The 70,784-nt window shown below is 44.8% G+C and overlaps 3 protein-coding genes and 1 pseudogene across 3 annotated transcripts; 1 reads left to right on the forward strand and 3 right to left on the reverse strand.

The window, feature by feature from the left end:
- Positions 1-6,964: 6,964 nt before the first annotated feature.
- WFDC2 (WAP four-disulfide core domain 2) lies at positions 6,965-12,581 on the forward strand. The gene is made up of 4 exons (XM_047746904.1): positions 6,965-7,104; positions 7,671-7,814; positions 9,873-10,025; positions 12,422-12,581. The coding sequence occupies exons 1-3, from the start codon at positions 7,026-7,028 to the stop codon at positions 10,022-10,024; spliced, it is 375 nt and encodes a 124-aa protein (XP_047602860.1). The 5' UTR covers positions 6,965-7,025; the 3' UTR covers position 10,025; positions 12,422-12,581.
- Positions 12,582-27,082: 14,501 nt separating this feature from the next.
- Positions 27,083-50,791, reverse strand: EPPIN (epididymal peptidase inhibitor). The gene is made up of 7 exons (XM_047745446.1): positions 50,620-50,791; positions 49,020-49,151; positions 45,248-45,415; positions 40,814-40,945; positions 39,000-39,167; positions 37,875-38,022; positions 27,083-27,257 (listed from the first exon to the last, which is right to left on the reverse strand). The coding sequence occupies exons 1-6, from the start codon at positions 50,708-50,710 to the stop codon at positions 37,916-37,918; spliced, it is 798 nt and encodes a 265-aa protein (XP_047601402.1). The 5' UTR covers positions 50,711-50,791; the 3' UTR covers positions 27,083-27,257; positions 37,875-37,915.
- LOC125109895 (peptidyl-prolyl cis-trans isomerase A-like) lies at positions 35,722-36,473 on the reverse strand (annotated as a pseudogene).
- Positions 50,792-58,386: 7,595 nt separating the features above from the next.
- Positions 58,387-66,235, reverse strand: WFDC8 (WAP four-disulfide core domain 8). The gene is made up of 5 exons (XM_047746982.1): positions 66,106-66,235; positions 62,634-62,774; positions 61,788-61,955; positions 59,496-59,636; positions 58,387-58,526 (listed from the first exon to the last, which is right to left on the reverse strand). Exons 1-5 carry the CDS (start codon positions 66,233-66,235, stop codon positions 58,387-58,389), a joined length of 720 nt encoding a protein of 239 aa, XP_047602938.1.
- Positions 66,236-70,784: the final 4,549 nt, after the last annotated feature.

Below are 70,784 nucleotides of genomic sequence, written 5' to 3' on the forward strand. Positions count from 1 at the left end.
TTTTTCAAGTTCATTTAATCTAGGAAAACGTTCGATTGTTTATGGAAAATAGACATGTCTTGGGGAACCTGGCTGGCTCAGTCCGTGGAGCGTGCTTCATCTCAGGGTCCTGAGTTTGAGCCCCACGCTGGGTGTAGAGATTATTAAAAAAATAAATAAACTTAAAAAAATAGTCTTCAGAGTTATCAGTATTAAAATTAAAACTTTTATTCTGCCAGGGTTTACTTCAGTTAAATAAGTTGATATGATCTCTGTTACAAAAGGAAAAAAAATTTAATACCTTGGACGAATGACTGACCTTGATGTCTTATAAAGTTCTTATGGGAAATCTAAGCATAACTGTTAATAACGAGTAAATTAAACAGGCATAAATAAAATAAAACAATTTTTAGGTAAACTTTAAAAAGACTCCCAAATCTTTTTGGTAACCTAACACCTTTAAATTTTGCTGAGTTAGGTTAAGTGTAAGTTAAGTTAAATTCATTAAAGATCTAGATCATTTCCAAATAAGATAAAATACTGCAACATTAATTACTGAACGTACTGAATTTTGGCTTCCTTATTGCAGAGAAACTAAAGATAAATTTGGGTCTGTTAGTAAGCATGTTTTATTAAAAGACTATACTATACTATGAAAAAGTATGTGTCTAAAAATTATGAAATACATTTATCAATTTGCCAGTCTTGAGAATGCTGGTGTAACAGGTCACAATTGCTTACTTATCAGCTTTCAGTAGAAATTAAGTTGTCTAAGAGGTAAAAATTCTAATAAAGGAAACAACTATGTGAGAAAGTAAGATGTGTATTTTTGGTAAAAAAAAAGAAAAGAAAAGAAAAGAAATACATTTTTATTAAGGGAAAAGAAAGTAATTTTGTCCTAATGTGAGGGTGGTTGGTTATTTATTTATTTAGAAAGAGAGAGGGAGAGAGAGAGAGGGAAGGGAGGGTGGGAGGGACAGAGAGAGAGGGATGGAGAGAATCTTTAGCAGGCTCCACTCCCTGTGCTGAGCTCCATCTTCTGACCGTGACATCATGACCGGAGCAGATATCATGAGTCACAGTCTCAACCAACGGAGCCACCCAGGCACCCCAAGGGTGGTTATTTAAAGAGGGAAACCTGAGGACAACATTTGAATGTGAAAAAGAAAGTTGTAGAAGTTTCATGAGAAAAAAAAAGTCTTTGGGAAGGAATTTTTTAAAAGATTTATGTATTTTAGAGACAGAACTTGCACAAGCAGGGGGAAGGGCAAAGAGAATCCTCAAGCAGACTCCCCACTAAGCAAGGAGCCCAACATTGGGCTCTATCCCAGGATCCCAAGGTCATGACCTGAGCAGAAATCAAGAGTGGGCCACTTAAGCCACTGAGCCACCCAGGCGCCCCCTTTGGGAAGGAATTTTATATGTGGTCAGGACTGAGAAGATTGGAATGAATAAGGTGGAGGTTTTGCTGGGTTTTTGTTTGTTTGGTTTTATTTATTTATTCTTTTACTTTACTTACTAGTGAATTGTTTATTTGTATCTTTTGCACAATTTCTTTTGGAATGAGTAGGTTTTAATATCAAGAGTAAGCAGGCACAACATTCGAATTTGGTTTTCTCTCTGTTAAAAGGACAAAGGTTTTGTTTTTTTGTGTGTGTTTTTGTTTTTAAATACTTTCGGTCTGCTTCAGTCTTTTCAACCTCGAACATTCCGAGAGATTGGCTGAAGTAAGTAGGCTTATTCGACATGTCCAACAGCGTGGGAAGCATTGTCAAATTAGCAGTAATACTAAGCTTTCTCTACGTTGTAATTGTAAGGTTGTGGCCCATGGGGGTGAAGTCCGTTCTGCTTCTATAGTAATGGCTCCTCATTGCCAGACCTTTGCCATCCTGATGTCCTGGTAACCAGGCAACAGTTAGTTCCTCAAGCAGAGAAATTAAGGTGGATAAACAATGGCTATACATTAAACAAACAGGGCCCTGGGAAAACCAGGACGCCTGCTTGGCTCTTCCTGGCTCCCTGACAAACCCCACGTTTTGGTGTTTGCATTCCTTCGCCCACCATAAGGGCATTTAAGATGACCCCAATTATAAATGGACATCGGTGGAAAGACTTCTAGAATATTGCAAAAAACAGTCTATGCAATGTCTGACTTGTCAAGTCCATGATCCTGGAAAGTTTGTTTTTGTCTCCAGGGGCCCCTGACCTCCTTCCTCTGGACACTTTGAACACCTGCAGCCGGATTTTTTTTTTTAACAGCCACCACGTATGAGTTACCAATATGTTTTTGTTCTCTCTTACATGTTTTCTGGATGGGCTGGACCTTTTCTCTACTGCAAGATTGTTGCCCTCATGGTGTGGGGAGAAAACTGTTAAAAATGTGTTTCTCACTTGGGATAGATCTTCTAGAATCTCCAGGGATTGAAGCTCCCACTTCACTGGACAGGTCATACAACGCCTCATGAAAACCTTGCAGACTTCTTGGAATTCCATCAGCATACAACCTTTTGTGGATCCCTTGTCTCGTTCTAGTATGCCCAGCTACTGTAAGCTTCTAAAGTCTTATGCTCAAGTCTGTCATCAACAGGTTAAAGAAGCCTTTCCAGATCCCAATTCAAAGGAACCTATTGGTCATAGTCTAAAGCCTGGTGACTGGGTATTCTAGAAACATCATCAGAGGAAGACAGCCCTTGAGCCCTGTTGGAAAGGACCCTACCAAGTGTTCCTGATGACAAACCCTGCTGCAAAACTTGAAGGTATTGAGCCTTGGGGACACATCACACAGGTAAAGGAGGCTTCCACCCACTACCTGATCCCGTATGGATGCTGGAGACCTCCAAGTCCAGTTGACAAGGAAGAGAAGTAGGTGACTTCCAGGTAGACGGCCTCCATCCAAGAGGACGGATCGACTTCATACTTTAAACAGGACACTCTCCTTCCCTTCCTTTCCTTTACTCTGGCGTTGGCCTGGAAAACAGCGCCTTCATCTGTATCTCCTCAGCCACTGCAAAGGGGGTTAATGCCTAGAATTTAAAACCACTTTTTATTTCAGGCTAGGGGAAAATCTAACTGCGCCCTTAACTTTTCTTGAACAAAGTAAGACAGTCCTGAAATTTACATCCTGAATTACAAAAGATCTACCAGGAGGTTTTCGTGATTCAAGACTCATTCCTTTCAGTAGGTTCCTACCTCCCTGATTAAAGATAGATGTAAATGAGGCTGTGATTGGGAACTTCTTAATTCTTGAAATTTCATCATTTGCTGTCAGAGCAATAATAGCCCAACAAAGATCCTTAGAGTTTCTGGCCAAGGTTGTTCTTGATAATAAAATAGCCCTTGATTATCTTTTAGTTGAACCAGTAGGTGTCTGCTGTGGCCAACACCACCTGCAATCCTGGGATTAAAACTTCTGTGGAAGTCAAAACTGATTTACATAAGATCACTGAGCAAACCACTTGGCCTGAAAGAATGACTCCTTCAGTGGGGTCTTTCTTTGACTCATTTAAATTTTTTTAAGATTTTATTTATTTATTTGAGAGAGAGAGAGAGAGAGAGAGTGAGATAGAACGAACTAGCAGGGAGAGGGACAGAGGGAGAGGGAGAAGCAGCCTCCCTGCTCAGCAGGGAGCCTGATTCGGGGCTCAATCCCAGGACCCTGGGATCATGACCTGAGCCAAAGACAGACACTTAGCTGACTGAGCCACCCACGTGCCCTGACTTACTTAATGTTGATTGGTTTGGGTCTTGGGGAACCACAGCTTTGAAGCACACTCCAAATATTGGGAATTATCCTGTTTCTAACAATCACAATAATCTTCCTGCTGTGTTCTAGCCTCTCAAAAGCCTTAAATGTGTGTTCATAGCCGCTAACCACCATGCAAATGATCTCCCTACCATGAAACTTCAAAAAAGGAAGCATGTGAACCTGAAGTCATAATCTGTGAATATCATGGTGATTAAGCAAAAACATCATGACCCGTGTACCTCATGCAAGGAGAGATCAAAAGGGGCTGTGAGCACTACCGATCGGAGCTAGAGAGTGATGCTAATGCCTTACATTTTGAGCATATCTCTTGGTTAAGCCGAGATTCTGATCGAAAAGGAGTAATTGTTAAAAAGAAAACCACAGGCCCCCAAAATGGCTTAACTTAGGTTCGAGCCCCAAGTCAGTAAACCAAGACTTAATACCTAACCTGAATGCAGTCTCAACACCCTAGAAACGTAGTGTTTTACCAGTCAACATTGGGATTTCCTGGTCAGTGCTAGGAAATTTACTGATAGACCCCTTCTGCTCCTCTTGGGAGGGTGACCTTGTTGAAAACAATAGATTCTTTGTTAATAATTTCCTTTCTTCCACTCCTTCTCTAACTTTAAAAACCTTTGCTTTTCTGTGGCCCTTTGGAGCTCCCCTCTACTCACTAGATGGAATGCTGCCCCATTCGTGAACTGATTAATAAAGTCTGTTCAGTCTTTAAAATATACTTGGTTTAACTTTCGTTATTCAGCACCAGGAAGTAACCTATCACTGACTTAGACCTGAATATGTTTGGTTCTAAAGTCTCTGCCCTTTTTACTTTTTATGCAAAAGGGAAAACATATGAATGTTCCTAGCACAGAGGCTAGCATCACAAAAGCGAAACATCTTTTCATGCCATCGGTCGTTGGCAGAGGAGATGTCTCCATCTTCTGCCGCACCGGATCCCCCCGGCCTTAGACGAAGCTGCTTTCCTACAAGAAGAGAGGACTGGACAGCAGGGAACCCGGGAAGGCTGGGGAGGAGTGTGGCTGGGCAGTTTCCCTGACTGGGGAGCTGAGTAGGTCCGGGAAGCTATGCCCAAGGCTTAATGTCTAGTAAGTAGTCAATTGGGTACAAAGGCGAAAACTGGCTGCTCGTCAAAGCGTCCTCTGCATGCCTTGGACTGAATTTCAGGAGCGTGCCCAGGGCTGTCCCCCGCCCGGTTCCTGCCTGGTTGCTGTGGACTGCTCTCTGAGCTCGGAGTAAATAGACCCCGCCCCTCCCAACTATAATACCCCTCTATTCCCCAGGATTGGCACGGGGAGTTGGGGGAGGCATTCTTTTAAAAATTTTTTTAAAGATTTTATTTATTTATTTGAGAGAGAGAGAGCAGGAGCAAGGGGGAGGGGCAGAGGGAGAGAGAGAAGCAGGTTCCCCACTGAGCACGGAGCCCCATGTGGGGCTCCATTCAGGACCCTGAGATTATGACCGGAGCCAAAGGCAGCTGCTTAAGCGACTGAGCCCCCAGTCACCCCCGAGGGAGTCATTCTAAATCTCTTTTACCAGAAGTCATCTGTGAGGACAGTGGCCTGATACACTCATGTCACCAAAGCTCTACTCATCTACCATCCCAGTGTGCAGTGCCCCAGATGCCCTCTAGCCTCCAGCAGCAAAGACCACTTGGGGCTTACAGAATCTCAGATTGTTGGAGCAGGAAGGGTCTCTTATCGAATGCCCCGGGTAACTCTTTTCTGGCGTTTGCCAGCCTGGATTCTAAGGCATTGGTGTATCCTGATCAGGTTCCTTGGTGACCGTAGACACCATTTATGGAGCCCTCCCAGCCGTTTATCTTCTACCTGCTGTGCATCTGGGCTGGAGTTCCTCTGTCAATCCTGCGGACCTAGCCCTCAATGAGGACACAGCCTTTCCACATTCATGTTCTCCCTGAATTCTTATATCATCATTATCTTTGTGGATGGCAGAATGGAAGCTCAGAATGGAGAAATGATTTATTCAAGGTTCAGCTTCTAGGAAACAATGAAAATGGGAGTCACGGCCTGTCCCCACCGCCATGGTCAGCGCCAGACAGAGGGCTCCTTTAACTACTTTCTCTACCTGCCCCCCAGTTGTCTTGCTCTATAGGCAGTAGGCACCTAGTAAATATTTATGATGGAATGGGGGAAAAAAGGAGGGGGCTTGGAGGAAGGAGGTGTGGGTTCAAAACCTTGTCTCTAGAGCGTGGCCTGGGACCTTGGGAGAAGCGTTTAAACCCCTGAAGTCTGGTTCATCAGGCATATACAGCTGATGATAATAGTAACTCTCTATTCCTGGGAAGATCGTCAGACTCCATGAGACGGTGAGCACAGAGCCTGGCACACAGTCAGCTCCAAGAGAGCGCTGGTCTGGAAAACAGGAGAAAAAAAGAAGAAGAAGAAGAGGAAGAAGAAGAAGAAGAAGGAGGAGGAGGAGGAGGAGGAGGAGGAGGAGGAGGAGGAGGAGGAGGAGGAGAAGGAGAAGAAGGAGAAGAAGAAGGAGAAGAAGAAGAAGAAGAAGAAGAAGAAGAAGAAGAAGAAGAAGAAGAAGAAGAAGAAGAAGAAGAAGAAGAAGAAGAAGAAGAAGAAGAAGAAATAGAAGGAGGAGGAGGAGGAGGAGGAGGAGGAGGAGGAGGAGGAGGAGGAGGAGGAGGAGAAGAATGGAAGAGAAAAGAGGAAAAGAGAAACATACATCCAAAATCGCTTGAGATTGTTAGGTGTTTCATTTTCGTGGGCCTCGGTTTCTTGCGTCAAATGGGTTCATTTATCAATAACAACTGCTTTTTCTATAGCCCCCAGTATGTGCTGTGTGTGACTACACTAGACCTCTGTCGTGAATCCTTAAACGGGGATCTGCGCTCTGATCTGGTTGCCCCAGGGCCAACCACTTAATCCCCAAGCTCTATTTGCCTCCCTGTGGGCCGGTCCTTCCTTCCCCAGGGGCATTACAGGGAGACCCAGGAATCCTGGACCAAGCCCTGGCCGCCCGCAACCTTGCGCTCAGGGCCCAGCGGGGAGGAGGGAGGGGAGGAGTGGACAAGGGTCCGGCTGCAGCTGGTCGAGCTGCGCCGGGCCTGGAAGCTGCTCAGGTTCCTGGTTCCCACCGGGGCCAAGAGTGACACCTGATCCCCAAGGATTGTGAAATGGTCTGAGGTGGCAGCCCGCCCGCGGTGGCCACTGAGCCCCACCCCTACCCCACGCCCCCCCTCCCCAGCGCGTGGTTAAATCCCCGCATCCGGGCGGCGGCTCACACCTGCACCCCGCCCCGGCGCAGCACCATGCCCGCCTGCCGCCCGGGTCCCTTCGCCGTCGTCCTCCTCTTCGGCCTGCTGCTGCTCGGCCTCCCCCGGGTCCCAGGTGAGCGGGGCGGGGACAGCCCTGGGGCCCAGAGGGGCCGTTCCAGGAGCACCAGCCAGAACTGGGCCCAGCCGAGGCGCACGTAGACTCTTTGGGAGCTGAAGAAATGGGGATTCCTGGGGCGGAAGTGGGGAGACACATGAAGACTAAAATTTGAGGATTCCCTGGTTCCCGAAGGTGGTGACCCTTGGAGCTTGGGGTGTGGGGTCCAGTGTGCTGGAGGTGGGGAAGCCCACTGTGAAATTTGGGGCATAGGCTCTGTGCTAAACGTGGCGGGTGGGGGAACCCTCTGCTTAGACGTCGGAAGCTCCTGGATGTTCGCTGTGCGGGGGGGGGGGGTCCCTAAAGATTGAGGGCGCCAAGGATGAGGGTTCGGTACCCCCCACCCCGTACTTCCAAGTATTGGGGCCCCCGGCCCGGAGGTGGGGCCCTCTGAAGACTGTAAGAGGGACGCCTAGGGCCAGAGACTGAGAATCCCTTGGAGCTGGAGATCTGCAGCCCTGGGCGCAGGCGGTGGGCTCGCTCTGAGACCCGGGCTCCCCGTCCACTGACCGTGCGCCTCCCAGGCGGAGCAGCGGAGAAGCCCGGCGTGTGCCCCCAGCTACAGGCCGACCCGAACTGCACGCAGGCGTGCCTCTCTGACGCCCAATGCGCCGGCAACCTCAAGTGCTGCCAGGCCGGCTGCGCCGCTGTCTGCCACCTGCCCAACGGTAACCCCGGGAGCCTGGGGAGGGGCCGGGAAGGGCGGGGTGGGCTGGAGGAGGCAGAGCTTCCGGATCCGGGAAGAGGGCCCCCCACTCCAGGGACCCCTGCAGAGTCGAGACGGATGGAACCAGATGCTCTCGCGCTTCCTCGTGGCCCGGGGAGACAAAGGCGTAGCTGAAGCTCAGCGGGAGGTGGAGGGGTGGGAGGGTGGGGGAGGGAAGTGGGGGGGCGGGGAGGGGGGAAGGGGGGAGGTCCCCCACCCCCGCCTGGATTCCATTCCCTGGTGCGTGACGGGCTTCCGGGCAAGCACCAGCAGGGACGATGTTCCCGGTGTTCCCGGAGGTCAAGACACCGGGTTCACAGATTCCTCCCCTGCGGGTTGGAGCCTCGGGGAAGCCCGGGGCTGGCTAGCGGGCTGGGTCGCAAGACCTGGGGCGCCCAGCCCTCTTGGAGTCCCTCCCCTGGGGCGTCCTCCAGCTCTGGGGGAAGGACTTGGAGCGCCTGGCCTAGCAAGACTCCCCACATTCCTCTGTCCAGACGGAAAGAGGCTTTACACGTTAAGGGGAGCGCCCAGCCCATCCCGAAGATGTGGTTGTGAGTGTCAGACCAGAAGGCTCTTGCCCAAGGTCACACTGTCACCCCCTGGTTGGGGAGGAGTCACAGCGAGGGGCTTCAACTTTTGCCCCTTCTGGAAGGCTGGTTTGAAGGAAATCAGGACTCCTTGAGCACCTCTTCTCTCTTCCTGTATTTAAAACAAGCTCTAACACTCTAAAGATTGAGAGAGAGAACTATGGAAAGCGCTGGGGGTCCACAAAAGGTCCTTACTAGAGCTTGCTCTCTCCCCCGGTGTTATGCAGACGCTCATCAGAGCAGGGAGTGGCCTTATAGACAACTTGAAATCCAAGCTTCTCATTTTTCACAGGGAAAAACTGAGGACTAGAAGCAGGGATATGACCCAGGGCACCAAGCTGTGGTGATTGCTGGTCTTCAGCCAGAACACAGCCCCAGGATTCTCCCTCTCCGTTATTTCTCCCCAGATGCCAGTAGGGGCTGGGGTGGTTTGTAATTAGAGACCTCAGACATAGGTAGAGGGAGGACTGGCCCATGAGGGGCAGCTACTGGGTCTGGAGCCTTCTAATCTGGAACAGAGAGAGAAGGATCAGGAGACATGAGGATTGAGATAGAGAGAGGCAGACAGACAGACAGATGAGTAAGGAGGAGGGGGACAGAAGGCATGCCTATTGTAGGTGCAGTCTTTGCTGGTTTTGTTTGTTTGTTTGTTTTGTTTTGTTTTGTTTTTGTCTCAGATGGACTGGCTGAGGCAGGAAGAGGGATGGGGTCAGACGGCCTCCTGAGCTAGAACCTCAGAGCTGCCCATCTGCTAGCTGTGTGATCCTCAACAAGTTGCTTTACGTCTCTGAGCCTCTGCTTTCTCGTCATCAGAATGGGAATAATAATCCCAAACTTTGTGGGACTGACATGGGGGCTAAATGAAATAATACACACAAAAATGTCTCTGTAGGGAGCAGATCCTCTATCCGCAGGGACGTGTTTTGTCAGTAAAAGGTTCCTGATTCCCCTTTGGCCTAGGGAACCCCAGTGTCCAGACCTGCCCTTTTCATGGATTTCTCTATGCTGGGAAGGCAGCCACTCCTGTCCTGTTGAGCTAATCAGCCAGTTCTGTGCCTGTGTTTGACCTTGGGCTGGGCTTGGTCTTGGGGTTCCTGGGAATTGAGCCCAGTTCCCTTCTCCTTGACCCAGGAAGTGGAGCAGAGGGTGTGTGAGTGTGTGTGTGAGTGTGTGTGAGCAAATGGATGGCCAGAGACTGGGTTCAGGTCTTGGTTTTAGTTCTTCCAGCAGCATGGTATTGGGTGGTTCCAAAATCAAGGATGGAGGGAACAGGAGATGGAGGGGTTTGCAGGTGGCCTCCCCAGGTACCCCCGGGATCAAGGCTGACAGGCAGCTGTCCTGTTTGTGACACAGGGGGAGAACGGCGTTGTGGACAAGGACTCATCTCCAGGCATCCTCTCTGCCCGCTTCCCCTTGCTCCTTTTTCTCCCCAGAAAAGCAGGGTTCCTGCCCCAAGGTGAACACTGACTTCCCCCAGCTCGGCCTTTGCCAGGACCAGTGCCAGGTGGACAGCCAGTGTCCTGGCCTGTTGAAATGCTGCTATAATGGTTGTGGGAAGGTGTCCTGTGTCACTCCTGTCTTCTGAGGTAGGTGGGGGTGGGGGATGAGACGGGGAGGGGGAGTGCACTGATGTCTAGCTGTAAAGGTGGTTGAAAAGGAGGGCCTGGGCAAGCACACTGCTGTTCACTCTCTGTCCATTTCTTTGCTTTCACGTGCTCGACAAGTCTCTGCTGAGCATCTGTCCTGAGCGGTGCCCAGCCCTGGGTACTGAGGATGATACATGAGTGAGCGAATCAGACAAAAATTTCTCTCTGATGCGGTTTACAGGCCAACGGAAGAAAAATACATAAGCGAGTGGATTCTGTAGAATGTTCAAAGGAGAAAAGTGCCGTGGAGAAAAAGGAAACAGAACGGGGACGGGCGTGCTGGGGTAGGGGTGGGGCAGAGTGGGCAGGAAGCAGGGCTTTTTTTTTTTTAAACAGGGACACTCAGGGAAGGTCCCACCCAGAAGGCAGCATTTGAACATAGACTTGCCAAAACTTGAAGCTATGAGGATCTCGGGGGGCGGTGGGGGGTGGGTGGAGGGTGGTGGTGTTAAAGGTGAGGGGCAGCAGCTACAAAATCAGGAGTGTCCCTGGTGTTTCAGGAAAAGCCAGGAGGCTGGAAGGGAGCAAGGAGAACACAGGAAGAGGAAGGTCAGGGGTAAATGGAGCAGCTCCTCAGGGGCCTGATACGTCGCTACAGGACTTTGGTCTTGACCTGGAGATGTTGCCTCTGTGGAAATGGACATGCTCTGGCTTAGATCTGAAAAGATTGCTCAGGCTGCTGGATGGAGAGGAGACTGTGAGGAGGAATGGCAGAAGCAGGAGACCAGCGGGAGGCTCCTGTGAGAGGCCAGCCCGGAGATGACAGACCCGGGGAGCTAAGTGGCTGGGTTTGGGACATAATGTGAAGGTGGATGGGACAGTATTCACTGATGAATGACATTATTCATGGGACAGTATTTGCTGATGAATTGGGCTGCAGGGAAAAAGAAGATTTACTCTGTTTCCGTAGCATGCACCCAGAAAGTCAGCGGTGGGAGGAGCAGCTGTGTCCTGAGAGAGGGGACAGTGGACAGGACCTGGAGGAGACGGGGAAGTGGCAAGCTCTTTAAACGTGTCCAATGGGAGGCCAAAGACTGATCTTTAGTTTCGCCAAAAGCTTGGCTTTTCAGGACGCACGTGGCGGGCATCAAATGTGTATTGGAAGTGTGACAAGCACTCGCTCCGGGGCAGGTGGCGGCTGTGTTTGATCACCTCTGGTGGCTCTGACTGTGCAAGGAAAGGATTGTGGAGTGTCTCTCTCCCCTACTTACAACTAAAAATAAAACGATACTAAGTCCTAGAGAAAGTGTGAGTAAGTAAAGAAATACAAGGCCCCAAGCACGTTTAGTTGGCCCACTGGGAGATCCAGCGCTGTGCCAAGGTCTCTGTGTCAGATGCTGGGATGGAAGGTGACCACGGCCCTTCCTCACAGAGCAGCCCCGTGGCTGAGGTGGACGGATGGAAGACACTCCCAGTGCCTGTCCTCAGTGCCGTGGTGAGGGAAGGGCTGAGTGCTGTGGGAGCAGAGGAGGAAGGCCTCCCGGGGGCGGGGGGGGGTGGAATGGTAGAGACAGCAGGCTTTGCAGAGGGATGACCATGGGCCCGTCTTCAAAGATGGCCCGAAGGTCAGTAGTGGGGTGACATATAGGAGGAGAAGGAACCTGGAAGCACCCTGTGGTTGAAATCTCATTGTTGATGGGGGGCTAGCTCGAGATGCTCTCAGCCCAGGGAATGACAGGTCACTGGTGGGACTGGAATATTGCACAGATGAGAAGATCGAGACCACCGAGAGGGGAGGATGTGCCCAAGGCCACATGGTTGCTATTTCGAGGGGTCCTTCCAGTGCCTGAGCGGGAACCACAGTCTCCCAAGGGCTCAGAGCTCTCCAGTGATGCCAGCCATCCCTTGCCTACAAGTGGTGGGGGCATGGCTGGACTTCGTGGCCAGGAAGACCCAGGTTCAGATTTCAGCTCTGGCACTTAACTAGTTTTTGCCTCCCTGAGCTGCCATTGTTATGCTTCTAAAATGGGATCAATAGGATCTCCTTGACCAGCTAATCCCAGCTTAACCTAAAGAAGGGAGGCACGGTGGAACTTCCTGGTGGTTGAGGGACTTGCAGGGAGACAAATGACCATGGTCCCCCAGGAAGGCTGCTGCGGTTGGTTGAGACACGGTTACCCAGGTATGTCCCAGGATGGTCTGAAGCACAGGAGGTGAGTCTAGGACCCGCAGAGCCGCACAGGCCGAGCCCCCAGCCTCAGGAAGGCAAGGCTTTGCTGTGCGTGTAGTGGAAAGGGAGACTAGGGGAGCTCTGGTCCAGAATTTAAGCTCCAGGTCCTCTCGGCTGGTATTTTGGATATTGTCGTTGATGTGTCATTATGATTTTCTTCCTCCAGCTCCGGCCACCACAGCCTAAGGAGTGGGGGAGCAGACGTTTCTGCCCTGCCCTGCCTGGCTCCAGCCCAGCTACCCTCCCCTCTTTCTGGCCTCTGCACTCCCTCCAGGACTGAGCATTGCTTCTTCCTTTTCCAACCAATAAAGTGACCACTTCCAGCACCGGGTGCGGGGCATGGCCTCTATTCTTAATCATTCCGTCCCGGTCTCCCCTGACTCTGGGTTGAGGAGGGGTGTCAGGGGTGGGGGACGACCAGGTCATCAGGGCATGAAGACCAGAGCCAGATCAACTCTGAAACACCAAACATACATTCAGGGCTTGGCTTGTGCAGTAGCGCTTTTACCAGGAGGCTGAGGGTTATCCTTTCCCTGGGAGGGAGACAGAAGAGAGAACAGGCTCACAGACAGGATAGAATCGGTTCTGAAATCACTTCCATTCATGACCGGGAGCTTGAGAACAGCAGGTCTGGGTGCTGGACCCAGGGCTGGAAGACTTGTTTGTGAGATCTCCCCGAGCCACAGCAGCCCTCGGTGTGGCTGATGACTGTCCAAGTTCTAGACTAGGAGTCTGCCAGGTGACTTGCCTGCAGTTAAGTGGGTAGAAAGTGACAAAGCTGGGGTCCTTTCATTGGTTGTTGGTTTTGTTTTGCTTTGCTTTTTTCAAGATTTTATTTATTTATTTGAGAGAGAGCATGAGCTGGGGGAGGTAGGGGCAGAGGGAGAGGGAAAACAGACTCCCCACTGAACAGAGAACCTGACACGGGGCTCCATCCCAGGACGCCAAGATCATGACCTGAGCTGGACACAGATGCTTCATCAATGAACCACCCAGGTGCCCCTGGTTGTTGGGTTTTATCTTTATTTTTTAAAAATATTTTATTTGTTTGTTTGTTTAGAGTTGTTTGGGGGAGGGGCAGAGAGAGAGGGAGAGAGAGAATCCCAAGCAGACTCTTTGCTGAGTGCAGAGCCCAACAGGGGGCTCGATCTCACAGCCCTGAGATCATGACCTGAGCCGAAACCAACAGTCAACAGTTTTTAAATCGAACTGTTATTTTATAGAAATAATACAGTCACATGGACCAAAATTCAAAAGGTTAAAAAAAAAAAAACCCAGAAACAATGGAAAGGGTCTTTCAAGCTTGACCTCCTCCTCCAGCTGCTAGCTGTTTTCTGTGGGTGAAACCAAATCTACCAGTCTCTTGTGTGGTTTCTCAGAGACCTAGCTCAGTCTCAGGCCTCCCATCTCCTCTCTCTCTCTTCTTCTTCTTCTCCTGTTTCCCCGTTATCCCTTTCTATATTCTCTCTCTTCCCCTTGTTCTCTCTCTATCTCTCTATCCCCCCGTTCCCCTATCGCCTCTTTTTCTGGCCCTCCTCCATGCCCCTCTCTCTTTATCCCCTTCTCTCAATGTTCTCCTGCCCATCCCAGGAGAGCTTTTCCCTCCTTTGCTCTACCCACTATGGGATATGAGAGATCTGGGCAGCTTGAGGGCCATGATCTAGAGACAGAAAACCTTGGTGGCTGGGTGTCTCATCTTTTTGTGGGTCCCTGCTCCAGGCCATGAGCCAGGCAGGATCCCAAGTCTTCTCCACCCCGCCCCGGCCCCAGGAATGCAAGGTGAATGAGTCTCCCGGATGCAAGTGAGGGTGCTCAGGGCATAAGGCTTCCTCTTGGCGATAGATGGCAGTGTAGCTTTCTCTATCCTTTCCCTTTTCTGACGTCTCTCCCTGTCCATGCTTGGGTCCCCCCAGCCCTTGCAGGCAGCAGCAAAGGCATCCAGCTCTTAGGGACCAAATGTGTGGCTGCCACTCCTTCCACTCTCTCCTCATCTTCCCCAGATTTGCCCTCGGAGAGAACCCTGGGCAGGGCTCTGTCTAACTCACGCCAGGTATGCCTTTTGGAGGCATGCCATCATTCCTCAACCATTACCCACCCCGCAAACCTTTAGCACTCAAGATGCTCCTCTCCTTACCCTCTAGGCAGCTGCAACCGGCTGTCCCCTGAGCAGGACTAGCAGGTGAATTTGCTACTCCCAGTTTAACTCGAGAAACAAAGTGCCAGCAGCAGAATAGGAGACATGGTGGTGGAGGTTTTACTGCATGAGAAGGCTGCCCAGGACCACCCTGAGTAGGGGTCGGAGGGAGATGAACCCTTGGACCCTCCACCAGAACCCTGAGAGGGGGCAGACTTTTTCAAGGTGGCCCTGCCCCAGCAGTGTCCTGGGGAAGATGAAGTGAGGAGAAACATGGGTGGTGTTACCAAGGGTCCCAGTGATGAACAGGAAGAATCTGCTGGAAAAGGAGGGTTGAGGGGTGGAGTGGGTCAGGTGAGGAAATGGATGGGTTTGGGGTGCCTGGGTGGCTCAGTGGGTTAAGCCTCTGCTTTCGGCTCAGATCATGATCTCAGGGTCCTGGGATCGAGCCCCCACATCAGGCTCTCTGCTCAACAGGGAGCCTGCTTCCCCCTCTCTCTGCCTGCCTCTCTGCCTACTTGTGATCTCTGTCAAATAAATAAATAAAATCTTTAAAAAAAAAAAAAAAGAAAATGGATGGGTTTGGAGGAGTGCCCGGCTGAGAACATTTCTTTGATTCTCTTTGATTCCTGCTGGTGGCTGCTGTAGGTTAGGGACTCTGTGAGTCTTTGGTGGAGGAGTGGGAAGAGGAAGGAAGGAAGGAAGGGGCTGCTCTGGACTGGCCCCTTTCTCCCCATTCCCAGGTCTTGATGGGCTATGTATTGTGTAGCCAGACCACAGCAATGCTTAGTTCTGGCTGGGAGTGGCTCCCAGGCCCAGGAATCGTGATAGACTGCTGGCTCCAGATGGGAGTGTCACTGTCGTGGCACATCCTAGAGCCCCTCGGTCCTGCCACTGCTCCAGAGTTCAGGGCAGGGTTCCCTCCTGCATTTACTCTCCCATCTCCAATAGCAGATGGCTTTGCTGATGCATCTATGCCCCGTACTCTGGTCCAGAGGGCTGTGTGTGGTAACACCCAAGTGGAAGCAAGCCTCTGTTTTGCAGGCAAGAGCAAGTTTGGGGTTGGAAGGATAATAGAAGTTACATTAAAGAAGTTCTAAAGACAGACCAGTAGAGGGTAGCCCTGCCTAAGAAATAGCATAAGCAGAGGTATTCACTGATTCAGTAAATATTTATTGAGCACCTACTATGGGTTCTGTTGTAGGTGGTGGGTATTTGGGGTGTGTGTGTGTATCGGTGTGTGTGTAATGGGGGGCAGTCAATAGATCAGTGAACCCACACATGTATACCATGGCAGGTGGTAACATAAAGATGGGTAAGAGGACCAGGGAGTCCAGGGGATGGGGTGGAGGTGGGGTAGTTACTTCACAGACAATGTTCATTAGGCATCATCCAAGTACTGAGTGAAGGAGGACATGAGCCCTGTGACAATCCATGGGAAGAACTGCCCAGGCCCAGGAAACTTCCAGGCCTAAGAACCTGAGGTCAGAGTGTGCCCTGAGTATTCGAGGATCCTCTGGGGGACTAACGTGGTTGAAGTAAACGAGCTGCCAGGGTCACGAGGGGAGATGAGCTCAGAGAGGTGGTGCAGGCACAGAGTATGGAGGGTGCTGTGGTCACTGCAAAGACTTTACCTTTTATTCTAGGGAATTTAGGAGCCACGGGAGGGGTTTGAGCAGAGATGCGCTGTGATCTGAATTGTGTTTGAAAGGAAAAGTGAATTGGGGGAAATTGGATGGGGAGAGGAACCATGAGAGACTGTGGACTCTGAGAAAAAAACTGAGGTTTTTGGAGGGAAGGGGCGGGTGGGGGGATGAAGGAGCCTGGTGGTGGGTATTAAGGAGGGCACGTATTGCATGGAGCACTGGGTGTGGTGCATAAACAATGAATCTTGGGACACTGAAAAAATAAAATTTTTAAAAAGGGGGGAAAAAATCCTTCTGGTTGTTATGTTAAGAATAGACTCTAGGGGCGATGTGGGAACAGGGAGAACAGTTACACTACCCTCGCTGTCTCTGTAGGATCGCAGCGGCTGGAACATCTACGCCAGTGCCCAGCCAGACCCGACCTGTTGGGGTGAGCTCGTTACACATAAAGATGGGACTCCCAGTTCCCTGCCCGCCCCGAGGGCTGCTCTGTCCCCAGTGCTTGTGCACCTCACACTATAAACACCCCTCTGGAAATTTATCTGAAGCCCATTTGTTTCTTATGCCTTAGGTAGGGCTAGTTTTAGGATTATGGGCAGGATCTTGGCACTAGGGAAAGAGGCAATGGAAGGCAGCTGCCGTCAGTCTGAAAACAAGAGCTCACGATGGGAGGCTGGAGATTTCCAGTCAGTAGGCAGGGCTCCCCCTGGCCCACAGGACCCATTTGAGCCAAACTCCAGGTAGCAATCTACACAGACTCCTGGGTAGGGAGGTGCCCGGGCTGGCTGAGAGATTTGGAGCACAGAAGCCTCTCCACTGGCTTATTCATGATGTCTGAATAAGCCTCAAAACTGCTTTGAGGGGTGCCTGGGGGGCTCAGTAGGTTAAGCATCTGCCTTTGGGTCAGGTCCTGATCTTGGGGTCCTGGGATTGAGGTCCTCCCCCAGTGGGGAGTCTACTTCTCCCTCTCCATTTGCCTCTCCCTCCTGCTTGTGCTCTCTCTCTCAAATAAAATTTTTTAAAATGCTTTGAAATAGCATAAATCTCTTGACATATTCATATGCCAGTGAGGTACACCCGCACAATCACAGGACAGTTCTCCAGCTGTCTTGGGGAGTTCCCGTTCCCTATGGTTCTTTCTGTCACTTTGGCCTGTGGTTTCATGGGACACTGTATCCCACCTTCTTGGTAGCTATGATGTAGTTGAGGGTTATTTCTCTTTGTCTTTTTTCTTCTTTTTTAGGTTTTATTTTATTCTTTTCTTTCAACTTTTACTTTTGACATAATTTCAGACTCATGGTTGTAATATTAGTGCCGAGATTTCCTACATACTCTATGTATATCCATCGCATGCTTACGTTTTACATTTTTTTCCTTTATTTTTTAAAAAGATTTCATTTATTTATTTGACACGCACACTGAGAGAGAGATCACAAGTAGGCAGAGAGGCAGGCAGAGAGAGAGGGGGAAGCAGGCTCCCCATTGAGCAGAGAGCCTGATGCGGGGCTGGATCCCAGGACCCTGAGATCATGACTTGAGCTGAAGGCAGAGGCTCAAGCCACTGAGCCACCCAGGCACCCCGTACCACTTTTTTTTTTTTTTTCATTTCTTTCCCTCTCTCCACACCTCCCACCACATAGTATGTTTTTCTGTAGCACATGAGAGTAAGTTGTAGACATCTTAAATATCTCAGTCAATTTCCTAAAAATAAAGGCATTCTCTTAGGTAACCATAGGACCATAAGAATCAAATTCAGGAAATTAACATTGATATGATATTACTATCTAATCTACAGACAGGACCGGCTACGTAATTTAGGGGGCTTGATCCTGAATGAAAATGTGGGGAGCCCCTGTCCTCACAGCTGGAGAAAATGTGCCACTAAAGGTCCTCACGTATAATGCTTTTCCTTTCTTGTAGAGTCTCTCTCCAGACTTGTCATAGTGCTTCTTATTTATTACTTAATTTCACTCTCCCTCGGGCAGGAGGATACTTTGGGGGCAGTGAAGACTTTCAGAGGTGCCCAAGGTCCCTGCTCTGATACTTGGCACTGTGTCCTCGAGCATTCCACTTGATGCTGGACTCTAGTTCCATGCCCCAGCCATGGATGGGGAAATCAGTTTCCTCTTTCTACAGTGCCCCCACTCTAACCATGGGTGGGTGATCTCCAAGGGATTTCAGTCTCTGTGCTTGGTACATTGATTGGAGAGCGTGAGAGGTTAGCCCCTTCCAAGTGACCTCCTAGATGCACCGTGGTGCTGCCATCCCCAAACAGAGACACTGGCTGCCATAGCCTTCCCTGAAATGTCACGGGGTGTGCACACCTAACTCTCACCCCCTTGTACCCATTTCCATGCTCCCACAGGGGAGGTGAAGGCAATGACACACCTTGGGCCTCCCCACTAAGTGACTCAATTGCCACCCCAGCTGTAGGGTGTCAGGGTCAAGGGGGTGAAGGTGGAAATGGAGTCACTGGGCAGAGCCAGCGTGCCAGGAGACAGAGAGTTGGCTGCTAAGAATCCGTCCGGGGAAGTTAGCAAGTGGTGGGACGGCTTTTGTGCCAAGGCTGCATATCCCCACAGTATCCTATATTCTCCTAACAGTCTTCACCTACAAAGCACAAATTCAAAAGTAAAAATCCTGAGAATATCAAGTCAATGACCACAGATCACTAACCTCAGGTGCAGGGTCCTCCTGAGTATAGGACCCCATGTGGCTTAGTTGCATACCCGTGAAGTCTGTCTCTAGAACTTACCCAGATTTCACCAGATGTTTCAATAATGTCCTTTAGAGGAAAAGAAAATTCTGGATCCTGCATTGAATTCAATTGTCTTTAATCTTCTTTAATCCAGAAAAATTCCTTGATATTTTTTTTTTTTAATCTTTTGTGACATTGACATTTTGGAACATCACAGGCCAGTTATTTTACAGAATGTCCCTCAATCAAGCTTATCTGATACTTTCTCACGATCAGATTCATGCTAGGCATTTTTGGTTTTGGCAGCAATACTACTGAAGAGATAGAGTGTTCTTTGCGGTGTACCATCAGATGGTACATGATGTTGATTTGTTCTGTTAAGAGTGATGATGTTAACTTTGATTACTTGAGTAAGGTTGTGTCTGCCAGGATTCTCCACAATCAAGTTCCTATTCTCCCCCTTGTAAGGAATAAGCATCCATCAGAATATGCTTTGTAGCTCTGTAAATATCCTTTTGCTTCTCAAAATTTGATTCACTAGTTTTAACATCTGTTGATGATTCTGCCAGTTTCAGTGATCATTGAATGGTTGCCAAACAATGGTTCTTCTCTTTCTATCCCTTACCGAGCTCCTTTGGGCTTCCCATCTCTCCAGTGTGAGGGCTGAATATTGTGGTCTAGCTACTGTCCTGAGCCCAGGGACAGGCTAGGGGTGGGGAGTAAACTTGCTTGGCATTTTGGGGATCTCTCCTCTGAGTTTTGGTTAAGTGTTCTATGCTGGGGTTTAGTCCTTGTATTTAATGGAGTATCCTACTCCTAAGAGGGGTTTATCCACGTGTTGGGACAGAGCTTGGCATCTGCTTACTCTACAAAATCTCTCCACAGTAGTCATATGCTCATCCGTGCATCAAAAGAGAAAAGCACAAGGTGCCTTTGTACTTTGGGCCCTTTATGAATAGCTCAAGTAGGGAAGAGGAGATTTCCCAAGGGCTTTCACTCAATCTCCTTCCTCCGACCTGATCTCCCAATCCTTTGTTTATAGTTTGAGCCTATTGCTTGGGGGTGATGTGCTCCCAGCTGTCACATTCTGTGTCCTGCTCTGCCTTTCTCCCAGCTCAACAGATAAGTGGTTATCCCTGCTGGTTTTGGCCATTTCTACTGGGGTCCTACAGGAGGCTTTTACTCTTTTTTTTTTTTTTAAGATTTTATTTATTTATTTGACAGACAGAGATCACAAGTAGGCAGAGAGGCAGGCAGAGAGAGAGGAGGAAGCAGGCTCCCTGCAGAGCAGAGAGCCTGATGTGGGGCTCCATTCCAGGACCCTGACACCATGACCTGAGCTGAAGGCAGAGGCTTTTACCCACTGAGCCAGCCAGGCGCCCGAGGCTTTTACTCTTAAGGGTTCTTTCATTACTTTTTCCTGGGCTGTTCACTCTCAGCTCTCTGTTTTATTGTCTCCAGTTCGGGAACCGTTGTGAGAATTTTCAGGTGTGAGTGGTCTCGTCTTTTTCAGCATGGTTTCTGCACATTTTGTATCACAATTCACCAGACTATTATTTTTACTTCTAAAAGTGCAGCAATTTCCTGCCCTGTCAGTCTAGATCCTCCCAAGAGGGAATTAGATGTACAAGAGATTTACCGTGGAAGCACCACGAAGGCTAAGTGGAGGAGTCAGGGAGCATCTTCAGATGGCGATGCGGGTCTCACACCAGTGAAACGAGGCGGGAGGGAAGGGGGTGTGGGCAGAAAGTCTCTGATTGTAGCTCAGTTCTAATAAGGCTTGTCTGGGCCAGTGGGAAATCTTGGTTACTTATTAGGGAAGTCCTCTATGTCTTTCCTTTCCTCTATGGTATAATTTCTATGAAATTAACCAACAGAGTACCTATTGATTAGGTACTCTGTATATGTCACTTTCCTTGGCTCAGTGTAGAGGAGAAATGTGTAAAGCAAGGTCCTTGTTTTCAACATGCAAAACGTGAACATGAAAAGGTAGAAGCCAGCAGACCCCCTCCCAATATTCATGTGGAGTCTATTTGGAGAAGTCAGGGGTTTTTATGGGGTGGAGAGGTGAGGAGGGACTGGCTGGCCATGGAAGAGTTGTGCTTTAATGATAGCAAACTAATTAAGAACATGGGCCCTGGAGTCAGACTTTGCTGTTGTGGCTGTTTATTTATTTTTTATTTTTTTATAAACATATAATGCATTATTAGCCCCAGGGGTACAGGTCTGTGAATCGCCAGGTTTACACACCTCACAGCACTCACCATAGCACATACCTTCCCCAATGTCCATAACCCCACCACCCTCTCCCTCCCCCCTCCCCCGGGCAACCCTGTTTGTTTTGTGAGATTAAGAGTCTCTTATGGTTTTTCTCCCTCCTGATCCCATCTTGTTTCATTTATTCTTTTCCTACCCCCCCAACCCCCAACGTTGCCTCTCAACTTCCTCATATCAGGGAGATAATATGATAGTTGTCTTTCTCTGATTGACTTATTTCACTGAGCATAATACCCCCTAGTTCCATCCACATTGTCACAAATGGCAAGATTTCGTTTCTTTTGGTGGATGCATAGTATTCCATTGTATATATATACCACACCTTCTTTATCCATTCATCTGTTGAAGGATATCTAGGTTCTTTCCATAGTTTGGCTATTGTAGACATTGCTGCTGTCCACATTGTTCGGGTGTACATGCCCCTTTGGATCACTATGTTTGTATCTTTAGGGTAAATACCCAGTAGTGCAATTGCTGGGTCGTAGGGTAGCTCTATTTTCAACTTTTTGAGGAACTTCCATGCTGTTTTCCAGAGTGGTTGCACCAGCTTGCATTCCCACCAACAGTGTAGGAGGGTTCCCCTTTCTCCGCATCCTCGCCAGCATCTGTCGTTTCCTGACTTGTTAATTTTAGCCCTTCTGGCTGGTGTGAGGTGGGATCTCATTGTGGTTTTGATTTGCATTTCCCTGATGCTGAGTGATGTGGAGCACTTTTTCATGGGTCTGTTGGCCATCTGGATGTCTTCTTTGCAGAAATGTCTGTTCATGTCCTCTGCCCATTTCTTGATTGGATTATTTGTTCTTTGGGTGTTGAGTTTGTTAAGCTCTTTATAGATTTTGGATACTAGCCCTTTATCTGATATGTCGTTTGCAAATATCTTTTCCCATTCTGTCAGTTGTCTTTTGGTTTTGTTAACTGTTTCCTTTGCTGTGCAAAAGCTTTTGATCTTGATGAAGTCCCAATAGTTCATTTTTGCCCTTACTTCCCTTGCCTTTGGCGATGTTCCTAGGAAGAAATTGCTGTGGCTGAAGTTGAAGAGGTTGCTGTCTGTGTTCTTCTCAAGGATTTTGATGGATTTCTTTCTCACATTGAGGTCCTTCATCCATTTTGAGTCTATTTTCATGTGTGGTGTAAGGAAATGGTCCAGTTTCATTTTTTTGCAGGTGGCTGTTCAATTTTCCCAACACCATTTGTTGAAGAGGCTGTCTTTTTTCCATTGGACATTCTTTCCTGCTTTGTCAAAGATTAGTTGACCATAGAGTTGAGGGTTTATTTCTGGGCTCGCTATTCTGTTCCATTGACCTATGTGTCTGTTTTGTGTGGCTGTTGTTTATTATGTTATGTTAGTTACCATACAGTATTTCATTAGTGGAGTCAGACTTTGATTCAAACACCAGCTTCATTCCTTGCCAGTCTGCTATTTGGGACAAGTCATTTATCTTCCTGACCTTCAACTTTCTCATTTGTAAGATACAGTTATTAATAGGATCCTCCTCTCCAGAATGTTGAGGATATTAAATGAGATAATGTATGCAAGGCACTAAGGTTGCTTCCTGGAATATCATAAGTGTTTCCTAAGTGGTAATTATTAAAATTTTAATGAAATGTATTATGTATCAAAACGCTTTTAAAATGCATGTCCTCTTTGATCCAGAAATTATACTTCTTAGATTCTCTCACAACTAAACAATCTGAAATGTTTCACAGTGATTTTTATCTTTGCAACATTAACTTATTACATTGAAAAACCATAAAAAATCTTAACATTCAATCATAGATTGCTTTTTTTTGTCATTTAAAAAAATGATTTATTTGTTTTAGAGAGAGAGTGTGAGGGGAGGGGCAGAGGGTGAGGAAGAGAATTTCAAGCAGATTCCCCAATGAGTGCAGAGCCTGACTTAGCCTGACTCACGACCCTGAGATCATGACCTGAGAGGAAATCGAGAGTTGGGCACTTAACTGACTGAGCCACCAAGGCACCCCTTGAATGTCATTTTTAAACTACTCATCCTTCCGGGACGCCTGGGTGGCTCAGTTGGTTAAGCAGCTGCCTTCGGCTCAGGTCATGATCCCAGCGTCCTGGGATCGAGTCCCACATCGGGCTCCTTGCTTGGCAGCGAGCCTGCTTCTCCCTCTGCCTCTGCCTGCCACTCTGTCTGCCTGTGCTCACTCTCGCTTCTCTCTCTATGACAAATAAATAAATAAAATCTTAAAAAAAAATAAATAAACTACTCATCCTTCCGTACCCAGAAACTTCCTTATTGTTGGACATCTGGTCATGTGAGATAACAAATTTCACATTTTAAAGTGAGTTGGGGTTTCTTTTATTTGTTTTTATATATTTTTTTCATTTAATTTTTTCATTGTTCCAAGATTCATTGTTTATGTACAACATCCAGTGCTCCATGCAATACATGCCCTTCTTAATACCTACCACCAGGCTCACCCACCACCCACCCCCCTCCCCTCTAAAACCCTCAGTTTGTTTCTCAGAGTCCACAATCTCTCATGGTTCATCACCCCCCCCCCATTTCCCCCAATTCACTTTTCCTTTCCTTCTCCTAATGTCCTCCATGTTATTCCTTATGTTCCACAAGTAAGTGAAACCATAAGATAATTAACTTTCTCTGCTTGACTTATCTCACTCAGCATAATCTCCTCCAGTCCCATCCATGCTGATACAAAAGTTGTGTATTCATCCATCCTGATGGAGGCATAGTGCTCCATTGTATATATGGACCGTATCTTCTTTATCCATTAGTCTGTTGAAGGGCATCTTGACTCTTTCCACAGTTTGGCAATTGTGACCATTGCTGCTATGAACATTGGGGTACATGTGGCCCTTCTTTTCACTATATCTGTATCTTTGGGGTAAATACCCAGTAGTGTAATTGCAGGGTCATAGGGAAGCTCTATTTTTAATTTCTTAAGGAATCTCCACACTGTTTTCCAAAGTGACTGCACCGACCTCAACATGACACAGGAATCCATCAAAATCCTAGAGGAGAACATAGACAGTAACCACTTCGACATCGGCCACAGCAACTTCTTTCAAGACATTTCCAAAGGCAAAGGAAGCAAAAGCAAAGGTGAACTTTTGATACTTCATCAAGATCAAAAGCTTCTGCACAGCAAAGGAAACAGTTGACAAAACAAAAAGGCAACCCATAGAATGGGAGAAGATATTCGCAAAGGACAGTACAGACAAAGGGCTGATATCCAAGATCTATAAAGAACTCCTCAAACTCAACACCCAAAAAACAGTTGATCAAGTTAAAAAATGGGCAGAAGACATGGACAGACACTTCTCCAAAGAAGACATATAAATGGCTAACAGACACATGAAAAAATGTTCATCATCATTAGCCATCAGGGAGATTCAAATCACAACCACATTGAGATACCATCTTACACCAGATAGAATGGCCAAAATTAACAAGAAAAGAATCAACAAGAGTTGAAGAGGATGTGGAACAGCTTGCTTTAAAAAAATATAATCTATTCATACAAGGAAAGCTCTGTGCCTTTTAGGAATTATGTTGCAGAATATTTTTTTATTATGTTATGTTAGTCACTGTACAGTATACCATAAGGTTTTTTTTTAAGGTTTTATTTATTCATTTGAGAGAGGGAGAGGGGCAGAAAAAGAGGGAGAAGCAGGATCCCTGATGAACCAGCCGGGATCCTGATGTGGGGCTCAATCCCAAGACCTGGTGTTCCATGATTCATTGTTTGCATATAACACCCCGTGCTCCATGTTGCAGAATATTTGATGATATGAGAAAATATTCACCAAATACTATTAACTGATAAAAACAGATTATAAATCTGCATTAATATATGCTCTTAAATTATTCTCTATTATTCTTCCCAGAAAGTTTCTTTTCTTTTTTTTTAGATTTTTATTTATTTATTTATTTTTATTGAGAGAGATAGACAGTGAGAGAGAGCATGAGAGGGGAGAAGTTCAGAGAGAGAAGCAGACTCCCTGTGGAGCTAGGAGCCAGATGCGGGACTCAATCCTGGGACTCTGGGATCATGATCTGAGCCAAAGGCAGTTGCTTAACCAACTGAGCCACCCAGGTACCCAGAAAGTTTCTTTTTAAAGGCTTTGAGAATCCTGCTACTGCCCGCAGGGGCATTTGGAAGACCTTCCTCCATCATAGTGAATTAAGAAATTTTTTAAAGGTTTATTTACTTATTTAAGTAATCTCTACACCCAATGTGGGGATTAAACTCACGACCCTGAGATTAAGAGTTCCACACTCTCTGACTGAGCCAGGCAAGCACCCCAGAATTAAGAAATTTAATTAGACCCTCAATACCATGTCAAAGGATTATTCCCAGGCCCCATGCAGCTCATTTGGCACCCAGTGGACTGGTTTTTTTCTTTCTGGCAATTTTTGTTTATCCTTCCATTTAAGCAACTTTTATAACAAAACATCTCTCAGAACCTAGAGTTGATGTTGTAGGACCATTTGGGTATTTGTACTCACAGGGATCAGGCACTATGAGCCTTGAGCTTTCCATCTGTGAACAAATATCAGGGAAGAAAAGTGGGGAAGGGAAAGACCCAAGAACTGAGACTTCTAGCAGTCACTGCCATCAAGTTACTCCTTGCAGACAGACTTCCAACATGGCCCCAAACATTCCTCACATCTTGGTATGAATGCCCCTGCACACTTCCTTCCTGAAGTGTGGGCTGGACTAAGTGACTTCCTTTTAATGAGTAGTGATGTAATGGAAAGTGATGGGGTGGGGGAGGAGAGTGGGATATGTCTGTTGTCTTGGCAGCAAACCCTTTGAACAAAAGTTGTGGCTGGAAATCAGCCCCTTGAGGGAAGTTCTGAGATCTATAAAAAAGTGTAGCATAGCAGTTATGATCATGGACTTGGAAATAGACCAGTCTGGGCTCCATGTCCAGCTCTGCGACTTTCCAACAGTGGGCCTTGGAAAACTTACTGTGGAAACAGTAATGGAAATCAGTTAATGTTATCTGTGTTTCCCCATCTACAACAGCTTCTTTTTTTAAAATTTCACTTTTTTAGTTTTTTTTTCATTTTTAAATTTAAATTCAATTAGCCATGGTATAGTACATCATTAGTTTTTTATATAATGTTTAATGATTCATCAATTGTGTATAACATGCAGTGCTCATCAGGACACATGCCCTCCTTACTGCCCATCACCGAATTACACCCCCCACCCTTTTGCACAACCCTCAGTTTGTTTCCCAGAGTCAAGAGTCTCATTCAGTTTGTCTTCCTCTCTGATTTCTTCCCATTCAGTTCCCCTCCACCACCACCTATACCCCTAGTGCCTCCTGCATTATTCTGCATATACCAAATATAAGTGAAACCATATGATAATTGTCTTTTTCTGAATGACTTATTTTACTTAGCATAATACTTTCCAGTCCCATGGGAATGCAAGCCAATGCAGCCACTCTGGAAAACAGTATGGAGGTTCCTCAGGATGTTAAAAATAGAGCTACCCTACAACCCAGCAATTGCATTACTGGGTATTTACCCAAAAGATAGAGATATAGTGAAAAGAAGGGCCATATGTACCCCAATGTTCATAGCAGCAATGGCCACAGTCGCCAAACTGTGAAAAGAGCCAAGATGCCCTTCAACAGACAAATGGTTAAAGAAAATGTGGTCCATATATACAATGGAATATTACTCAGCCATCAGAAAGAATGAATACCCAACATTTGCATCAGCGTGGATGGGACTGGAGGAGATTATGCTGAGTGAAATAAGTCAAGCAGAGAAAGCCAATTATCATGTAGTTTCACTTACTTGTGGAACATAAGGAATAACATGGAGGACATTAGGAGAAGGAAAGGAAAAGTGAATTGGGGGAAATCGGAGGTGGGGATGAACCATGAGAGACTGTGAACTCTAAGAAACAAATTGAGGGTTTTAGAGGGTGGGGCGGAAGGATGGGTAAGCCTGATGGTGGGTATTAAGTAGGGCACATATTGGATGGAGCACTGGTGTTGTATGTAAACAATGAATCTTGGAACACTGTGTCAAAACTGATGATATATTTTATGGTGACTAACATAACACAATAGTCCTAAAATCTTCAACCCCCACCCACAATTCCCTTTGCCTCTCTGGTTTCTGTCCTTTGTCTTGTTTCACATGACTCCAGGAATTCTTTTTCTTTTCCATTGCAAGCCCTTCTGATGTCTTGCCCAGTGTTTTCAGATTTACCCTTCTCTCCGTCCTCCAATAGGCTGAGGAATAATTCAAACAAAGTGTAAATAGCTGTTAACTCTAATTAATTTCCCCAGCATATTTGTGTGGATGTACATAGTTTTAAGGGAAGGTTGTGAGAATTTAAACATGTTTTTAATATTGGTAGAATTTCTGGCACAGAGATGAGTGATTTCAAGAACACAGCAGGAAGAATTGATTTGGGGGTGGAGAGATATATCTCTCATTCACAAAAATGCCTTGTATTGCCCAAGAGCAATCCTGACTGACAGTTGTGGTCTTACTAGGATATTAGGTGTCCTTGCAAACTTTCTCACATGATTCTTTCCTCAAAAAGTTGTTGCCATTGCCATTATGTCTCCATAGAAAAACTTCTCACATTTGAGAAGTTTTAATGTTGTAAAACCATCGTGGCATTGAGGCCTTTGGACAACAGCCAAATTCCAAAGAGAGATTGCATGCATTTCAGGAGCCAAGCCTGGCAGGACCTAAAGACGGAAAAGAGCTGAGAGAGGCCAAAGCCATCACCTTCCTCTTCATAGTCCCACTTGGTCCACTTGGCCCACCCAGCCCACCCTGCCATGGTCTTACCCATCTACACAGAAGTTGAGGTTTTTATTTCTGAGAGTAGCCTAATGTGGTGAAAATCCCATACTTAAGGATCCAACTCAAGTGAATTCAAATCTTAGCCCTGCTCCTTACTACTTCAGGATCATGCATCCACTCAACCTCTCCACATCCCCATTTCTTCATTTGTAAAATTAAGAAGTTTAACTCTGTCATCTTTGAGTACCCTTTCAGATCTGAATTTCTATGCCTGATAAGTAAGATTTCCCAGGTTCCATGTTCTATCTCATAGTCCTTCTAGAATACTATTCCATCATGAAAGGAGGACTGACTTGGGATTGACTCAATCTTCCTTCACTGTGTGATCTTGGATAAATCACTAATGTCTTTGACATTCCATTCCTTTCACTGTGAAATGGGAGTAGGTCCACATTTGAGGCTTACTAAGGGGTTAGAAATAACCAGTGGGTAGCACTGATATATATAAAAAAAAAAACAATAAATAGTAGCAGCTCTAAATACTCCCGTCCTTAACCAAGAAGACTCTTGAGAGCAAAGATCTCATCAAACTCATTTCTGAAATGTACATGCCTAACCCAGGCCTGATTTTTAGCTCTCAGTTTATTTGTTAACAGAAATAAAACCATAAGATCCTCTAAGGCAGGGTTACAAATTTCTTTGTATTCTCTTTTTATGTCCCTTTTATGGAAATGGTTTTATCCTTGCTATTATCCTTCAAGGTGGATATTAAGATTTCCAACTTTACATAAAGAAACTAAGGTCAGAGAGGTGAAGGGTCTTTCCTAATGTCATGCTGGAGACTGCTGGGCCAAGAACCAAACCCAGGATAGGCAGGCAGCAAAGGTTTGCAAGTTCTCAATCTATGTTTGTTGTTGGAGAATGAATGGATGGATGATCACTCTTATGGCAGACGCTCAGGCATCAAGCATCTTTCACACAAGCAAGAGCAAAGGTTCAAGCTCTCTTATCCTCTTACCTGTATGGCTCTTATCTTATACCTCTTATCTATATGGCTCTGAATATATGGAAATAATTATGTGCATGTGTATGTGTTGTGTATAAAGGAAGCTTGCTGAATGCTTTACAAAAATCTATTTTTTCACTTCCTCTCCCCCAACTGATAGCTTTTGTTGTTCTCTATCTTGCCTTCCATTCTACTCTTTATCATTTTTGTCCATTTTTTAAAATGTATTATTTATTTATTTGACAGACAGAGATCACAAGTAGGCAGAGAGGCAGGCAGAGAGAGAGAGGGCAAGCAGGCTCACCACTGAGCAGAGAGCTCAATGCGGGGCTCCATCTCAGGACCTTGATATCATGACCTGAGCTGAAGGCAGAGGCTTTAACCCAGTGAGCCACCCAGGCACCCCAGTTTTTGTCTATTTTTGTGTGTGAGATTTACTCTGTTGTTCTTTTCTAACATCTTGAGTTCTGTACATGGTTAATGACATACAACTTTATTTTTTTTCAAATAGAAACACGTGAAAAGTTTCCCTCTGAAAACCACTTGAGCTGCATTCCACAAATTTTTTATGACACATCATCATATCTGACTAGTTCTAAGACAAGAATCTAGTAAGAGCTAAATTATACTGAGAGCTTTACATACATCAGAATGGTTGATCAATAAAGTGGGTTAAATCATTTGCTCTATTTTATAGAAGACACGGAAGCTCAGAGAGGTTAAATAATGTTCCCAAAACATAGAGTTGGTAAGTAATAGAGCCATGACCTAGATTCAGTTGTATGACTATAGGATACCTGTCTGGTTGACTAGTACATTCTTCTTCCTTTTTAGCAGAGGTTCTCTCTCTCTCTCTTTTTTTTTCTTTAGAGAGAGAGTGTGCAAAGGGAGGGGCAGAGGCAGAGGGAGAGAGAGAATCTTAAGCAGGCTCCACATTCAGTGTGGAACTCAATCTCATGACCATGAGATCATGACCTGAGCTGAAATCACAAGTCAGACACTTAACCAACTGAGCCACCCAACAAAGGTTCTTAAACTGGAATGTATATCAGAATCATCTGGAAGGCTTCTTAAGACACAAATTGTGAGAAAAACAAACAAAACAAAAAAAACATATGTTCTGAGAAACACTCCCAGAGATTCTGACCCAGTAAGACTAGGAATTAGTAAATTCTCAGGTGATGCTCCTGCTACCGGAAAAGGAGACAAACTTTGAAAACCACTGGTCTGTCAGGTTATTGAGAGGTTTAGTATCCCAGTCATATATAAGAATCTGTGATCTGTAGTAGCTTCACCTGTTTGCATACATGCAGAAAGCTACATGTGCAAGTGAAAGTCTCTGGAAGGTAAGATTCTGACAATTTTTAACTTTCTTCCTAACACTTTGGTACGTTTGAAATTTCTATAAAATGTAGATATCACTTTCTATAAAACGTAGGTATTATGTATTATAATATGATTTTTAAAATTATATCCAGGTAGACAACATTCGTTTTTTGTATTTTTTATTTTTTAAGATTTTATTTATTTATTTGAGAGAGAGTGTGTCCCCTAGGACACGTGACAATGTCTGAGACAATTTCGATGATCACAACTTGGGAGCAGGAAGGGACCTACTGGTAAAGGCCAGGGATTCTACTAAACATCCTACAAGGTACAGGATAGCCCTACCATACAGAATGATCTGTCCCTCAGTGTTAATAATGTCAAGGTTAGGATACTCTGCAGAAAGATTAGAGACGTAAATACTTTAATTTTAAAAATTTCTGACATTGGCAGCATGATAAAAACTCTATGCAGTGAGGTAGTGCTTGATGAGGTGTGTCTGTACTTTTTTGACTGAACAGGCTTTGTGGGTCAGTGTGGGAGGCACTGGACTTTGAAAAACAGGCATTCTGTACCCAGGTTGTCCTGGGGGATCTTTGGCCATGACTCAGTGACTTGGCCTTTTATCAGGTGGCTTGGGTGTAGGGTTATTGTAGTTCTAGAAGATGGATGGCAAATTTAAGATTTATTAAATGCACATTAGAGAAGGTAGTAGGAACTTCTTGTTGGTTATCCAGCTCTTATACTTATCAAAGAGGTTTTACTAACCTCACATCAATTATATGTGCATGCATGTGTGTGTATGTGTAAAGAATTAATTAAATTACTTTTGATCGAGACCCATTGATTGAGTGGTATGGGAATGGGGGAAGTAAATTGGGTGGAATTTTGAAAGAATGAAGTTTTTCCATTTAGATTCTAACCTCCAGGTAACCTTTATCTTATCTAGAGAGGGAAGGAGACTAACATGACTTGAGCACTAACTATATGTCAGGAAGTTTTCTGCCTTGTCTCATTACATTCTCATAGAAAGTCCTTGGAATAGATATTATTGCCATCCTCATTTTACATAAAAGGGGAACCAGGGCTTAGAGAGAAGATGTGCTTGTACATATAACAAATATATTTATCATAAACACTCACATACCAAAGGAGTTGATTTCCATTTTTACCTTATTTATGTTCCAAATAAATGTCCAGAGGGCAAAAATAAGGTTGATCACTTTAAGAATAATTTATGTCTTGAGAAATCTAAGTGGAAATTTCAGAAAGCAATGATAGTTACACAGGCTCAGTTCTCCCTTCCTGATATGTTACTGTGGTGGAGTGCAGTTCAATTGATGAGAGGAAGATGGAGAACAAGGACCTAGAGCCTCAGGTCTTTCTGGGAAGTGTATAGTCTATAGTATGTTTTACTGGATCTTCTGTGGCTCTGCACATATCTGCCCTTCTCCCATCACTACCACCAGTAATATCTTTTTGGATGTCACTGGAGGTGGGAAGGATGAGATCTTCAGGTGAATCTGTGGGGGAAGATTCTTTCTTTGTCTTTCCCAATGGTACAAGTATGGTAACTGGGGCCCAAAGAAGAGACAGAGTGACTCATTGTTGCACAGAATCTAAGGGCTGGGCCAGCTTTATTGAACAGTTCCTCAAACCCAAAGTTTTTCTGCTCTTCATGGAACTTGTCTTGCTTTATCCTGTTATTTTGAAGAGAATGTTCTCTCTGATCCTCATTCAAGCTCCAGTTCTTCCTAATGACTAGATCCTTCCAGTGAGAAAGTCAGATAATAAATGACCTCAGTGTTACATACATCTGGACATCCATGTTCTACATGGCACACTTTTCAAGGTAAAACTTAACCTAGAGAAATATGGGGCCCACAACATGATGACAGGCTTCAAGAACAATTCATGGAGAAAAACTCCATTGGACCACATCACAGAAGAGTGACAACCTCTCTGCCAAGAAAAAAGTTCTTTTTTCTTTTTTTGAGAGAGAGAAAGAGAGAGAGCGAGAGAGCACACACAAGCAGGGGGAAAGGGCAGAGGGAGAGGAAGAGAGAGAATCTTAAGCAGGCTCCATGCCCAGTGCAGAGTCCAAGGAAGGGCTGAATCTTACAACCTTGAGATCATGACCTGAGCTGAAACCAAGAGTCAGACACTCAACTGACTGAGCCAACCAGGGGCTCCAAGATAAAAGTTCTCTTGTGCTCATTCAGACTTCTAGGCTCAAAGTCCCTCCAGGTGCCCTCCTTGCTATATCCATCAGGGTTTCTAGACATAAATGCAATTCTGGTTATTTTGAGCAGAAAGGAAATTTATTTTTTAAGAATTTGGGTAGTTCACAGGATCACCAGAAGGACAAGAAAATAAGACTAGGAAAATGGCGGGGAATAAGGAAGGCTACAAAGTTGGGGCCACAGTCAACAGAACACTGAACACTTGTACCATCTTGCCCCATTGTGCCATCACCTTCATCCCTGCTACTACCGGAAACAGAATTAGGTTGTCTGTTGTCACTGTTTCTATCAGAATAAATTCCCCATTGGCCTTTCTTCTTTGCTTACTAGTTTCCAGTTCAATGTCTGTTCAATGTGGGGATGTCTGATTGAGCCCAAGACAAGTGCCTACTTCCTAGCTGCAAGAGAGCCTGGGAGAATGCATATGTCCAGTTGCAAGTCTATTCTTTCATACTCTTCTCTGTGATGCTTCCAGAGGGACGCTGCAAACTAAGTTTTCCGTCATTCTTTTGTTAGTTACTTCCAGCAGTTCCGGTTAGACTCTGCATGGGAGACACTGAGAAGAAATTGACAGGTGAAATGAGGGGACATGGAGTTTCCTTCCTTTTCTGGCTCTGGTTAGCATGTCTCCAGCAGCAAAACACAGTTATACTTCTATCCTCTGGATTCTTTTGGCACTTTCCAAGCCACATGCATTGCACTGCCTCTGATAACTAGCACTAGTTGGCTGTATCTCCTGACTCAGTGAACCCAGTACCATTTGAGCCAGGTTCCCCTCAGAGGTCTGAAAACCAGTCACAGTGCATTTTAGAATACTGAGTACCAGCCAGACGGTCCTAACCTCTCTGTCCTGCCAGATGTATGAGCAACATTTATGCTGGCCATCTATGAACTCCTAGGTCTATGAACCCTAAAGATTTTATTCTCTCAAATCTAGGAGTGATGGAAGTATCTCCCAACCCCCACAAATGCTCATATAGCCAATTTTCAGTATTAAGTCCTCTCTGTTTGAAAGACTGCGTGTAGTTTCTGTGTCCTTTATTGAATCTTGAGTGATAGAGTTTAACTTTTTCAGCTTTTATAGTAAAGCTGGTTTTACCTCATATAAAGACTTTCAGGGCACCTGGGTGGCTCAGTTGGTTAAGCATCTGTCTTCAGCTCAGGTTATGATCTCAGGGTCCTGGGATTGAGCCCTGCATTGGGCTCCCTGCTCACCGAGGAGTCTACTTCTCCTTCTCCCTCTGCCCCTCCCCCTGCTTGTGCTCTTTCTGTCTCTCTCTCAAATAATTAAATAAAATCTTTAATAGAAAGACTCCTGGTAGAGACTTCTTCAATTGTTAGAGGGAAGGGGGTATGGGCTAGCCCAGTGATGGGTATTAAGGAAGGCATGTATTGCATGGAACACTGGGTGTTATATGCAAACAATGAATCATGGAACACTACATCAAAAACTAATGATGAGACATGGGGGGTTTGGGGAGTAGGAAAAGAATAAATGAAACAAGATGGGATCTGGAGGGAGATAAACCATAAGTGAATCTTAATCTCACAAAACAAACTGAGGGTTGCTAGGGGGAGGGGTGTCAGGAGAGGGGGGTGGGGTTATGGACATTGGGAGGGGTATGTGCTATGGTGAGTGCTGTGAAGTGTGTAAACATGGCGATTCACAGACCTGTACCCCTGGGGATAAAAATACATTATATGTTTATAAAAAATAAAAAAAATCAAATTAAATTTTTTAAAAAGTTAAAAAAAAACTAATGATATACTGTATGGTGACTAACATAACATTAAAAAAAAGAGAATGGAATATTGACAAAACAACTAACAAATAGCCACTATATCCATTCTGATTTCCAACTAGGCTGTACAACCTGTCAACACCTTGCTACCCTTCAAACCTGGATTTTGTCTCCAGTTTGTTATTGATTTTCTATGTGATCTTGGATGAGTCTATTTCCTACTAGAAGCTTCCATTTGTACAAGGGTTTTAAAAAAGGAGGGTGACTGGGGCTGTGGAACTCAATGTTCCCTGAGTTTCAAAACCATCTCTAGCTTCCTCTAGCCATTTCTGGCTCTGGAGAGAGCTTCAAGGAGAGAATAAGAAGGAGAGGGAAGATGAGGAGTTCTGGATCTGTATGACACCCTGAGTAACACTTGAAGATTTCACTAGAGGTGTCCTCTGGGTTCTAATGGGCAGAGCAATGAGCAAATTGTTAACAAAGAAAAACATCTCCACTGAGGTCCTTATAAGGCAGAGGGTTCTCTGTGCTCAGCCCTTAGGGTTCTGAGTTCATTCCTGAGGACAGCAGGTAAGCAGAATCTATAAACTTCAAGGAACATTCTGACCATTTCTAAGGACCGCTCTGATCCATTGCCCTCTAGGACAGAATGATTTTGTTCCAGTCATTCATGTATGTCAACATTAATCAAGGACTGAAAGGTACTAATGGGACAGATAAGAATCAGGTGCTTACTAGATTTGGCTGGGTTCCTGAGCTGCCATAGTTCCTCAAATTGAGAAGTACTCCTTGATATTATTAACCCATCACCTTCATCACATGAATAGGAGACTGAGGTCCTGAGAGAAGCATCCCTCCACCCTACCCTGTGCCAACCAGGTCATACTTCAACAAAGGGAAAAGCTGGGATTTGTATTTGGATATTTTTATTCCCAGATAAGTGCTCTCCTCACTTCCCCCTTCTCACAGGATGCAGATCAGTGATGACTTGTTGCAAATTTGGTCTAGATCATAAAGATGCACAAAGATAGGCTCCCTGGGAGAACAGACTAACTCTTAGAGATATGTGGAGGCAAAAGCCAAGTAAATGAAGGTGATGCAAACCTGAGGGCCACTTGGCTTGACGGTCACTCTGCAAAACTGCCAGACTAGCAGGACTTCGGGGTCTTCTGCACAACCTTTCCCTGATCCTCCCCACATTTAATGATTCTAATATTTTCTCCTGATCTCCTTCTATGCAAGGAGCAGACATCAATAGACTTCGTAAGCCTTTATTATTTTTTTCCCCACTGATGGATTGGCCCTTAAATATCATGCAATTCACAGGTTTTGGAACTTTAAAAGCAGCTGGCTGTACTTGTTAAAAAATGCATATATGGGATCTGGAGGACCCATCTTTAATTTTTATTTTGTTGTTGTTTTGTTTTTATTTCATAATCATATTAACTCTGAAATCCCACTAGACTTGGAGGGAAGTAAAGAAAACATGGAATGCGTAGAACTGCAAGAGCACAAAAATTATTGGACATTTGACAGTTGGGGGTGAGGGGGTGCTCTCCTGAGCTACAGAAGGAATGGTCTGGTAGTTAAGATAAAACACAAGTCAAATGTATTAGATTTGTTAACAGTCAGCCACGGTGACCTTTTTGCTGGTATTCCCATTCCTGGACCCAAAGTGCTCCATGGCTTCCACAATATTCATGCCCTCTTTTACCTTGCTAAAGACCACATGCTTTCATCCAGCCTCTCAGTCTTGGCAGTGCAGATGAAAAACTGGGAACATTTTGCGTTGGGTCCAGCATTTGCCATGGACAAGATGCCAGGACCCATGTGCTTCAAGACGAAAATTTTTTTAAAAGATTTTATTTATTTATTTGAGAGAGAGAGAGAGAGAGAGGTCATAGGTAGGCAGAGAGGCAGGCAGAGAGAGAGGGGGAAGCAGGCTCCCCACTGAGCAGAGAGCCTGATGTGGGCCTCTATCCCAGAACCCTGAGATCATGACCTGAGCTGAAGGCAGAGGCTTAACCCACTGAGCCACCCAGGCACAAGACGAAGCCACCCAGGCACCAAGACGAAATTTTCATCAACAAATTTCTCCCTATAGATGGACTGGTCACCAGTGCCATTATAGCAACTGACATCACCACACTGGCACATAAATCCTGGAATAATCCTAAGAGATCAGGAATTTTTACAACCAAATCCTTTCACCCCAGTGCTCAGAGCACTAAAGTTATCTGCTGTCTTTGGAACTCTGTCTGCAAATAGCTGGAAGGAGACCCAAACCAAGGGTTCACCATCCATAGCCATGTTGAAGAACATGGTGAGGTTGACTGTAGATGGGTGACACAGCCTGCTCTGGGGCAGCGGCATCTGCAGTTCCTTGAGGACCTCTATTTTAGACAGCCCTTCCCCACTCCCAAGTAATTCTAATGTAGTATTTGCTAACAGCATTTTCAGAAATACTCATCAGTTTAACCAACCTTTTTAAAAAAGAGAAACAGGGGTGTCTGGGTGGCTCAGTGGGTTAAAGCCTCTGCCTTCAGCTCAGGTCATGATCTCAGGGTCCTGGGATCAAACCCCGTTTCGGGCTCTCTGCTCAGCGGGGAGCCCGCTTCTCCCTCTCCCTCCGCCTGCCTCTCTGCCTACTTGTGATCTCTGTCTGTCAAATAAATAAAATCTTTAAAAAAAATAAAAGAGAGATAAACAGAGACATGGAGAGCCAGGGAGAGCAAGGGAATTATTCAGTAGTAAGTGGATCCCAGACTCTCTTTAGAACCTCCTGATTCAAGTTATACCAGACAATGAACTCATTTGAAAGATACATCCAGGTTTTAGTGTGTTGTGGTGGCCAAGCCTCCTGCTGTGGGGCTGCCTCTTTAAGCCTGGCACCTTCTTATCTTGCCTAGTCCTTTGGAGACTCCTTCTTACCTTCCCCTTGACTTCTCTATGCCTTTCCTCTCCTCTATCCCTCCCCTCGTTGCCTCTCCTCTTCCTTTCACTTCCTTCCCATCTCTTCCAATTACGTACCTATTGCTGTGAATAAAATTTCCCAGAACATTTTCTATTTCTCACCGTTTTATGGGTGAGCAGTTTGGGAGGGAATGAGCTCAGTGGTTCTCTCCTGCGGTCTTCACCAGGTTGCAGTCAGATGTCTGCTGGAGCCATAGTCATCTGAAGCTCCATGGGGTTGGAAGCTCATTCATGTGACTGGCAACAGACCTTGGCTCTCAGGTTGGTCTTGTCTGGGGCTGTCAACCAGAGCACATGCTTGGGCCTCCCCAGCATGGTTGTCTCAGGGCAACTGGCCCTCTTACATGGCAACTGCCTCATGCAGTCCCCGAAACAAGCATCATAAGAGGGTGGAGTGCACTTCTTCTGGCTTAACCTTGGAAGTCACACAGCATCATCTGTTTTTACTCTACCAGTCAAAGCAGTCCCACAGTTTGCCAAGATTCAAAGGGAGGGGCTGTGGACTCCAAGGCTTCTACCACTAGGCTGAAGGGAGTGAAAGAATTTTAGGTCCCTGCTTTAAAACTGTGCCATCATTCAGTATCTTTTTCTCCTCCAACTCTCTCTCTTCTCCCTTCCTCTGCATCTCTTTGCTGACCCATCTCCTTTCATGTCTCTTCCACAGTTATCTTCTATCTTGTACTGTCTGTGCTGGACACTGGAAGTGTATCCTTTATTGAAAGTCCAGGAAACAAACCCACAGCCTTTTCAGAGATGTATCTCCCATGAAGTTAATGGAGCTCAAGTCTCATTTTCCCTCACCCGAGCAAGCTTGGTTCCATTCTAAGCATTCCGTGACAATTTTACACAGGCCAGAGCATCATCAGAATTTCCAATTTGTAGGATTTCAATACTCTTCTCTTTCTTTTGGTGTCACTGGAAGACCCAGTGATTGCTTGTTCTGCAAACACTGCACAGAGGGAGTCGATGTGAATTATTCATTCTCAGAAACATCAGACCTACAGAACACTTTATTAGGGAAACTGGAGGCTTCTGAAGCATACACAGGTACCATAAGAGTAAAGAGATAGGATCAAACACTGAGAAAATGTTAAAGGGTGGAGGGCATTGTGTTTGAAGAGAAGCTGAGCTGGAGGAAAGGGAAATCCTTTCCTAAGCAAATCCTGGGGTTTGGTTTTTGGAACAGTCAATGTCTTGGTAGCTGTTATGACGCATCAGTCAGGCACACATGGAGAGAGCCCTGAATTATGAGCCAAATTCTGGAGGTTATTCCAGTTCTCTTTATCATACTGAGGGAGATGGTGACTCTGCAAGACAGCAGAATAGAAAAGGATGAGATGCTTGGGCCCTACTCATACAAGAACCAAATCTTCTAATTAATGGAACAAAGGAGATGGGGTCATTTTTATATCTTTTCACAAAAGAGAAACCAGAAGTGGAATGATTTGGGGGGCTCATAGTGTGCTGGTGTGCTCTGGGCTTTTCAGTCAAGTCCCAGTTTAAACCTGTTGTCCCAGTGTAATAATTAGTGGTATCTCCTTTCACTCTCAAAACTTTCTCAGTTTGCTCAATAAAGCATGTGGTTGTCCTGGCTTTAAGCACCTTAAGAAAAATGAAGAGATTGAATGATGAGTGCATGGTGCCCAGCACTGGACTGGTTCACTGGGCCTTCTTCTGACATAGTCTTGGACACTCAACCCTTCTGCTTCCTCGTTCTGCACCCACTGTCCATCTCATACTTGCCAACTTCCCTTTGACTACTGCTCCTCTTCACACTTTCTCTTTCCCAAAGCATCCCCTATTTGCCCCTCAGAGATGACTGGTTCTACCAGCCCCAGGCCTGCCAGCTTCCTGGAATGGGCCAACCAACACCCAGACCTCCCACCTGTGCAGGTGAGCATGGGAGATGGGACCCCTGAGACTTACATGCTTCTGAACAGACAGCCCTGCAGGCAGCTTCAGATTGGAAGTTGTTATTGTTCCCAGTGCAACCACCATAGCTGAAACTGGTGCAGGTTTTGGTTTCCTTATTGTACCACCAGCGTGGAATGCTGGCCAGGCAGAGGCCAATACTCACTGGCAAACTGCATATGTCTGCAAGGAGATGGCAGAGCAGTATTGCTTGGGTGCCTGCCTTGCTAGAGAATATTCTGCAAAGACTTGGAAGAATGAAAGGGCATAATATTTTTAGGGCAGCATGAACTTGCTAAAAAGATATTATGCTGTTACACTTCTCTATGCTTTTGCACATGCATAATGTCCACCCCTCTCTTGCTTACTAGGTGTACTCCTATTTATCCCTCAAAACACTCCACACATCAAACTCTTCTATGATGTCTCTCCTGGCTCCATTCTTCACTGTTTGCTTTTTTTTTTTTTTTTTTCTTTTCAATCTTGCCCACACATTAATCACTTCCACATAATTATTTGTTCATATTTTTTTTACTCCTCCATCAGAAAGTGAGGTTTGCACATTATGTCATCTTGGTACACCTGTTCCTAGCAGATAATCTGGCACTGAGAGGATGCTTCAGGAATTTTCACAGTACAAAATCAAACATATCCTGAACTTCAAGAGATACTTAATGGGCAACTGTTTTGTGCATAATACTATGAGGTACAAATAGAGTTGTTTAGGACCTCATAGTCTGAAGCACAACAATGACACCATTTATCAAAGTTCTTAGCACTTGACATATATATTGACATATAGCCTGAGGAGCTAGGTCCTTTTATTGTCCTCATTTTGCAGATGATAGTTCAGAAGTTCAGAGAGGCTAAGTAACTTCCTCAGGTCACATAGGTGTCAAGGGATTTGAACTTAGATATTATGTTGCTCTTAGGATCAAGACCAGACCCCTTAATCCGGCCAGCAAGACCCTGCCTTGTCAGATCCTTGCCTATCTAACATGGCCTCACCATCCTGATATTTCTCTCTCTTACACAGGCATGCTCACTCTCTGGTCTCTGGAATTTCTAGGCCTGAGCATGCTGTCTCCTCACACAGGGCCTTTGCACATGCTATTAGTTGTGCCTGGAGAGCTCTTCCCTCCAATTTTTGTCTACTTACTGCCCATCTTTCAGATCTTAAATCATAGATCTTTTTCCTGAGAAAACCTTTCTTGCCCCTCTGTCCTATAATAAGCAAGTGGAGCCTATCATGTGTATAAGGGACACCAGTAAATATTTGTTGAATGAATGAATGAATGAATGGTCTTTGATCGTCCTCTTTAGAGTTTAATCATACGAGCACAAGGGAAAGTGTGGAAGAGGTAAAAAATGGTTAGGGAAGGCATCCTGGATTTATATGACAGAGAAGCCTGCGGGGCGGAACCAGGAACTATAAATCGTATACCTGTTTCTTATAACTATCATATCACCTGACACCATGCTGGCATTTGATGGGACTTCAGTGGGAACTTGGCACCTCAGAGGATCACAGAATAGGCCAGAAAACTTGTGGTCTAATGCCCGCTTCTTTCTTACAAATGGGAAAACTAAAGTCCATACAGCAAAAACTCTTACACACATCATATACCTGAGTAGGGACAGAAATGAAATAAACCCCACCCAGTTCAATGCTTCTAGGATTTGGGTCAAGTAGAAGATGCGCCCAGATTCTTGGTCATAGACCAGCCATCAGGGAACCAGGGGAGAGGTCCGACACTGCCAGTGCTGATGGGCAGAGAGTAGGGGTCAGCAGGGAGGACACTGGATAGTTCAGGGGCTTTGTGTGTTACCTTCCTTGAGATCTAAACATTTCTTTGCACAGTTAAAACTGCAACACGTCATCTTCTTGGGGCATGGTTTCTTCTTCCCGCACTGGTCGATTTCTCTGTAATTGCATGGTACCCTGATTTGGGGACACCTCTCTGTGGGAGGGGAAAAAGGAAAAAGGAAGGCCAGAACCCTCCATGGTCAGACCCAGGGCACTACTGCAGAGTTAAGGAAGACTTAGTAATCTTCAGATGACTCCAGATTTTCACAGCACTGGTCCCACTCCCAACCCTGTAATGACTGCCCATCTGGTTCCTAAACAAGTCCTACTCCCACCCCCACCACTCATGAGGTTTCAGGGAAAAGGATGCTGTCTGCTAGGACTACTCTGGTCACTTGGCCTTCCTGTATTGGATGTTTCCTGGGTGGGGGCGAGGGTGCTAGCACTTTTCCAGGTGACTGAGATTTCCATTTATGGAGTCAGATGGCTAGGCTTTTGAATTTCTGTGCCACCCTTGGAATGGCAGGCACCATCTTTGGACCTTGATTCCTTCACTATAGAGTTGTTTCAAGGATTAGGTGACAAATTTGGAAGCCATTGTCAGGCGGCCTGGGACACAATAATGATAATTAATATTAACAAGGTGCTTCCTGTGCTCTTGTTCTCTTCTCCTGAATCCTTGTGGCATTTCTATTGGTGAGTCCTATCAATATCCACATTTTAAGGTGCCTCCTTAGTGCAGTAGGCAGCACACCAGTCTCATAATATCCACATTTTATAAACAGAGGAATCTGGAGCACAGGGTGGTTATGTGAAATTCCCCAAGGTCACACAGCTACTACTAAGGAGAGGAGCCAGGATTTGAAACCTACAATGTATGGCTTCACTGTTGAAGTGTATTTTTAGCTGCTGCTTAAGGGTGTCTGCATATCTCAGCATTCCGAGGGACTTCAAGAGACCATTCTATAATCCACAGGCAAGGACCCTCTGGTGGTGTGAGTGTGGGGAGACTTTTGGGGGCTGCAACTGGAAGATTCAAAGCTGCTAAGGGTGGAGCTAGGGTGAGGGAGCTTTCTTGCAGGAAAGGCCCATAAGGTCCCAGTAGCACCTTTAGTCCATCTCATAAGCTCCAGGTCCAGGCACCTCCAGAAGGAATCCCTCTCATAATGATAGTGGGCTGTCTGTTGCTAGAGACCCAGGTTCTTGCACTCACAGGAGGCATCTTAGAAGATGGTAGGGCTCTGAGAGAAAAAGACTGTGAATATCTCCCTTTCTTCCATCTAAAACCTCAGGCTGAGTGGGGGAGGTGTTCCTCATCCTTAGAACTTTTTGTTCCTCCCTCCCAGCAACTTCCATATCTCCACTGGGAGGCCCTAGTCCCCAGTACTTACTGCCAAAGAACCCCTCAACGAGCTCAGGTTCCTGGACTCCCCCCAAGAGGATGAAGAGTGCCAGGACTGGCAGAAGTCCCAAGAGCCCCATTTTAAGAGCTACTGGCCTGGCCGGTGGCGCCAAAATTAGGAACTGCTCCCAGTAGCTCCTGCTTCTGAGCTTTGGCTGCCCTGGCCCTGGAGCCACATATCACTGAAGACAAGACAGCCACACTCCCTCTGCTGGGGAATGCCAAGTCCCCGAGGCCATCAGTGGGAGTAGCTGACACCCACAGCCCCGACACTGGGGGAAAGGGCCCTTCACAGGCAGCTTCTATTTCTCAGCTCGCTGAGGTTCTCTGACTCTCTGGTCAGCCAGGGAGAGGGGACAAAGCTTGTCTGGGACTTCTAGACTCCCTCGGAGAAGGGGGTGTTCAATTTCAGCATCTTCCATCATCCAGGGGGAGTTTAGAGTCAAGAATATCCCAGTTCTCTTCTTTCCAATCTTATACTTCTCCTGACATATCTATTTGTCTGTCTGCTTGTTTTTCTCACACTGTTTATTTTCCTTCTCTCTGTGCCTCCTCCTTTCACTCTGTGCCTGCCTTTTTCTCTTTTCTTGTGAGTCTCTGTCTGGGTCTCTTTCTCCCTGCCTTTCATTTCCCTTCTGTTCTTCTCCTTTTTCATCTCTTTGGACCACTCCTTTTCCTTAACCATCGTCAAAAAGTAAAGATGTTACCCTGAGTAGCATGTGGTCTGGAGGAGCCAGGTTGATCCCAGGTTGAACCAAATCTTCAGAGAGTGTATGTCAAGATCATGGTGCTTTGAAAGCAGGAGAGGATGCCAGAGCTAATGGGGAGCCTCTATTGTTGGGTGCAATTTGGAATGGGTGATGCAGGAGGAAATAATAAATATTAGTTATGACCTCAGAAGCAGCAGCCATGGGGCATGAAGATTCTTCCCTGAACTTTCCAACTTAGGGTGTGAAGTGTTAATAAGTCATGTTCTTGGCTTGCCTCTAATTTCGCTTGCAGCTGTAGGAGAGAGATCTAGTGCACATTTTTTTCTAATTGTTTTAAAAAATGAAGTGGAATTAACATCAGATAAGGTGAACCATTAAGTGGACAGATCAGAGGTTTTTAAGTGCCTACACAATCTTGTGTGACCACCACCTCTATTAGTTCCACAGTATTTTTATCACTCCAGAAGAAAACCTTAGGGGCACCTGACTTGCTCAGTTAGAAGACCAAATGACTCCTGATCTCAGAAGCTCTAGCCCCACCTCTGGTGTAGAAATTACTTAAAGAAACAAAACGAAAGAAGAAAGAAAGAAAGAAAGAAAGAAAGAAAGAAAGAAAGAAAGAAAGAAAGAAAGAGAAGGAAGGAAGGAAGGAAGGAAGGAAGGAAGGAAGGAAGAGAGAAAGAAAGAAAGAAAGACAACCTCTACCTACTAGCAGTCACTATTTTCCCCAGCCTAATCCTGCCCCGGCAACCAGTAACCTACATTCTATTTCTGTGGATCTTCTTATTCTGGATGTTCTATAAATGAATCACACAATATAGGACATCTTGTGTCTGGCTTTTTCTGCATCACTTGATGCTTTGGAGGTCCGTCTGCAGTGTAGCTCGTGTTAGTTTTTGACTCCTTATTGTGGCCAGTGTACCGTGATAGCGTCCCATCTCAAGTGTCAGAGTCTCTACTTCTGTGCTATAGGACTGCTCTGGCTCCCTGACAGCTTGTCAGCTTGTGTGGGGAACAATCTGGAGGAGGAAGAACTTTCATAGGCCCAGGCATCCAGGAAGGGATGGGAATTAAGGCGTAAATGCCTCTGCTGCCTCATCACTGGAGATGAATGCAGACCTCTGGACACATATTTTACAGGACTCCTTAGAAGGTCCCCAGAGGCAGTAAGCTGCAATTTGCCCCCATGGTAACCAGCTCATAATTAACTCCTCTCTTGTCTGTATCACCTACCTCACCCTACCTTATGTGTGTTGAGAGATCTCCCAAGTAAAGTCCTCTACCCATGTCCTTGTCCTAGGATTGGTTTCTGGGGTCTCCAAAATAAGGAAATGCCCACAGACCCTTGTCTTAAAAAGGTCCTGTAATTTTTTTGAGAAACAGAGGAGGATCACAATGTTCCTGGAGCTCCGAACTCTCAAGGTTCTGACAGTTTTCACTCCCTTTGTTAGTGTCACAAAAGCTTCAATGAACCTCTACTCTCTGCAAATTGTAATGTACCAACCGATATGAATTGTTCAGCCTCAGAGGCACAGGACTAAACAGCGTACTTTATTGGGGGAAAACTGGGAGATATGCAGATATAGACAGGGGGTTCTAGACATTGGACATATAGGAAAGAAGCATAGGGACGGAGTTAAAAAAAAAATGGGACCATGTGTGAAAAGAGGCTGAGGTAGAGAAAGGGGAATGCAGATCCCAGAACTCTGCCTGGAGAAGAGCTGAGCCCTTGGAATGTGGAATTGAAGAGTGGAAGCCAATATGGAGCATCGGTCAGGAGCACGGACAGAGCCTTGGATCACGAGCCAACTCCTGGTGGTTGTTCAGGTGCATCCTTATGCACTGATGATTTGGAGCCTGGTGAGAATGTAGGACAAGACCTGCTAAGCATCTTGGATTCAGCTTATCTTCAGAGTGAGTCCTGAAGTGACATTCATGCATCTTAGCACAGGAGGTGAAAACAAAGTGGGTTTTCTCTGGGGAGCTATAGCTTTCGTCCTTATAGGAGAACGGAGCTGTGGTCGAGATAGAGTGCTGATGATCCAGTCCTAGGCTGAATGTCCTGTGACTTCTCTGGAGCTGGTCTCTGGGATTTCACCATGTCTGCATCCTCCCTCCACCCCTCATACTTGCCAGCTTTGATCATGGTCACATCCTTCCCAACCTCAGTTCCCAGAATACCACTGTCCATCCCTCTGCCAGGTGCATGCTCATCTCTAAGTGGAGTTGGCTCTGTCAGCACCTGCCTTGTCAAGGCTATGGCCCATGCCTGAACAAAGCAGCCGCACACAGGCCTGTCGGAAGGGCCCGAGTGAGGACAGGATGCCCCGGGTACTCAACTCACGGTTGCTGGGGCACATGTTCTGGCACATGGCTTTGGACTGAAAGTTGTTGTTGTTCCCTTGGCAGCCGCCATAGATGAACTTGGAGCAGGTATTCTTCTCCTTATCGTACCACCAACGGTGGAAAAATGCCATACAGGGGCCAGGTTCTTTGGGCATAGAGCATATATCTGTAGGGAGATACCAGACTTGAGCAATATGAGTGCCCAGCCCCATGGACCAACTGATATTGTTACCCCTGCAAACCACCAGACGTGGAACAGAGCAGGCTTCTTTTCCCTTATTACACCTCAGGAGCCCAGCTCCACTGGTGTATGGTACACATTGTAGGGAGACCCCAGAGTGGAGCTGTTGGGGGTTCTGCAGCCCCAGAGAACATCCCCTCCCCCCCCCCCCCCCGCATTCCTCATGGTCACCATCCCCATTGTCTTCCCTGAGAGTGAGGAGACTTATTTCAAGGCTCTGCTCCCAATTCAGTGTGTGCACGTCGACTTCCCCTGTGACCTGTCTTGGCCTTGGCTTGCTCTTCTGGATAATGAGAATGCAACTCCCACTCTGCAAAGTACAAGTAAGACTGCCCTCATGGACCTGAATGTGCAGCTTCTAGCACAGTGCCTGGCAGAGAGTAGCTGTTCAGTAAATACATGCTGAATGGATAAAAGATATGGAAGTGTCTTGAAAAGGACAAAATATAAGCACATACTCTGCCCTGCAAATCATGCCAGGAAGAGAGATTATAGGATCATGAGTAAAGCAGGGGCTGTTTTTTAGATGGTCAAGCACCTTTCATCCTGCAGTTAGCTTCAGTCCTGTGATGGGTTGGATTGTGTTCTGCCCCACCCACTCCATGCCCATTCATATGTTGAAGTCTTAACATTCAGTACTTCAGAATGTGACCCTACTTGGAAACAGAGTTGCAGCAGATGTAATTAGTTAAGATAAGTCATTCTGGAGGAGGATGCATTCCTAACCCAATATGACTAGTCTTTTTATAGAAAGGGGAACCCTGCGTGTGTGCACGCGCGCACGTGCGCGCGCGCACACACACACACACACACACACCACCATGTTCAGCTGAAGGCAGAGGTCTATAAACCTGGGACTGCCAACGATTGCCAGCACACCACCATGAGTTAGGGGAGAGGCATGGAACAGATGCTCTCCTAATAACCTGCGAAAGACCCTGACTTGCCAATGCTTGACCTTGGACTTGTATCCTGCAGACCCTGAGACAATACATTTCTGCTGTTTCAGCCACCTAGCTTGTGGTCCTTTGTTACAGCAACCTTAGCAAATGAATGCAGATCTGAACTAAACTCAAGAGTTCCTCAAGGGAAAACTCCTGGCTCACTTCTCTGCCACTCTCTTTCATCTTCCATGTCTCGTACCTGGGCTGTTGGGATAGCCAGGAACTGATCTCCTGCCCCTGTCCCTAGCCCCTCCTGTCAATCCTTTGTGCAGACCACCAGGGGGAAGGACCTAATGAACCTGAAACAAAGCTGATCACATCATTCCACAGCTAAGACCTTGACTTCATGGCAAGTCTTCCCATGACTCACAGGCTCTTTGTAGTCTGACTCCTGCTTGTGGATCTGCCCCACCCCCTCCACAGTACCACTTGAGGTACATGCTCCTGCACTATTCAACACCCTTTGCTATCCCACACACCTACACCTTTCACTGTACATTCCTTCTGCCCACCCTGCTGCTGTTCCTTAGCGACACTCCCACTCTCTCTTCAAAACCTCAGACATCAGTTCCTCTGTGATATCACTGCCTCCATATACACCCCACACCCCCACAGGTTCCTGGACCAATCCTGCATTGTTCCACCATGTTTCTGATCTCATGTACATGATTATTACTGGTTTACATCCTTGGTCTCCCCATGAGGTTGTGAGCTTCCAAGGGGGCATAGATTGTGTCTGATTTTATCTTGGAGCCCCATTCCTAGTAGGTGGTCTGATTCAGTATAGGATCCTGCAGAATGTTGAGGGTAAAACCAAATGCATCCTGACCTGAACTAAATAAGCCATTCATTGAGCACCTACTGTGTGCAAGATGCTTTAAGAGACAAAGAAAAGGGGTGGAGACTTTTAAGAGCTCCCAGTCAAGAATAATAATTAATATCATATGATCTCTCTGATACGAGGAATTTGCAAGGTAGGGCAGGGGGGTGTAGGGGGTAGGGAGGGAAAAAAATGAAACAAGATGGGATTGGAAGGGAGAAAGACCATAAAAGACTCTTAATCTCACAAAACAAGCTAAGGGTTGCTGAGGGGTAGGGGGTAGGGATAGATAGGGTGGCTGGGTTATGGACATTGAGGAGGGTATGTGCTACGGTGAGTGCTGTGAAATGTGGAAGCCCGATGATTCACTGACCTGTACCCCTGGGGCAAATAATACATTATATGTTAATAAATAAAGAAAATAATGAAAAAAAGGAATAACAATTAATTTAAACTAATATGTGTCATCTGTCTATATTTTGCCAGGCATTGATCTAAGTACTTCATGCACATCAACCTACCTGATCCTCCAGATAACCTTTAACACTGGTCCTTTCATTATCTGGAGAAACTGAGGGACAGTGGGGGAGAATTGTTAATTTGTCCAGGCTGTTAAAAAACCAGAGCTAAGACTTGAGCTCAGGAAGCATGGATTCAGAATCCCTCACCTTAGGCAAATGAACAACTTACCATCCTCCTAGCCACGCTTCTCCATTGTCAAGTCCTGCTTGTTTTACTTCCTAGACATCTTTCAAACACACCCCACTCCTCTCCATCCCCTCACCTACCTCTCTGGTCCAAGCTACCATATCATCTCTTCCTGAATTCCTTGAAGATACTCTGTTCCTCCTCTGTGTGTGCATTTAAAAACCCAATTATGTTGCTGTCCACCTCAGTTGGTTTCCACCCCTCTTGAGATCAAAGTGAGTTGCTAGCCCACCAGACCCTACCTACCTAAGATCCTTTCCCTGGCATGCTTATATGTACTCTTGCTCCTTGGCCTCCAGGACCCACCATTGAGCTTTTGTGCATGTTTTCCCTGTACCTGCAAAAGCCCTCCCACTGTCTCTATGCCTAAATTTACTACCCATCCTTCTGAACAGGACTCCAGATTTGCTTTCTCAGGGAAGTCTTCCTCACTTCCCTGACTATACTGGTCTAATCTTATTATGAGTCTCAGAGACCCTAGATGCATATTTGTTAATTGAAGAGCAAAGAGAGTATTTACTCCAAATAGTCTATGATTGTCTATTTGGAACCCAAGGATATGACCATGGAGTTAAGATTGCAGGAGCAAAGGAAAAGCCTTCTGGTCTGGAGTAGTCGAGGGAGGTTTCCTGGTGCTGAGTTGGACTTCAATAAGCAGAGAAGTGGCCCCTCTGCCGCAAAAAGCTCGTAAATACCAGTAGCTTAGTTATCACTTCCAGCAACAATGTGCCAACAATAGCCATGAGGGGACTCAGGAAATCATGAATCCAAAGAAACAAAAAGAAAATCACAAGAGTTAAAAGCAACCACAAGATTGTCGGCTACCATCCTATAGTCATCTTCTGTTTGGGGAAACCAAAGCCCAGACAGAATGAAGATACTATCTAATGTCACACACATATATCAGGGGCAGTGACGGCTCTAAATTGCAGGTCTCCCTAACCCAGCAGTCTTGCTCAGGGACCGGTCCTTAGTAAAGAAGGGGCAACGCTGCCACATAGCCAGAAGGTGAGGGTATGGGCAGAGGGGCTGGTAATTCTGAAGCTCTGAATACTACCTTGGTTGAGGTCTAAACATTTTCTTCCACAGCTGAAGATGCAACACTTCTTGTTGTCCAGACATTGTCTGTCCTTCGTACAGATATCCCTTTCTCTGAATTCACATTTCTCTCGGATTCTGGGGCATCTCCCTAGGAAAAGGACAGTTTTACAACCATGAATGTTGGAGGGCACAGTGCCCACTCTTCTCCCAACCTGAGGCAATTCTGGGGAGTCGGGGAAGCTTGCTTTCTCTTTGCTCATCCAAAGGAGACCTTTTCTTCAGGGTGTTCTCATGTATTTCCCAACACTGCCCACACTACTCTCCCTTCTGAACACCATTTACTCTCTACCTTCTCACCCCATCCCTTGTTCCGCACTCTATACTTACTCCCTCTAAGGCAGGATTTCTCAACCTTGCCACTAGGGCCTCATCATTACTTACGGGAGAGGAGGGCTGCCCTGGGCACTGTAGGATGTTGAGCAGCAGCCTGGCCCTCTTTCCACTGGATGCCAATAGCAGTCCCCAGTTAAAGAACCAGATATGTCTCCAGACAGAAAATGTACCCTGGAGGGGAAAATCACCCCACTGAAAGCCACTGGACCAGGCTAATCTGGTCATTTTTGGCCTGGTTGAGAAGTCAGTGTTTGGGAGTTCCTGGCAGGGGCAGGGAGAGTGGGCACTATTGCACATAATTAATATCCCTCACCTTGTCATCAGAGACTCAGGTATTTAAATTCTACCTCTTGGCTTACCACTCACCTTTCTGAACCTTGGTTTTTTTCACTTTTAAAATCATTTTAGCCTTACAGCCATTGAGGAAGAAATGAGACAAACTGTGTAACGCTCTAATCATAGGAACTGATGCATAGCTATTTATTACTATTTGTCAACTGTTTCCCATAAGCCAAGCACTTTTCTACACGTTAAATGCTATCTCATTGAGTTCTATTGACATCCCCATTTTGCAGAGGAGGAGACAGAAGCACATGGAGTTTAAGTAACTTGCCCAAGGTTATGGCTGCTGAGTGGTGGAACTAGAATTTGGACCCACCATGTCTGAATCCAGATCTCTCAAACTCATTACTTTCTAAATGTTCAGTAAGTGGTAGCAATTATCATTATTTCTATGAAGTCATGGAGTATTACTGTCTTCAGTTCAAAGAAACTTCTGGATGCTGTCTTTTACCCCAAAGGCAAGGCACCCCTGGGGATGCAGGAATACTTTATAGGACCACATTTGAAAGAATCAGGAGTTGATAGAGATGATATCTTGAGAAAGGGGGCTGTTTCTGTTGTGAGATGAGGGGGAGGTCCCCTAGGCTTCTCAGATTCCTATAGCCCCTCCCATAAACTCTGGATCGTGTGACTCTTCCCTCAACCCCCCCAACTGACCTTCACTTCAAAGGGGCTGAAAATGGGGTTTGCCTCAGGTCTGCAATCTTGCATTCACTGAAGTGATCTTCCAAAAAGAGGGAAATTGGAAGAAATATTCCAAATATGTCCCAGCCTGGGTCCAGGGCTAAAATGGTGGGAAGCAACTCAAGTCTTATTCCTTCTTTCTTCCTCCCAGCAAACTTCCCTCTCTCCAGGGCGAGGGCTGAGACCCCAGTACTTACTGGGAAAGATCCAGTCAGTGAGCCCAGGTCCCTGGACATTCACTAGAAGAGTAGAAAAGACCAGGATGCTGAAAAGTCTAGAGGACTCCATTCTGAAGAAGCGCTGGCCCCTCTGGTGATCCCAGAATATGAAAATGTCTGTCTGCCTTTGTCCAGACTATTCTTCAGTAGTCAGTATCTTGGATGTGAGAACTGGAGTCAAGCCAGCCACCTCCTTTCCTTCTGGGAACACCAAGTTCCTGAGATCATCACTGTGACCAGCTGGCATCTACAGCACACAGCCCTGGGGAAGGGTCTTTGATGGCCTGGCTCCTGAGCCTCAGCAGTCTGGGCTGGGGTGGGGTGGGCTGGGCCCTCTGGTCAACCAGGGGGAGCAGGCAAAGCTTGTCTCAATTTCTAGGTGACCTTAGGTGTCAATGTCACCATCAGGGGTCTTCTTCTTGATGACTGAGAGTTGTGGAATGTGCTTGTTCTCCATTCACTTTCTATTTTATCTGCATGCTGAGTGGCATGCCCCTTTTGTTTGTCTCTGACAATGTGTCTCTAGGGATCTCCTGGTGTCTCTGTTTTTCTGTGTTTCTTTGTGTCGGTGTCTGACTTACTCTCTTTTTCTGTGGGCTTCTCATGATCTCTGTGTCTCTTTCTCCCTTTCCCACCCTTCCTTCTTATCCTTATCCCCTTTCTCTTTGGGTAGTTCTTATTCTTTAACTAAGGCTGAAGAATAAATGTGTTGCCATAAAGTGGGGTGTGGGGGAGGAACAGCCCATCTGCAGAGTTTTCAGAGTGTTTGTCAAGGTCCTATTGTTTGAGAGTGGTGGAGAATGTTAGCAGAGCCTGTAGGGAATGTTTGCCATCTCATGTAAACTCTGTAAACATGAAGCACTGTAAGATGGAGAGACCTGCCCGAGAGACTACACTCCAGTACAGGTCCATAGGCAGTAGAGTTGCTGGCTTCTGATGGGACTGGTGAAAGGGCTCTGGAGAGAGTGCTGGAGTACTTGGCAGCTTTCCTATAGGGAATCTGCAGTGCCAGTGAGTCCATCACCCTTGGCAGAAGGAGAGATGCCCTTCAAAGTGCAAATGTCATCTGTAGGGTCCCCATTTCTTTCCTTAACTATAGTTTGCACTTTTGGGCCAAGCTTTATTCTCCATTTGTCCTATATAATGGGCAAAAGCCAGACAAAGCCAGCCTAATCATCAGTGAGTGACTGTATGGTCACAAAATTTAGGATTACCAGCAGAGCCCCCTATGGGAATCTGTGGTGTGGGTCTCAGCCTATTGACAGTGATAGTCTCTTCTAAGAAGGCCTGAGATGCCCTTGGGACATATTTACTCAAAGTGATGCCCACAGACATTCCCCTCAGAGACATTCCCCCTACCACCACTGGGTCAGTGTTGTGGTTGCACTGGCCTTTGGGTTCTTATTATGATCACAGGGCTCACCTCTGCCAAACCATTATGGAACTTAAGAAAAGATTTGCTCACAAGCCCTGGAGGGAGCATGGGAAGGCAGAGAGCCACATACAAAAGGCTGTGGACAGAGAGAGGGGGAGAAAGTGCATACTTTGGGGCTCTCCCTTTATTTGGGTCCAAGTGTGGAATGTCTAAGATTTCATGAGTTCACTTTCTATTAGTGAATTTAAAAGTGGGAATTAGGGTGCGGGAAGGGAGAAGCAGGGTCACTCCAGTGATTAGTTATCTGGGTTGCTCGAGGCCTTTCTAAAAGGAGAACTTCATTGGTGAGAGCAGCTGTTTCCTTATCCTAATTGTGTTGTTAGTGTCTGTGTTATATAGCAGGGGGTGTATCTATATGAGATGGATGTGTTTGAAATGGATGTCTCAGCACTCAAAAGCTTAATGTCAATGTCAGGCATTTACATTACAGTGAAAAAGCTGAATATCAGGCATTTACATTACAAATTCCCATCCCACCAGTCAGGAGCCAGGTGAACCCCATAATGGGACCAGGGAATAAATTTCTAATAAACAACCAAGATGTCTTGAGTGGTGCTTTTCCACTTATTCTGTGTCCTTCCCAAACTCAGTCCAGGAGAGAACACAAAGCTGATCCCCGTGGGTGGAAGGACTCTGAGGGCGCAAGTCCTATTTCCTCATCGTACACATAGGGGTCATAAGGCTCAGAAGAGTGCAGATGCTGACTCAATGTCACCAAGTGAGTGAGTGTCAGAGATAAAGGTAAAAGAGAATAGAGTCTCTGTGTACTTGTCAGAGGTCACTATGGAATATTGTGATATTTGTATGGTTATAATATCTTACTATGGAGTTGAAGGTAGCGAGGAATAGTACATACAAGGAGATGAAAGTGATGTCTATAGTGGGGACAGAGGCTAAAGATCCCCCAGAGTCTATAAATGCCCAAATGGTTCCCAGGGCCCACAAATAAGGCTGAATTCTTCTCTCAGTTTTCTTGAGTGTAAAGGAAAACTCAGAATTTCTGGTTCTTCTATCTCTTCTGTCTTGCCTAATTTCCAGCCTCACCCTTGGGTCTCACTTTCCAAGCAAGCGAGATGAAATTTATGCCTTTGGGGCCTAGGATGAATGGCATTTGGGGCCCCTTTCCTCACCCAATTTCTTTTTCTTTTAATTTAATCTTATTTTTTCAGCATTCCAAGATTCATTGTTTATGCACCACACCCAGTGCTCCATGCAATATGTGCCCTCCTTAATGCCCACCACCAGGCTCACCTAACCCCTACCTCCGTCCCCTACAGAATGCTCAGTTTGTTTCTCAGAGAACACTCCCTCATGGTTTGTCTCCGCCTCTGATTTCCCCCAATTCACTTTTCCTTTCATTCTCCTCCTATCCTCCATGTTACTCCTTATGCTCCACAAGTAAGTGAAACCATATGATAATTAACTCTCCCTGCTTGACTTATTTCGCTTAGCATAATCTCCAGGCCCATCCATGTTGATATAAAAGTTAGGTATTCATCATTTCTGATGGAGGCTTAATATTCCGTAGTATATATGGACCATATCTTCTTCATCCATTCGTCTGTTGAAGGGCATATTGGTTCTTTCCACAGTTTGGCGACTGTGGCCATTGTGCTATGAACATTGGGGTACAGATGGCCCTTCTTTTCATTACATCTGTATCTTTGGGGTAAATACCCAGTAGTACAATTGCAGGGTCATGAGGTAGCTCTATTTTTAATTTCTTCAGGAATCTCCACACTGGTTTCCAACATGGCTGCACCAATTTGCATTCCCACCAACAGTGTAAGAGGGTTCCCCTTTCTCCACATCCTCTCCAACACTCGTTCAGACACATGAAAAAATATTCATCGTCATTAGCTATCAGGGAGATTCAAATCAAAACCACATTGATACCACCTTACACAGTTAGAATGGCCAACATTAACAAGACAGTGAATAATCCTTTAAATACACCAATTGGAGCCTGTTGGTTAGTATTTTAGTGAGTCTTTTGGCGTCCAAGTTCATCAGGAATACTGGTCTAGAATTCTCCTTTTTGATGGGATCTTTGTCTGGTTTTGGAAAGCAGTAGTGTTCATAGAACAAGTCTGGAACTTTTCCTTCCATTTCTTTTTTTTTTTTTTTTACAGTGTAGTACTGTAAATATATTTTCTTTATGTTTTTTTTAATTAATTTCTTTTCATCATAACAGAATTCATTGTTTATGCACCACACCCAGTGCTCCATGCAATCCGTGCCCTCTCCAATACCCACCACCTGGTTCCCCCAACCTCCCACCCCCCGCCCCTTCAAAACCCTCAGATTGTTTTCAGAGTCCATAGTCTCTCATGGTTCACCTCCCCTTCCAATTTCCCTCATCTCCCTTCTCCTCTCCATCTCCCTATGTCCTCCTTGTTATTTGTTATGCTCCACAAATAAATGAAACCATATGATAATTGACTCTTTCTGCTTGACTTATTTCACTCAGCATAATCTCTTCCAGTCCCATCCATGTTGCTACAAAAGTTGGGTATTCATCCTTTCTGATGGAGGCATGATACTCCATAGTGTATATGGACCACATCTTCTTTATCCATTCGTCCGTTGAAGGGCATCTTGGTTCTTTCCACAGTTTGGCAACCGTGGCCATTGCTGCTATAAACATTGGGGTACAGATGGCCCTTCTTTTCACTACATCTGTATCTTTGGGGTAAATACCCAGTAGTGCAATTGCAGGGTCATAGGGAAGCTCTATTTTTAATTTCTTGAGGAATCTCCACACTGTTCTCCAAAGTGGCTGCACCAACTTGCATTCCCACCAACAGTGGAAGAAGGATCTTTTAACAGTTGCTCTGAATGTAAATGGGTTAAATACTTCAGTCAAAAAAACACAGAGTATCAGATTGCGTAAAAAAGAAAGTCCAATCCATATGTTGTCTACAAGAGACTCATTTTAGACTAAAAGACACCTCCAGACTGAAAGTGAGGGAGTGGAGAACAGCTTTCTATGTAATGGACCTCAAAAGAAAGCAGGGGTAACAATCCTCATATCAGACAAATTAGATTTTTAAACCAAAGACTGTAGTAAGGGGTGAAGAGGGACACTATATCATACTTAAAGGGCCTATCCAACAAGAAGACCTACCAATTGTAAACATTTATGCCCCCAACATGGGAGCAGCCAATTATATAGACCAATTAATAACCAAAGTAAAGAAACACATTGATAATAATAACGATACATTGGTAGGTGGGGACTTGAACACCCCACTCACAGCAATGGGCAGATCATCTAAACAGAAGATCAACAAAGAAACAAGGGTTTTGAATGACACATTGGACCAGATGGACTTCACAGATATATGCAGAACATTCCATCCTAAAACAAAAGAATACTCGTTCTTCTTGAGTGCATGTGGAACTTTCTCCAAAATAGATCACATTCTGGGTCACAAATCAGGGCTCAACCAACACCAAAAGGTTGGGGTTATTCCCTGCATATTTTCAGACCACAATGTTTTGAAACTTGAACTCAATCACAAGAGGAACTTTGGAAGGAACTCAAACACTTGGAGGTGAAAGATCATCCTACTGAAGAATGAATGGATCAAACAGAAAATTAAAGAAGAATTTTAAAATTTCATGGAAATTAATGAGAATGAAAACACATCTGTTCAAAGCCTTTGGGATACAGCAAAGGTGGTCCTAAGAGGGAAGTACATTGCAATACAAGACTCTCTCAAAAAAGTACAAAAATCTCAAATACACAAGCTAAATTTATAGCTAAAGGAGTTGAAAAGAGACCAGCAAATAAAGCCTAAACCAAGCAGCAGAAGAGAAATATAAAGGTTAGAGCAGAAACCAATGTAAAGGAAACCAGAAGAACAGTAGAACAGATCAACGAAACTAGAAGCTGGTTCATTGAGAGAATTAATAAGATCAATAAACCTCTAGCTAGATATATCCAAAAGAGAGAGAGTGAGAGAACCCAAATTAATAAATTATGAATGAAAGGGGAGAAATCATGACCAACAGCAAAGAAATTTAAGAACATACTTTGGCAACTACATTCCAACAAATTAGGCAATCTGGAAGAAATGGATGCATTCCTGGAAACTTATAACGACCAAAACTGAAATAGAAAGAAATAGAAAGTCTGAACAGTCCAACACCCAACAAAGAAATTGAAGCAGTAATCAAAAACCTCCCAGGGGCACCTGGGTAGCTCAATCAGCTAAGCTTCTGCCTTCAACTTAAGTCATGACCCCAGGGTCCTAGAATCAAGCCCCATGTTGGGCCTCCTGCTCAAAGGGAAGCCTGCTTCTCCCTCTCCCGTGAGCTCAAGTGCTCTCTCATTATCATTCTTCCCTTTCTCAAATAAATAAATAAAACCTTTAAAACAAAACAAAACAAAACAAAACAAAACAACTTTCCAAAAAGCAAGAGTCCGGGACCAGGTGGCTTCATAGGGGAATTATATCAAATATTTAAAGAAGAAATAATACTTATTCTAATGAAGCTGTTTCAAAAACTACTCTGTTGGTGGGAATGCAAGTTGGTGCAGCCACTTTGGAGAACAGTGTGGAGATTCCTCAAGAAATTAAAAATAGAGCTTCCCTATGACCCTGCAATTGCACTACTGGGTATTTACCCCAAAGATACAGATGTAGTGAAAAGAAGGGCCATCTGTACCCCAATGTTTATAGCAGCAATGGCCACGGTTGCCAAACTGTGGAAAGAACCAAGATGCCCTTCAACGGACGAATGGATAAAGAAGATGTGGTCCATATACACTATGGAGTATCATGCCTCCATCAGAAAGGATGAATACCCAACTTTTGTAGCAACATGGATGGGACTGGAAGAGATTATGCTGAGTGAAATAAGTCAAGCAGAAAGAGTCAATTATCATATGGTTTCATTTATTTGTGGAGCATAACAAATAACAAGGAGGACATAGGGAGATGGAGAGGAGAAGGGAGATGAGGGAAATTGGAAGGGGAGGTGAACCATGAAAGACTATGGACTCTGAAAAACAACCTGAGGGTTTTGAAGGGGCAGGGAGTGGGAGGTTGGGGGAACCAGGTGGTGGGTATTGGAGAGGGCACGGATTGCATGGAGCACTGGGTGTGGTGCAAAAACAATGAATACTGTTAAATTAAAAATTAAAACAAACAAACAAAAAGAATATAGAGATTTTTAAAAAGATATGAATTTAGTGCATTGTATTGCCCATAAAGTCCCTGTTTCTGTTGATTGTCTCTATTTCTTTCTGTTCTATCTCACTCTTTGGCTGTCTCTTCTCTTTCAAGTTCCCTTTTAATATATTTTTGCAGTGCTGGCTTGGTGGTCGCATATTCTTTCTGTTTCTGTCTATTCTGGAAGCTTTTTTTCTCTCCTTCCATTCTGAATGACAACCTTGCTGGATAAACTATTCATGGCTACATGTACCCTGAATATATCATGCCATCCCTTTCTGGCATGCCAGGTTTCTGTGGATAGGTCTGATGTTGGTCTGATGTTCCTCCCTCTGTAGGTTAGGAGCACCTTGTCTTGAGCTGCTTTCATGATTTTCTCTTTGTCTCTGAATTTTGCAAGTCTCACTATTATATGTCAGGGTGTTGATGTATTTTTATTGATTTGGGAGCAGTTCTCTCTACTTCTTGGACATGAATGCTTGTTTCCTTCCCCAGATTAGGGATGTCCTCAGCTATGAGATATACTTTCTGCCGCCCCCCCCCCCCGCCCCTTCACCCTCAAGCACCACAATAATTCTGACCTTGGTACATTTCATGGCATCACTGCTTTCTTAAAACTTTTCTTTATAGGCTATTAGTTGTTTTACTCTCTTTTCCTCAACTTCCTTTCTTTACATCCACCTGTCTTCTAGATCACTTACTCTCTTTTCTGCCTCAATCACGCTAGCCCATTAGAGCACCCAGTTTAGTCTGTGGCTCGGTTACAGCACTTTAAAATTTGGCCTGATTAGGTACCATTTGTGCACTACAAGATTCTCTGGTGAGACGCCAACTTTAAAATAAGGAACCAGACAAGGATAGATGTCATTGCTTTTATTTTCAACATAATTTCAGAGGCTCTAGATATAAAAAGGTGAGGAAACTAAGTCACAAAATTGGAATAAGGCAGAGTCAAACTTTTCCATCATTTTCAGATGATAAGATTATATATACAATCAAAGTAACCCCAGTAAATATTGTTATATTTCATAAGTCAATTTGGGAAAGCAGTTGGATAGAAGATAAAATTGATAGTTTTTATTATCCTACTCATAATTAATTACATCAATGATAATATTTCCCACTTACTATTCATTCTTGAGGTTCCAGGCACTTCAGTCCACAATGTGAACAGCACTTCTGTGACACTGGGCAATCATAATCCTGAAGACACTTGGGTCTATTAATCTTGGAACACACCATGGGCTTGTGCGGGCAGAAACCAGGTTTGACTTTATGGGATAAAATAAGACATTTGAACTTGAAATACTTGATCATAGTTTGGGGAAACTTGGGAAACTCTAAACGGGGGTTTCTTCTGACTAAACCTCTTACCCTTCTCCCCAGAGTAAAAATAGAGTGCAGAAGGCAAAGTATCAACTTCCAGTGGCTAATAATTTGAGGTGTATGAAAAAGGCTTGCCATCTCTGACATAGACAATCTGATAGGATTCCTGCTGGCCCCCAGAGAAGTAATGGATTTGGGTTATCTAATCCCAAATTACCAGAAGTAGAAGGAGTATTAGAGAGCACCCAGAACTTCTTTGTTTAATATGTTGCAGAACTTGAGGTTAGTGTAGGGGCAATTGAGTAGTGTATGACCATAGAGAAAACAAGTGGAAGAGTTGAAGTCAGTTGAAAGGCCTTGGTTTCCTTTCACTATACCATGCTGTATGCAGCACCAAACACTAAGAATCCCTGAGACAAGACCATACTATCTCAATATTATGTAAGGAAATGAACACTAGTCTCAGAGGCTACAGAGTTCACTTCTGTCCCAATAGCAGTTTGCTACCCATCTTTTCCCCAGCATACCTTACAAGATGTGAATATGCACTTCATGTGAAGTTCTGTGTAGACAAAGCGTTTATTAGGAATGTACCTAATGGTTATCTTTTTTTTTTTTTGTATGAGTAAGTGTATATTGTCACCTGTCCATCAGTGAAGAATGAGACTCAGAATAAATAAGTTCTTATGGGGAAAAAATAGGGAGTGATACTATGCATGGTTGGCTTTGAAGACTAGCATAATAGTTTCCTAAAATTAGGAGGACAACATGAGAACAGTGATAGGGCATTAAAGAAAGAAAAATTCCCTAAAGATATCTAAAATCAACCAAAGGGGCATCCTTATTCAATGGAACAACAAAGCATCCTTAGCATATGCCCTAGAGATGTTGGGAGGTATATCCCTAGTTCTCACCTGTCCAGGCCTTGGCACAAACAAAGCCGCACATGGATTCACAACATTTGGTGGTTTGGGGGCAATCGAAGTCACTCTTACACGAAGCTGGACACTCCATACGGTCCTTGAAAGGGAAGAGTGGGCACTGTCCATTCTTGACTAAAACAAGAGTATATGTGAGTTCTCTCAAACCCCACCCCTTCTTACACCCTTCAAACACCTTTCCCTCCCTTTAAAATTAGTATCTCTTTCTGTGACTTGGTTCACTTTACTGTGACTACCTCTGGTAGGCTATGGCAGAATGGAATGCCTCAGCATCTCATGGATTGTAGGAGAAAGAGAGTTAGGCTTGCTCTTTGAAGCTCCAGGTGAGAAGAGAGCTCCCTGGATTGGTGTGGCAGCTGAAGACATAGGAAGTCATGTTCAGATTATGGATCTATTTTTAAGGTAGATCTAAAATGATTTCCTAACTCCTTTGGTGTGGGTTGAGAATGTCGATGTTGATTCATCAAGGATGATTTAGAAGTTCATTTCAACCAAGAGAAGGAGAACTGTGGACAGAGCAAGCTTGAGATGGGTGAGCACCTCTGTTTTAGACAAGTGAAGTGTGAGATGTTTGTGAGATTGAAATGAAGGAGTAGAGTATGCAGTTGGAGTATGGGAGTGAAATTCAGAATGGAGCTACAAATGTGGGTCACTAGGACATAGATGGTGTTAAAAATCAATTTTTTTCACATTTTGTGCATGTTTCTTCTTGTCATTGTCTAATTACAAATTCTATGAGGACAGGAATTTTTTTCCCCTTATTTTATTCCTTCTCTCCTCCTTCTTCTCTTTCTTCTCTCTTCTCCTTCTCTTCCCTCTCCTTCTTCCTCAAGTTGGACTCTAACAGAGTGTGGTGAATTTGACTCCCAGAGCTATGGTTAGGTTCTTTCTTTCTTTCTTTTAAGATTTTTTATTAATTTATTTGACACAGAGAGATCACAAGTAGGTAGAGAGGCAGGCAGAGAGAGAGAGAGAGAGAGAGGAGGAAGCAGGCTCCCCACCCAGCAGAGAGCCCGATGTGGGACTCAATCCCAGGACCCTGAGATCATGACCCGAGCCAAAAGCAGAGGCTTAACCTACTGAGCCACCCAGGTGCCCCTAGGTTCTTTCTTTTAACTTTTTTTTTTTTTTTGGTCAGAGAGAGTGAGCTCAGGCAGACAGAGTGGCAGGCAGGGGCAAAGGGAGAAGCAGGCTTCCTGCTGATCAAGGAGCCCGATGTGGGACTCGATCCCAGGACGCTGGGATCATGACCTGAGCTGAAGGCAGCCGCTTAACCAACTGAGCCACTCAGGCGTCCCCCTAGGTTCTTTCTTAACCCAAACATAAATTTCCCCCAATCCCACCCAAGTTCATTTCCCTGGTTTCTTCTTCCTACTGTTTCTGAAAGTGAGCCAAGGTCTAATGCATAGTGCCATGATTTCTTAAAGCCTTCCACAATGGGTCAGAGCACAATAATATCTTTGCTATTCAGGCTCACTGGCATTACAGAATTAAAATTCCACATCTACTCCTGACCCACTGTGAATCCTTGGGCAACTAACTTTATCTATTTGACTCTGTTTCCTTGTCTGTATAATGGAAGAGATGATACACTATTCAGCCTGCTTCCTAGAATCTGACATCAAAGTTGTAATGCTGCCTTGTAAGTCACACAGTGCTGCCTTTGAACATCAATGGTCACCACCTAAGGTGCTACCATTAAGCAAGCCCACGCTACTTAACAACCCCTATGTCAAATCCTTGTGTCCCGATCACACATAATCCACCAAAAACTCAAAGATGTTTTGCTGTTATTTCAGTGTTACAGAGGAGGGAACTGAAACTCAGAGAGGTGAAGAAAATTGCAATAAATGGGAAAAGGAGGATTTTTATCTGGATCTCCCAATATTATTGGTGCTTGTCATTATAGTAGGAATTAATCCACAGCCCTCACCTTTACTTCATCCTATTCTTCAGTTACTCAGTGCTCTACTCCGACTTCATGTGATTCCAGACCTGACCTGTTTATGCTTCATTCTTGGGTGAGGCCTCAGGTACTACTCAATAGATAAGTGCACTATGTCATTTTTCTGACACAACAACTCTATTAGGTAAATACTATTATTATCCCCCTTTTATAGACAAGAATACTGAAGCTCAGGGAAACAAGCAACTGACCCAAGACCACCCACTCAGGGAATGACAGAGTAGACTTGAAAAAGGCAGTTTAACCTCAAAGCCTGAGCATATACTAATCCCTCGGATTGCCAGGGATATAAATCTTACCAGGTGGTGAGCAAGCCATTTTGCAGTTTGTGATGCTGAGGAAGTTGTTGGCATTCCCGAAGCAGCCTCCATAGATAAACGGTTCACAGGACTGAAGTTTAAAGTCAAAATACCAGCGAAAGACACTAATGTCACACCTTCCTTCTTCTGGGGGTAGCATGCAGGGTTCTGAATGTGGGATGCAGAGAGGGAAGAACATAAAGGGTAGGAAAAAAGAGAAGGGGTTAGGCTCTCAGCTTTTACGCAGTTCTTAGTATGACCATACAAGTCATAGAGAGAGCCACTGTAAATAAAAGCTCTAGCCTAGCTCTCCTACAAATATGGAACTGATCTTTGTTCTCTAAGGCCCTGAGCTTTGGGAGGACAAGATTTGTTCAGTGACTGTATCCAAAGTGCCTAAGGCATTATTGTGGTCTGACCCATTCATTCATATATATATATATATATCAGAATTTCCTATTATGAGATACTCTTTACTTTGAGCCACCAGAAAACCTCTTTGAAAGCCAAAGAGTCCGAAACCAAGCCCAGCATCCAAGCTGACTGAGGTTTATATTTACCATGTGCCAACAATAGTCTCTTGACACTTAGCATGCAACAAGTATTAGTTGTGTGTGAGTGTTTGAATGTTGGATCAAAGAAGATTGTCATCAATATTTTCCAGTTGACATCCCTCATGCCTGGACTCATTGTTTGTACTTGAGGGTTGGGAATCTGATTCAAGAACAAGAAAAGCATGAACCCTGACTTCTTGTCCTACCATCCAAGGGAATCATTCAACCAGCTCTGGATGGAGCAGGAAGACAACTCAAAAGATACCTGTGCCCTCAGCCTGGGGGCTATTACCTTGGAAAGGATCCATGCACTTTTTCCCACAGGCAAATAAACAACACTTCATTTGTTTTAGGCAATCCCAATCAGTTGTGCAGAAGTCTGGAACTTGAGTCTCACAGATGACCCTTTCTCGGGGGCACACTCCTGCTTTCTCTACAAGAAAGCAACATCCAAATTCAAATTCACATCCTTTGAGAGTTTCAGTTCTCCTCCCATGGCAAAGGTGAATAGTGACATTAGATCAGCCATCTGTTCTACCTTCCATCCTCAGTACCTCTGCTTAAATTTAGGAGCTGGGTCTTCCTCCCACCACTCATAGTTCATTTCGATTGATCTGAATCAGGAATCTGTGCTCAGGTCAACTGAAGGGGAAGCATCTCAGATTTCATGGCAGGGAACTAGATAGGAACCAAGAACCTTTCCTTAAGTCCAGGAGCTTCTTTCTCCTCTTCAAACTTAATATGTTAATGCCCAATTCCTCTGCCTCCAGAGTCTTAGTTCATAGGGGAAATTAATGAGTAAGGAGGGGTAGAAATACCATGGAAATAGGAGTATAGGAGTCCTGATTCCTGACTTGGGTCCCTGACTCCTTGTGAAATCAAGACCAACCTGGGGGCGCCTGGGTGGCTCAGTGGGTTAAAGTCTCTGCCTTCAGCTTGGGTTGTGATCCCAGGGTCTTGGGATGGAGCCCCACATCAGGCTCTCTGCTCAGCAGGGAGACTGCTTCCTCCACTCTCTCTGCCTGCCTCTCTGCCTACTTGTGATCTCTGTCAAATAAATAAATAAAATCTTAAAAAAAAAAAAAAGACCAACCTGAGTTCCACTATATACCTTCTCAGTTACCCTTAAAGGGAAGAAATGGGCAATGGGGGGAGCAGTGTATCACACCTGGTTTGGAGCCTGACTCCAAAACGACTAGGTAAGTAATCTTGGGGGAAAAAAAGTTTTCCTCCTGAGTCCAACATTTCCCATCTATAAAATGAGAATTATAATCTCTACCTTACAACCTGCTTCTAAGAATTAAGGGGGATGATGCTTACAATGCATTCACCACAGTGCCTGGCACATGGGAAGAGCTTGACAGATATGGGTTTTCTTCCCCCTTTTTAGGGCTTGACACAGCTTACTAATTTCTGAGCTTGTGGGAAGTAGAATTCTAAAGTTGTATCCCCAAGTTGTCTATCCTCTGGTTATGAATCACACTTGAATTTAGGTGGGCTATGAGGGATTTCATAGATGGAATTAGAGTCCCAAGTTAATTGACCTTAAAATATAGAAATTATCTGACTTAGCCACATCTAAGTTGTTGAGATGTTAAAAAGAAGAGTTTCCCCCCTGACTAATAGAGAAGAGGTAAGATAAATTCCACATGTGAGAGGAACCCAACATGTTATTAGGAGCTTTGAGGACAGAGGGAACTTAGTATCCTGGACTGAAGGTGACCTCTGGAAGCAACCTCAGTGGTACAAGTGCAAGGAAATGATTCTGCCAGAGCCAGTGAGTGTCAATGAGAATCCTGGGTCCCAGATGGGAACTGCACTTTTCGCTACAACGCTGGATACTGCCTGCTGAGAACCTGAGCAGAAAATCCTTCGAGACCACACCAGACTTCTGACCAGAGAAGCATGATCCTTTTGGAGACTACTGAGTCTTGGAATTATAGGAGTTCAGAATTGGAAACACCATATTGATCATCAGTATCACCCTCCTAATTTCCAGGTTTAAAAAAAAATGAAGTCAGATGGGAAAAATACAGTGAATGAGGAGTGAGTAGGAACTCTAATCCATAACTCACTCCAGAAGCCCTGAACAGTGGCCATTGAGACTTTTTGTCCTTTCCAGCTTTATTTCTTATTCTTCATACCATGCTTCATACACTCTCCAAAGATGTCTAAGGCTAAGAAGAGTTATGGTTCCTAATTTGGAGTGTACATTGAAAACACCTGTGCATCTTTTAGAAACTACAGACCATGGCCTGAAACAGAATCTCTAGAAAGTGAAGCCTAGGGACTTAATTTTTTTTCTTTCTTTAAAATTTAAATTCAATTCACCAGTGTGTCATACATCACTTAAAAGTGCCTCCAGTGGGACATGGGGAGATGGAGAGGAGAAGGGAGTTGGGGAAAATTGGAGGGGGAGATGAACCATGAGAGACTGTGGACTCTGAAAAATGATCTGAGAGTTTTGGAGAGGCTGGGGTGTGGGAGGTTGGGTGAGCCTGGTGATGGGTATTATGGAGGGCACGTATTGCATGGAGCACTGGGTGTGGTGCATAAACAATGAATTCTGGGAACACTGAAAACAAATTTTAAAAAAATAAAAAATTTTTAAAAAGTCATAAAAGGAAAACTAAACTGCCTCCAGTAAAGTGCCTCCAGTGACACAAAAGCAGGCAGTTGGGCACCATGATGTACGCTGCTTCGAAATTATTGTTTTAGGTTTGGGCACAGAGAGAGTAAAGCAAATCAAATAGGGACACCTCCAAAGAGGTAAAAAGGCATAGAAATCTTGGGATTATAAAGACAAATGTCCCCTCACTAGTGTAGACTCTAGTCAGTCCTCCCTTTGGCTTCTGAGGCATGTAAACCATTTTTTGGTTTAGCCATTGTACTCCTTGCCCACTGTCAGCTTCAGCTGTCATTTAGAATCCTCCTCCCTCCCAGTAGCCCTCCTCAACTACTAACCTTGTCTCCATGGTTTCCTCCCTGAATGCACATACCTTGGGCATTCCTCTACAGCTACTGGAGATGTTCCCCAAAGTTCGTATCTCAGCTCTCTGTTGTCATTACCTGACACACACGTCCTGCATCCATTCCCACCAAGCTAACTGTGGTTACCATGCCTCCCTCCAGAACTTTTCTCACTTCCAAGCTGAAGGCACATATCCAACCACGTGGGAACATATATCTGGGAATCTCAAGAGACCTCTATGCCCACATGTATAAGTCAGACTTACAATCTCCTATGCTTTAGCAGTGCCTCCCTCTCTCTGCTCCCATCTTTATATTTGGCATCAACAGACCCCCAGGTTCTCATGAGAACCCTGAGATTCACTCCTCCCTCTCTTTCACCCTAGCATCCTGTCAGTCATGTACTTGAGTCAGTTCTACCTCCTCATTTCTCTCCAAGCCCTATGGCTTTCCTTCTTTGCCACCATTTCCAGGTCAGCTCCTGACATCATCCCACCTCTCTCCTTCACTTGTGCAACCACCTCCTCACTGACTTCTGCCTTGGGCTCCTGCCTAGTGATGACTCACCTTTAAAAAATTAAACTTGGAAAATACACATATCAGGTAAAGCTAGGGAAATAATTTGGAGTGAACAGTGAGGAAGAATTTGAAGTTTCCAGGGTGAGTGAGTTGGGCTAGTTCTCTAAAGCCACAGAGGAAGTGACCTCATACAACACAAGTCTTTGTCTCCTTTCTGACCCTCAGTCCCAAGAAGGCCTCCTAAGGAGGGGTGGCTGCAGCTTCTCTGAACTCACCTTTAACTTTCTTGATTGGTGATGAAGTGGTCTCCTCCAAAGACAGAGAGAGAAGCAGGAGTGCTACATTCCTCCAGGAGAAGGTAGAACTGTGGAGGGGAAGGTGCTTGTGTGGGATGAGAAGAGGCATGGGGATTAGGCACAAGTGAGACAGAGACACAAACCAGGTGCTGAGAACTGTGACAATGGCCCACCACTTCTCTCAGTTCACAGATGATGAAACTGAGATGCACAGTGCGTAAGGGGTTTGTCTGAGGTCACGTGGAGAGTAGGGTAGGACTCTCAGGCCCCTTCCAGTGGCTCCACACTCTGCTACAGTACTCCACAGTGTCCCAGCAGGACATTTGCCCCGTCTTGCTCCTACATGAGAGGTCACATATGGATGATCACAGGGATTTGTCTGGAATAGTTGCAGGGCTGGTTTGCCCACTGTCATTCCCAAGGCAACCCCAGACATGAGTGCACACCTTTTTCTTGCTCCACTGATGACAAGAAACTGATGTTATGAGATTTTTAGGAGGGCCTGGGCATGTCCCACAGGGTCTTAGAGCACCAGGAGCAAAAAAATCCTGGATGACCTTGGGTTAACAAAAGGATTCCTCGTATTCCTTCTGGTGTTATTCAAGCCTAGCTTCTGATACTCCCAGAGCCCCCCATAAATGAATGACCCTCCCCTACTCATTCCACCCCCATTTACACATGTCTCTTCCTGGTCCTTATGTACTTTTTAATTTTGTTATGTGAAGAACTGACAATGCCTTGCCGTGTTACCTCTCTCAGACTAAATGCATTTTGAAAACAACAAGAGAGGGATGGAGGCAGAAAGGAAGGGAGACAGAGAACATCATTATGCCCAGGAATGCACCTGTTATTGTTGGAACTTCAGACACTGGGAAAGGAGTAGAGTCTTTTCCAGATCTCCTGAAACCATGCATATGTGGCTGCCTAAGAGTAAAGACTTGTGAAAATTTATTCATTTTTGTCTCCAGAATTCTAATCCTGTACCCTCCCCGAATTTTACAACAGTGCCTGACTGTTCAGTAATGACAATTATGGCTCCAAACCCAGTGAGTGACACTGATTTCTGGTACTGGCTTGGCAACTTATCAATGTAGCTGTAACCTGGAGCCTCAGTTTCCTCATCTGGAAAATGGAAACCATACAATGTACTGGGCAGCTTTGCTGTCACTGTGAGGATTAGATGAGATCAGGTGAAGATTATTCATGAAGTGGCATGGAATGGTCAAAAACAGTGCTTGGAGTTGGACCTGAGTTCACATCGTGGATCCCCCACTTACCAGCTAGTGGTCTCGGCTCTGCCACTGAACCTCACTGAGCCAAAGTCTTCCTTCCTTCTTTTCTTCTTTCCTTCCTGCCTTCTTCCCTTCCTTTCTTCCTTCCTTCCTTCCTACCTACATACCTTCTTCTTTCTTCAATATTTTAGTTTTAACTAGTCTTTAAACTCAATGTGGAGCTTGAACTCACAAGCACAAAATCAAGAGAGCCATACTCTTCCAACTGAGCCAGCCAGGCATCCCACACCTCAGTTTTCCTTAAGGAAATAGTAACACACCTACTTCATAGACATGGGAATTAATAGAACTATTGTGGAAAGCACAGTGACTACCTAATTAGTGCTTAATATATTTTAGTCAATAGACAAGTGATTTACTGAATACCAAAAAAAGGTATCTATTATCTTTTTAGTTCCTGAATTTCTTGTAAAAAACAAAAACAAAAACTGTGTGTTTCATTATTCTGTTCCCCCAAAAGATTAGCCAAGGCCTTATGGTGTCTTACATTTTTATATCAGATCTCTGTTTTGGTTTGAAGTTTTACACCCATTAATCCAGTCTTGAGTACTCATTGATCATATTAGCTGGTAGTCAATTAGTAGGAAGCAGAGCTCCAGTGGTGCAGGTACAAGGAAAGATGAAGACCAATTGGATTGCCAAATATAATACTGGATATTCAAGTAGTATTTTTTAAAAATAAATAGACTTTGATCTAGAGAACTTTTAAGTATACAGAAAATTTGAGCAGAAAGTACAGAGAGTTTTCATATGCCCCTTGCCATCCAGTTTCCTTATTACTAACATCTTGCATTAATATGGTACATCAGTTACAACTGATGAACTAACACTGATACATTATTTTTTTTATTTTAATTTTTATTTTTTGTTGTGTTGTTAGTCACCATAAAATACATCATTAGTTTTTGATGCAGTATTCCAAGATTCATTGTTTAGGTACAACACCCAGTGCTCCATGTAATATGTGCCCTCCTTAATACCCACCACCATGCTCACCCATCCCCCCACCCTCTCTCCTCTAAAGCCCTCAGATTGTTTCTCAGAGTCCTCAGTTAGTATTTTTAGTAGGAGTATATCCCATGAAATATAAAGACCATAGGCACACTAAAAATGCTTCAGTGTTTATCACACATTCAAATTTAGTTGGTCATCTTATATTTTTATTTCCTAAACCCAGCAACATTAAAACAGAGTGAATTCATTCTGGAGGGGGATTTGTTTGGGCAAGTGACTACAAAACATGGGTCCTGTGGGAAACAGGCAAATGGGTGTGGGGGACTGGTTCAGTGGCTCTGCGGACTGAGACAGACTTGGAAGGCAGAGGCAAGGGTCTTATAGGAACAACAATGAGCCAGGAAAGAAGAGACTGTCTGAAGCCCAAGTTCCACCAGTAATTCACCATGTCAATTTGGGCTACTCCTTTCTCAGCTTAGCCATTTGAAAAATGAGAAGATCAACTCAATCAGTCCTGTCTGTACTGCATGCTGGCATACCCATACCCCACAGGAAGATCTCCTAGAGGGTACACAGGCACAGACAGAGTTGAGGTCATGATGTCCTGGTTCTTAAATTCCACATTTACTTTTTCCTGAAGTTGGTCTGCCTGAAAAAGAGCCTGCAGTCTGCCTTTCTCCCTTTCTATTTATCTTTCTACTTATCTTTTAGAAAGTCCTGAGCTGCTTCTAAAAAAGGTAGAGATGGAAGCATATTCCTTACCTTTCTCTTACATGTGTCCAAAGTATAAAAACTGAGTTCCAAGCAAAGGAACAATTTGAAAATGCATTTTCCTGGGGATGCTTCCCCAAGAACAAAGCAAAAAATAGGTGGGTAGGAAACACTAAGGGGTCAGTACCTTGTTTTATTCAGGTAACAAAATCACAGTACATTGTTATGCCTTTAGCCCCTCTCCTAGAGTTAGAAATTCCAAGAACGATGGTACATATCCGCAGGATGTGTATGAAAATATTCATTTCAATTGAAAAATGAAGTCAGTCTTTTTGTGGGAGAAAATGGTATGATTTGGCTAGTTGAGGATTGACTTTGTCAATTAGTTGATTCATTTAACATTTTCCATAAATATAGTGAGATAATCTGTGGCATCAAAAAAAGTGAATGTATTTAAAGCATGCAAAATAAGATACTTTATAAAATATATAAAGCACTTTATAAAATATATACTATCACAGGTTTATCAAAGTTAATAGTAGTCAAACTTTCCAATATTTATAAAGTGTATCAGATCAAATAAGTTGTCTAAATAAAAGAATACTGGGTATAACTAAAACTATTATTGATCATTTGGTAAATACTGGTAAAGACTTTTTGGAAAACTTTCCAGAAATTAAGAAAACCACTTCTGATTTTTTTAAAAGATTTTATTTGCTTATTTGACAGGCAAAGATCACAAGTAAGCAGCAAGGCAGGCGGGGTTGGGGGGAACAGGCTCCCCACTGAGCAGAGAGCGCAATGTGAGGGTTGATCCCAGGACCCCGGGATTGTGACCTGAGCCGAAGGCAGAGGCTTAACCCACTGAGCCACCCAGGCGCCCCAACCACTTCTGATTTTTTATTAGTATCCTAATTAGTAGGAAACAAATTCTTTTAAAGTATAAGGTTTCCAATTCTTAATTCTTAAAAATTGAAAGGGGGGCTAATCAATCAGTTTATTAGTATTTAACTTAGATCATTAAAATTTTTTTTATTATAGAGTATTATGTGATTTGGGGCACCATACTAGAAGTTCAAGGAACCAAGTGACATACCAATAACAAAACTCCTTTTGCAAAGAAGATGTGGTAATATATACAATGGAATACTACGCAGCCATCAAAAGAAATGAAATGAAATCTTGCCATTTGTGATGATGCGGATGGAACTAGAGGGTATTATGCTTAGTGAAATAAGTCCATCAGAAAAAGACAACTATCATATGATCTCCCTGATATGAGGAAGTGGAGATGCAATGTGGGGCATTTAGGGGGTAGGAAAAGAATAAATGAAACAAGATGGGATCAGGAGGGAGACAAACCATAAGAGACTCTTAATCTCACAAAACAAATTGAGGGTTGCTGGGGGTAGGGGGGTTAGGGAGAGGGTGGTGGGGTTATGGACATTGGGGCGGGTATGTGCTATGGTGAGTGCTGTGAAGTGTGTAAACCTGGAGATTCACAGACCTGTACCCCTGGGGCTAATAATACATTATATGTTTATTAAAAAATAAAAAAAATATTTAAAAAAACCAGAAAACAAAAACAAAAACAAAAAACAAACAAAAAAAACCCCAAACTCCTTTTGGTACCCAGCACTTACTCATCACTAAGAGACATATTGCTTATAGAATTTTGTTTATCAATAAAATTTCATTAAT

The sequence above is a fragment of the Lutra lutra genome, chromosome 9 (assembly GCF_902655055.1).
Source record: "Lutra lutra chromosome 9, mLutLut1.2, whole genome shotgun sequence".
Taxonomy (NCBI): Eukaryota; Metazoa; Chordata; class Mammalia; order Carnivora; family Mustelidae; genus Lutra; species Lutra lutra.

Bases quoted from the DNA above. Each gene is read 5' to 3' on its own strand.
- WFDC2 (XM_047746904.1), top strand. From the start codon at position 7,026: ATGCCCGCCTGCCGCCCGGGTCCCTTCGCCGTCGTCCTCCTCTTCGGC. The intron at 7,105-7,670 runs GTGAGCGGGGCG...TGCGCCTCCCAG, and splicing joins CGGCCTCCCCCGGGTCCCAG to GCGGAGCAGCGGAGAAGCCC. The intron at 7,815-9,872 runs GTAACCCCGGGA...TTTTCTCCCCAG, and splicing joins TGTCTGCCACCTGCCCAACG to AAAAGCAGGGTTCCTGCCCC.
- EPPIN (XM_047745446.1), bottom strand. From the start codon at position 50,710: ATGGAGTCCTCTAGACTTTTCAGCATCCTGGTCTTTTCTACTCTTCTA. The intron at 45,416-49,019 runs GTAGTATTCAGA...ATCTCCCTACAG, and splicing joins ATGTTTAGACCTCAACCAAG to ATATATGCTCTATGCCCAAA. The intron at 38,023-38,999 runs GTAAGTCTCAGG...CCCTCTGTGCAG, and splicing joins GGCTGTCTGTTCAGAAGCAT to TGTTTGCAGAACAAGCAATC.
- WFDC8 (XM_047746982.1), bottom strand. From the start codon at position 66,235: ATGCCTCTTCTCATCCCACACAAGCACCTTCCCCTCCACAGTTCTACC. The intron at 62,775-66,105 runs GTGAGTTCAGAG...GCTTTCTTGTAG, and splicing joins ACCAATCAAGAAAGTTAAAG to AGAAAGCAGGAGTGTGCCCC. The intron at 61,956-62,633 runs GTAATAGCCCCC...TCCCACATTCAG, and splicing joins GTGCATGGATCCTTTCCAAG to AACCCTGCATGCTACCCCCA.